Source organism: Aethalodelphis obliquidens, unplaced genomic scaffold, assembly GCF_003676395.1.
Source record: "Aethalodelphis obliquidens isolate GAN/ISIS:26980383/991018 unplaced genomic scaffold, ASM367639v1 scaffold5, whole genome shotgun sequence".
In the NCBI taxonomy this organism is placed as follows: domain Eukaryota; kingdom Metazoa; phylum Chordata; class Mammalia; order Artiodactyla; family Delphinidae; genus Aethalodelphis; species Aethalodelphis obliquidens.
This window is the reverse complement of record NW_020837949.1, coordinates 45,881,741-45,947,946: the sequence shown is the minus strand read 5'-3', so window position 1 is coordinate 45,947,946 and position 66,206 is coordinate 45,881,741. Positions and strand designations below refer to the sequence as shown.

At 45.2% G+C, this 66,206-nt stretch overlaps 1 protein-coding gene across 2 annotated transcripts; it reads left to right on the top strand.

Annotated features, from left to right (window-relative positions):
* The first annotated feature begins 5,464 nt into the window (after nucleotides 1-5,464).
* On the top strand, nucleotides 5,465-31,369 carry MTURN (maturin, neural progenitor differentiation regulator homolog). Of its 2 annotated transcripts, XR_003431950.1 has the most exons (4): nucleotides 5,465-5,863; nucleotides 15,204-15,326; nucleotides 29,230-29,391; nucleotides 30,784-31,369. XR_003431950.1 is itself a non-coding variant. In XM_027102301.1 (3 exons), exons 1-3 carry the CDS (start codon nucleotides 5,702-5,704, stop codon nucleotides 29,338-29,340), a joined length of 396 nt encoding a protein of 131 aa, XP_026958102.1. In that variant the 5' UTR covers nucleotides 5,471-5,701; the 3' UTR covers nucleotides 29,341-31,369. The 2 variants fall into 2 exon arrangements, 1 of the variants encoding a protein (XP_026958102.1); XM_027102301.1 differs by having other exon boundaries at nucleotides 5,471-5,863; nucleotides 29,230-31,369.
* Nucleotides 31,370-66,206: the final 34,837 nt, after the last annotated feature.

Below are 66,206 nucleotides of genomic sequence, written 5' to 3'. Positions count from 1 at the left end.
ACAACAGTGAGAGGCCCGCGTACCGCAAAAAAAAAAAAAAAAAAAACCATTTTGCCACCATAAAGTCTGTGTTTCTCTTTCAGCACCACCAAAGAGATATCGCTGAAAAGGGAGTTCTGTGTGTTATATGGAAAGAAGGCAATGAAAATGTTTAGAAACAGGGAACATGAGAAACTATTATAGTTGAGAGTAAGGGCAAGGAGGGGAATGACTGAACAAAATAGAATGCTGAGGTGTTTAAATGTATTTTAAAAAATAAAAATAAAATAAAAATAATTTCTGTTCCTTTGACATATATAAAAGGAAAATGTTTATCAGGGAATTTGATCAGGTAGACATGCTTTGAAGGCAAATGTAGCGAAATTATGTAACCCGAAGCTTCCTCAGATTCTAGATGCAAAGCCTTTAGAGGGATAACAAGAAAGAAATGATTTTGTAGAAGTTAAGATCGACAGATTCAGAAACAAAATTCAGAATGAATTTTTCTGGCCAGAGGGCAAGAATGCTGAAGAAAATTCTTCTCCTGAGGTTTGTGGGGTATTTGGGTCACAGTGACCCATTTATGTAGATTTTTCATTTTTGCTGATCTCCCAATTTAATTTTTTTTTCAAACGCCAGTTACAATGAAACATAAACTTTGGCATAGGCTGAACTCACCCGACTACCTTCTATTTATCCGCCCCACCCCACTGCCCAAGTGTCACCTCTCCTGAGTGTATTGGGAAGACGTGGGGATGGCTCTCATCCCTCTTATGTTGACTTCTTGGGGGTTTTTGTCTCCAGATCCTGGAGTCCTTTCACCTCTCCCATCACTGCTGTGACAAATCACACACCACTCTACTGACGGTCACCTCCTGGAGCTTGGCAGCTACAGTCCCTCACGATACAATGCAACTACCTTGGGTTCAAAGGGTGAATGTGGAGCCAGCCACACTTCCCTTTCTGCCTCGTTCCTTGTGCCACATGACCACGAGCCTCTGTGGATGAAGCAGATTCACCAGATGGTAGGGCTAATTAAATGCACTTACAATGTGGGAGTAAATAAAAGGTAAAATTATATATCCAAGTCAGCCTTACTCACACTAGGATAAAAGCCACAGAGGACTTGGGAACAGGGGTGGGTGGAAGAGTCAGCTTGAGTAGGAGAATCTTGGGTGGGCTTTGCAATTCTGATTCGGGCTTCTGAGACCTCCCAGCCAGGTTTGAAGATGCCTCCTCTCCTTAACAACACACATCTCCCAAAGACAGTGTTCAGAAAGAGTGAAGTCTAGATTACTGTAAAAGAAGAGAAACATTTCTCTAAATGCAATGAAGCCTGAACAACTCTCTGCCCACCAATGGGGCTATGGTTTAATTTTCCTTCTACTTCTAAACAATGGCCAAAGGCAAAAAAAAAAAAAAAAAAGAAAGGGGATTCAGGGGTCCCTGATGTTCCTTCAGCCTTGGGCTACACAAAAGACCTGGCTGAAGTTCCGGAATGACCACTGCCCTGTACCTGGAGCCTGTATACATCTCTACACAGGACGCCTCACAGGACTCTGTCCAAGCAGGAGGGAAGCAGAGTGACTTATTGGCTTCCTGTCTAAGCAACTGACTTTTCCAGTTGCATTAAGGAAAACAAGGTTCAAGCAGCCTCTGTAGATGCACTTTCCAGAACTAATTTCCACTGCTTTTATATGAGCACCCTTTCCATAAAAAGTGCAAGCCTTTTCTCTCTAAATCTGTAGTTCTCAAGTGGGGGTGATTTTGGCCTCCAGGGAACAGTTAACAATGTCTGGAGACATTTTTGGTTGTCACAGTGGCAGGGGGAGTGGCGGAGGGAATGCTACTGGCATCTAGCAGGTAGATGCCAGGGATGGTGCTTAACATCCAACAATGAGAAAGATAACTGCCTACAAGAAAGAAAGAGCCAGTTCCAAATATCAATAGTGCTGCTACTGAGAAACCCTGCTCCAAATGCTTGGAAAAAATATTTTACATCATCTGTGATCAGTACTCACCATGCTATCACCCTCATGTCACTCCTGAATTTTACTTTTAAAATTCATCAGCTGGGGGGCTTCCCTGGTGGCGCAGTGGTTGAGGGTCCGCCTGCCGATGCAGGGGACACGGGTTCGTGCCCCGGTGCGGGGGGATCCCACATGCCGCGGAGCGGCTGGGCCCGTGAGCCATGGCCGCTGAGCCTGCGCGTCCGGAGCCTGTGCTCCGCAACGGGAGAGGCCACAGCAGTGAGAGGCCCGCGTACTGCAAAAAAAAAAAAAAAAAAAAAAAAAAATTCATCAGCTGATCTTCCTACAAATCATTCCCAAGAAGCAGATTAAGAGTAATCATGGCATTTACTGAGTTCTTACTGTGTGCCAGGTTCTGGAGAAAGGAATTTACATACTTTATCTCACTTATTGTCACCATTTTCAGAAGAGAAAACTGAGGCTCAGGGCAATTAAGTAAATTGCAGATTATCAATACATGAAACTTAAAGTCACTGAGGTGGGAATCAACCCAGAACTCGAGTTTCTGCTCTTTAAACTCAATGCCTTTCTAAGGAAACCAACGATGTCTATTCAATTTATTGAACAATTGCTTTATATTCAGAATTCTCTTTTTATTTTATTTTATTTTATTTATTTTTGGCTGTGATGCGTCTTCGTTGCTGCACACGGGCTTTCTCTAGTTGTGGCGAGCGGGGGCTACTCTTTCTTGCGGTGCTCGAGCTTCTCACTGTGGTGGCCTCTCTTATTGCAGAGCACAGGGTCTAGACGGGCAGGCTTCGGTAGTTGTGGCTTATGGGCTCAGCAGTTGTGGCTCGCGGGCTCTAGAGCGCAGGCTCAGTAGCTGTGGCGCATGGGCTTAGTTGCTCCGCGGCATGTGGGATCTTCCCAGACCAGGGATCGAACCTGTGTCCCCTGCATCGGCAGGCAGATTCTTAACCACTGTGCCACCAGGGAAGCCTCAGAGTTCTCTTTTTCATCCTGAGAATTTTTCATCTTCTGACAAAAAGTATTTGTTAAATAAAATAAAACTTTGTAATTATGGTCATCCATCACTTGGAGCAAACTTGATAGATGGATTTAAAAACACATGTATTTGTAAAACTCCCTCCTTTCCAAAAAGAAGAAAAGCGGTGTCTTTTATATATTTTAGTTCCAAATTTAAAGAATCTCTTCATTTATGAAACTTCCAGACTAATGCATATAATGCTTTAAGTGGCAGAACCAGGTAAGACTACAAGGACAATTGCTCTATCTTGAGGTGTCCCTATTTAAAAGAAAGAAAGAAAGAAAAAAGCAGCATTTTGTAACACAACAGCGTATTGAATTTTTTTATTCTTGTGTCTGTCTCCTTCATTGTCCTGTGTATTAGTTTTCTACTGCTGCATAACAAATTAAAACAAATTTAGCAACTTAAGACAACACCCATTAATTAGCTCACAGTTCTGTAAGGCAGAATTTCTAGCACAGCCACGGCATAACTGAGTTCTCTGCTCAGGGTTCCCAAGGCTGAAGTCATGCTATCAGTCAGGCTGAGCTCTTCTTTGGAGGCTCTGCAGAAAATTCACCTTCAAGCTCCCTGAGGTCGTTGCAGTTGTAAGACTCAAGTCTCATTTCCTTGCTGGCTGGTGGTCAGGGGTTGCTCTGAGCTCCTAGAATCCTCTCCAGGAGAGCAGCCCCCTCCATCATCAAAGCCATTAGTGGAGAATCTCACTGACGATGAATCTACTTCATGCTTTGAATCTCCAAGAAAAGCCCAATCCCTTGTAAGGGCTCACGTGATGACATCAGGCCCACCAAGGACAATCTCCCTCTCTGGAAGTCAACTGATTTGAGACCTTAGTTACATCAGCAAAATCCCTCACAGCAGTGCCTAGATTAGTGGTTGTTTGAATAATTGGGAGAACATCTGTGTATACCAGGAATCTTGGTGTACACAGGGATCTTGAAGGTCATCTTAGAATCCTCCCTAGTTCAGTCTGTAAATTCCTCGATGGCAAAAACTGGGCCTTGTGCATCTTTGTCTGGTACTCAATAGATACTCCAGGGATGTTCACTGAACTGAGCTGTTTTAAAGGGATTCGGAAATTACGAAGTCATGAAATTGTTACACATGAGCATTAACTTCCAGGTAAGGACAACTCCCATCAGGAAAAGATCAGATAGGATGCAATGCCCAGGATGCCTTTCGGCTGATCACTATCGTGACCTCTTCCTCTACCAAAAGATTAACTGGATTTTCTACTTTCACTATGGGAATACAGCTTTGGTTTTATTAAGGGAAGTCAAGGGAAAAAGAATTCCTATCCCAGAGATGTGGAAGAAGAACAACTTTCCAGAATCGCATCTATTCTATTGAGGAAGTGGTGTGGTCAATGGGTTTGTGGTGTCATGAGCTTCCCTTCCCTAGTCTGCCAGCTCCTTGAGGGTGGAACTACATATTATTCATATTTACATCCCTCAGGAAAGCACAGTGCCTGGTTCAGAAGACAAACTTTAAAGATAAAAGCTGATTAAATGTTTGTAGAATGAATGCTATTTAGCCTGTCTCTGCTACTAGTCATTCACTTCCTGCCAGCCAGGGCTCTGTCCAACGCATTTTCTGCAAGCCAGCAATGCCTGTCTGGTCCCCGGCAGCCAGTGAGCGTTCAACAGGTGCACTCTTTGGGCCTTGTACTCCTGTTTTAAAATGTATTTTCTTCTCTCCCAAATTAGCAGTTGATCATTTTAGGTTATACAATATGAATTGAAGGTGACTACTATTCAAGCTAGTCTTATAAGGCTTATTTCTAAGAAATATTCAGCTTTATGTTAACACACACACAAACCCCCCAAATCCCAAAACTTTCATCTTCCTTTCCAAATGGACATTCATTTCAGTGTCTAGTAAATGTATTTATGGGAAACATTTCTTTACGTTGATCAGAGAACAGAGCTGTGATTTCTGAAAAAGAAAAGCTCTGTTTCCCTTAGGTTTTGTCAGCTCCTCCATTGCTAGCCTCAGACAAGGTACACGTTATCTGCAATTCTGTGAGCTTTCCTGCATTTCAGTCGCATTGGGGAAAACGCTTTCCCGGCCTTCCAACGGCAGAAAAACGCGATCCACATAACTCCACTTCACTGCAACCTGGGAGCCGCGGATTTCGGGCCCGCGCTGTGACGTCACCGGGCTCGCAGGCCGCGGCGCGGGCCTCAGGCTCGGCTGATTGGTTGGGGCCCATGACGTCACGGGCCGGGGCGGCCCTGGGTTCGGGAGGGCCCAGCTATGATCCGGGTTAGCTTTTAAAAAGGGCGGGGGGGGGGTGGTGGTGAAACAGGGGAGCTCGCGGAGCGCCCGGTCCCTCCCGCCGCGCCGGGTCCCGCCCGGTCGCGCCCACAGCCAACCTCGCCCGGCCACCGCGCCAGCCTCGGTGGCTGCCCGAAAGGGGGCGGGCGGAGAGGCGGAGCGGGGAGGAGCCGGGCGCGGCGCCGCGCTGTCCCTGGTCGCCGCCCACCCCGTTACACACAGCATGTAAACAGTCCCCGCCGGGAGGAGCCCCGGGACTGGAGGGAACCCGCGTCGCCCGGCCCCGCCGCCTGCCCGAGAGCCCACAGAGCCGCGCGCTGCCCGCCCGGGAGGAGCGCGCCCGAGGAGAGGAGGGCGGGCGGCGAAGGGAGCGGGAGGCGGGCGGCGCGTGAGGAGGCTGAGGGAGCAACGGGCGCGGCGGGCCAGGATGGATTTCCAGCAGCTGGCTGACGTTGCGGAGAAATGGTGTTCCAACACGCCCTTCGAGCTCATCGCCACCGAGGAGACCGAGCGCAGGATGGATTTCTACGCCGACCCCGGCGTCTCCTTCTACGTGCTGTGTCCGGACAACGGCTGCGGGGACAATTTTGTGAGTGCCTGGGGGAGGGACCGCCGCAGCGCGCGGGAGTGTGGACTCGCAGCCGCTTCCCTGCGCCGGAGCTCCCTCGCCGCGAGGCGGTGGGGCGGGAGGTGGGGGGGCGTAACCGGCTGACCGCGGCGCACCCAGCTGCTCCGCGCTCCGCCGGGGGAGCCCTCGGGCCCGGCCCGTTGGGGTCAGCGCTCCGGGTGCGTCCGGTAGGCGGCAGGCAGGGGCGTCCTTAGGATCCGGGGAGCCGGGCTAGAGAGGGCTGGTTCCGGGACGCGACCCCACGGCTCGAGCGCTGTGCTCGGCTTGGAGCATCTCCGGGGGTGTCTCAGCCTCGCACCAGTGCGGGCCAGGGCGCGCGGACCGGGGCGCACGGACCCTCCCCTCCCACAGGATCCTGAGTCGGGAGCTTCCTACACCCAGGCGTCCCGCCCAGGTGAGGAACCCTGTTACCCTCTAAATACGCAGACACAACTCCTCGAGTTGCCCCCGCCGGGGAGAACCCGCTCCCGTCCCCCTCCCCCATGTTATTCTCAGCGGTGTTTGGACACAAAGCCTCCGTCCACACTAGCGATGCCCCATCTCCTGCACCTTCTTTGCGGAATTACACCTCGGATCTTAAAAACGCACTCGCGCGTGCGCATACACACACAAACACACAGGCACGCCTATCCCCCTTTCCTCTCGTGCTTCCATTGCTTCTCTGTGAGCTTCCAACGAGGTGTTTGGAGCCCGAGAGGTTCTGTCCAGCTGAGGCGGCGGTCTCGGCCCTGCCACAGCCCTTCGGTTTTTCCAGAAGAGGGGGAATTCCCCCTCCCCACCCCACTCCCCGCCCTGCCCCAGGCTCGGAGGTACCGGGACCTGGAACTGCGGTGTCCAAAACCTTGACTTTGCATCCTGCGCCCACCTGGGATCTTGGCGCTGGTAGTTTAGGAAGGGGATGTAGAGGGCCGGGGAGTTGGGCTGGGAGGTGCAGAGACTGGGCGACGATGGCGCTTCATGAAGTGTTTGTAAGGACGAGGAAAAAATAATGGTCCCCAAATGTAAGATGGAGGCGGCTGTGGGCTCAGGTTACCGGCCTGAGTCGCCGGCCTGAGCCTGGAGCTGGCGCTGCTGCCGCTCCTGCGGACGGAGGTGGGGCAGCGCCTCAGCGAGGCCTGGCGCTGGCTCCTCAGGTGGGGTGAGACAAAGCTGGGCTGAGGTCCAAGCTGTCGCGCGCCCCTACCACCCACGGGAAGTTCGAGAAGGAGTTACAGAGACAGCAAGATTGTCTCTCTTGGCCCCAGAGAGATGAAGGCTTCTGTATGACTTGTCGATGAAGCATTCCCCTCCCACCTCCACCCTACTCCGCAAAGGTGAACAACCCCCCTGGCCCCAGCCCTGCCACACTCTAGAGAAGGGATGGCATTGGGGGACAGCCAGATGCTCAGTGTACACATCCAAAAAATGGGTATAATACCAACCCCCAGGTGATCAAATAGATAAAGCACCTAATAGTCTCCACTGCACAGCAAGGGCCCCACAAATTTGGGTCAGAGATCTGGGGTTCCAGAGTTTAGAACTTGTCTCTTTTTTAAGAGCCTCAATTTCTCACCTGTAAAATGAGGTTAATCAGAATGCCTCCATCATAGGTACTTGTGAAGAGCAAGTAAACTATAAATGTATGTAAGAACACTATTAACTAGTTAAAATAAGTAAATTAGTGTTTTCAGTGGGAGGTCATTAAAAAGGGATTTACTCCATTGTAAAAGTAAGCTCCAGGGATATAGTGGAAAGGGCATCAGGGTCCAAGTAACTGCAGTGTTAGGGTTTGATTAGGAGTCCCTTCTAGCCCTGGACTTCCTTGGACTGCCAGTGACCTTTCCCCCTCTTTATTGCTCGAGGTGGGACAAGAATCACTCATGGTTCCAGATTTTATGGGGGAGAGTTCCACACAGCCTTCCTGCTGGCACTGCAGGAGACATATCCAAAGAGAATAAGTGGGTAGAGAAAAGCAAGGCTATTCTCTTGCCTTGAATATGTTTATCAAACCATCATTCAGAAACATTAAGTATATCAGGCCTTTTTCAAGGCCACCCATATTATATTTTAAATGTTTTCCCACCTGTATGAGTAAAGTGCTTGAAAGTATTTCTTTTGAAAGCATTCATTCACTGACAATTAAATGAAATAGATAGGGAAGAAAGATAATGGTGGGCATGGGGGGGGGAGTAATTCATTGGGTAGACTGGAACTTTTTCAGTTTCTAGAGGCCATAATGGACAAGATGCCAACCACTGGAGTTTTCTTCACCCAAAACATCTCCTCTAATCTGTCCCAGGCCAGATTTGTCAAGTGCTGTTTGCCTCTAGCTAAGGGAACTCAGACATGAAGTAAATGTCCTACCTCTGTTCTTTTCCTTTCCCCAGGAAAACCTGCTAAACATTAGAAGAAATTTGAGATGAAGGGAATGTAATCTGAAGCATTTGTTAACAATAAGAATATTTACGTAGCAATTCTCAATTTACAGGTTGTCTTTATATCATTCATTCATTCATGCAACAGACATTTATTGAGGGCTCACTCTGCACTTGGCCAGGGCTACCTAGAATGGGGCCATTCTATTCATCTAAGAGGCAGTGTTGTATAATGGTTAGGGGCACAGGCTCTGGGGGTCAGGCTACTCGAGTTTGCACCCCAGCTCCCCACATCTAACTTTGAGCCTTGGGGGAAGTTATTTAACCCCTCTCTGACCTGATTTCCACATCTGTAAAATAGGGATGATATTAATACCTCCCTAGCAGACTTGTTTGGGAAACGTGCCTAAAGTGGGGTGATGATATTAGTGGCTCTGGCAGGGTCTCTGCACAGCAGTCCCTCTGGATCTATTTAAAATATAATCCAAGTCATGTTCTCACCACTCCCTACCTCTCCTAAACTGACTTCCCATTATTGCAATAAAACCTAAGCTTTCTTGGCTTCAAGTCCCCACATGATTTGTCTCCTGCCACCTCTATGACCTCATCCTGGACCATTCTTCCCCCTTGCTTACTGTGTTCCTGCCACACTGGCCTTTCTGGTCTTCAGACGAGCCAAGCTCGTTCCTGCCTCAGGGCCTTTACGTTTGCTGTTCCCTCTGCCTAAAATACTCTTCCCCCACGTCTTTACATGGCCAGCTCCTTTTTGCCATTGTGGCCTGGGAGAAACCTTCCTGACCACATCCTCCCTCCCTCCCCCTTTTATTCTTATCATAGCGCTCATCAGCACTTGATAGTCCTCTGTTTATTCTCTGCCTGCCCCACTAGTCTATAAGCTTCACGAGAGCTTGTCTTATCACTGTATTGCAGCGCTTGGAACAGTGTCAGTGTCAAACATGTGATAGGCGTTCAATCCATGTTTGTAAGAATGAATGACTAACAGTCTAGTGTAGAAGATAGATGTTAAATTTCAAGAGTGACAGCTTCAAAGACAACTACCACTTAAGTGCAATTTACTGTGTGTCAGACTTTGCATATATGAACTCATTTAATCTTAGTAATCTCACAGACTACCCTGTAATTATCTCCACTTTACAGATGAGAAAAGTGAAGCCCAGCAAGGTTTACTAACTTTCCCACAGCTAATAGACGGTAGAGCAACTTGAACGGTAGCCTTGTAGTGATTATATAGCACCACAGGAGTGACAACAGGGGACCCAGTTCAGACTGTGGGTTCCAGGGCTACTTCTTATTGAGCCTCACAAATATTCTCTGAGGTGGGTATTATTATGTCCCCATTTTATAGGTGAGGAAACCGAGGCTAGTGAGCTTAAGGGACTCATCCAGGACTATGCCACTAAGAAGTAAGAGAGCCAGGACTTGAGCCAAAGCCCAGAGGGCTGTGCCTTCTGCCATGCAGACTGTACCCCAGGCAGCATCAGGCTGGGGGCTCCAGAGGCCTAGGAACAAGGACTTCTTTTTGTCTGCCCTCTCTTTGGCAGCTCCTGGGTCCCTTGTGCACTCCTTCCCCTTCTTGCTTCACAGGCCATCCTGTCCCTGCAGTCCGTTTCCAAACTGCTGCCCTGATTCAGGTCTCTCTCCATGGATGGCCAAGGAGTTCAGGTCCTGGGATAAGCTGCCAGTGCCTTGTGTGTGCTGGAAGTTCAGGGACGCAGCTACTCTGCCTGGCTCTTCAGGTGTCATGGGGAAGTGGGCGACAGCTCACACAGTCAGTGTGCTCCCCTCTTCTGCCAGCTCAGAAGGTCCTGAGAGCTCGGTCAGGCTTGAGGAATGGAGTGTTGGCAGCCACTAACATGCCAGCCAGACAGAGGGACACGTGCTCCTGGGCATGGCAGCACCAGCTGTTTCCCTTTTCACCTAGGCCAGGAGAAAGGAGCTCTCAAAGTGCACTGCCCGGCCCCTCCCTGGTGCCTGGGCACTGCCGACAAGGAGGGGGGTGCTCCCTTACTGTCCACCACATGTTTGGGTCCACAGTTTTGTAGAGTTTAATCCCTCCTCAATGCAAAAACAAAGGTAGCAGTTGTCATAGTATTGAAGAAAAATGTTTTATTTATAGAGGGACTGTGTGATTTAATTTTATATGTGTGCCTGTGCCTATGTCTTTCTCTCTCCATTTTCGTCCTAGGCATGTCTCTATTCTTAACTATGTGACTAAATAACAACCTTTTCATTTTGGAGAAAGAAAATACAACTTGTTTGAATGAGATTGCATCATGTTTACATGGTGGTATAGTGGAAAGAAGGCACTTTCTTGTTAAATTCAAACTCTATTCTCAGTTTCCTCTTCTGTCAAATGGGGATAATCATACCTATATCACATTATTATTTGCAGATTAAATGAGCAATAGTGGTATACTGTAATGCCTTCCACAGTGGCCATGCATTATTCATACAGAGAGATTATTTCAGGGAAAAAGATATGCCCTTCATCATTCATGGGTGATAATCCTGAGGAGAGTAAAATTCTGCTAATATAAGTTCAAATAGGAGGGAATAAGCACTCATTGGGCCCCTGCCAAATGAGAGGCAGGGTTATCTACAGATTATCTCATGGAATGTTTATATCCACCCTGTGGGTATTATTATTTTCTGCGACTTACAAAGGAAGGAGCTGAGGCTCAGGTTGAAGGCATGACACCTCACTTGACATCCTGGCTTTGCCTGTTGCTTCCTGTGTGACCACAGACAAGTTGCTTAACCTTTCTGAGCCTCAGTTTCCTCCTTGGTAAAACAGAGCAGTGTTTGACACCAAGAGCAGGTGGTAGGTGTGGCCAGCCATGCTCTTCCCTGGGCAGAAATACGTTGGCTGGCATGAGATGGCTTGTAGCTCTTACCCTCTTATACCATCTCTTCTGTGGAGAGCAGTCAGTTTTGTGTTAAGCTGCACCAACTTAAAATGCACTCCCCAGTACTGCCGACAGCAGAAAACGCATGCAGTGAGAGTGAGGCCCTTGGCAATGGCCCTTTGACACAGATAACTGAGTCCTGGGAGGACGACGGGCGTGTTCTTAGCTCCCCTGCCACCCCCAGCTCTGCCTAGGCACCAGGAAGTCAAGCGCCGTCCCCACAAGTGGCAGAACAGTAGGAGCACACAGGCTGATCAGTAAGATGTTTGTGGGATTGAACTACCTCGATGATCTACTTCCATTTTTGGGTAAGCTGGATGTTCTCATCTATACTACAGAAAACAGAAAGGCGCTCATTTTCCTGTTTGCAGATGACATTGTTATAATGTCTTAAGCTGGGCGAGCTTTGATAATAAACTCTGACCCAACTTAATAACAGAAAGAACGGCCGCAGATGGTGTGTGCTGAAATCAGAGTTCTCACTGGGGATTTTCAGCTCTAAATGAGCAGGAATCTATAGGCTGCTCAAGGTAGGTACAAGGGGGGCCACTTCACTGCAACCCATGCCATCCTGAAGATTCGAGGTGGTTTTAGTCAGTAATGACATTTAGGGTTTTTTTGATGTAACGCCCACCCTCAAATATGTAGTTAGTCAAAGTTCCATTCTGGTTCTTGTTCTCAGATTGCGGTCCCAGAACCAACAGCAGAAGCATTACCTGGGAACTTGTTGGAAATGCGAATTCTCAGCCCCATCCCCCATCAGAAACTCTGGGGTGAGACCCAACAATTGTGTTTTAATAAGCCTCCAGGTGAATGTGATGCAAGCTAAAGCTTAGGAACCACTGCTTTCCCCTCCTTTGCGAAGCCTTTTCTTGGCATTTCCCCTATTATAATAGTCCAGGTCCGCAATCTGCCTTGGCTCTAACTACCCTATTGGAAATTCAGTACATTCTGTCCTCAGATTTATATTTGCCAGGGAATTACATTGTTCAAAGCCATAGGTTCTCTGACCCCCTGCTATAGTTTTTTCGTGGCCAAAGTGGGTGTTTGGTTACATATGCTTGATATTTTCCAAGTTGAAGGCCTTGTAGCCACGCCCTGTGGTGCAGGACTGTGGGTCTTCAAGTGCCCATTTGTCTTTGTACAAGACTAGACCCCAGATCCTGCTTTCAGTAGCTTCAGCCCAGCCGCCGCATGCTCTCTCTGCCTTCCCTTGGTTTTGGAATGGGCCTCTCTATTTTCCTGAGAGGTGACCCTCCTGTCCCTGGTCCCTTTCCTGTTAGTTCTGAAGAGCTGGGCTGTTTTATATGTGGGCACTGCCTCGGGGCACTGATGGCATGTCTTTCTTTGCATAGCATAGGCCTCTGGAAAGCAGTGGAGGCAAATCTGTGTCCCATCCGTGGCAAGTGCCAGGCTTGTCTACCGGCGCTGTTGGTCCTTATCTCACTTGGTTTTACATTCTTCTTCTTCCGTTGTTTCCCCTTTGTCTTTATGTTCTCAACTGCAGACTTAATTTTTAGTTCATCTTATCTTGTATGCTGACTGTCTTGATTAATTTTAGAAGGGGACAGTTTCAATGAATAAAACTGAATACCTTTTATCATGAGATACAATGGACATGAAACAATTTAACGTTTAGCAAGTGATGTCTTTTAAGCGGCCGTGGACACCTGGGCCTGTCTTATTCCAAGTCCCCTGCTCCCTCACGTTATCATTTGGGCAGGGCTTCAGTTAAAACTCTTTTTTAAACCGCAAAACCAACACTACTGGGAATTCAGGATGAGTTATACAGCCACGGGAAGGAGATTTAGGCACACTGGACATAAGGCCCTTTGGCAGGTGTTAAGTCTTTCTTCTCCAATATATTCATAAATCAACAACTCCAAAAGTGGAGTAATGAAAATTGTGGCATGAATAATCTCCTCATGAGGCTATAGATGCCCTAGAAACACTCAAACTGAATAAACTGATTACCAAGCAGTGGTGGATACTCTGTGATTCTGTTATTGTTTGAGTGATATACTATCCTTAGTTTACTTTGTAATTTGAAGTACTTTTTTAAAAACATGTAGTTTAAAAATAGCCATGCAAGGTTTTCATAGATACACCTGCTTCTGAATGAACTATATCCCAAGTTGCCTTGGATAGCGTTCTCAGTGAAGCCACACAGGGTGTCTGATTTAGCCTTGTGGCAGGTGGAAGCCCCTCCCCCCAATCCTCCTGCAGATGCAAAAGGGGAAATAGGCGACTTACATCCACCATTTATTGAATATCTACTATTTGCCAGCCAGGCACTGTGCCAGGCACTAAATAAACATTTTACTTTTTCTCTAATCTTCACAACAAGTCTAGGGAAGGCAGGCTTCAAATTTTCCATCGTGTGGTGCTAGGTGTTAACCCCATCTCTAACTTGGATAAGAATTGGAAATATGCTTGAACTTTTTAAAATTTGAGTTTGAAAATGGGTGCTGAGCTGAACTTGTATAAAGTGGGACTTTATTATTGGTCTTGCAGAATCCGCACTAATCAAGAATCAAGTGCAGTAACGGATATAAAAGCGCTTTGTACTATTACGTTTTTGTACAATGCAAGAGACTTATATAAATGGCATTTCAGAGGCTCAACAACTTTAAGGGCCTCTAATTAATAGGGAATCGTGTTTGAGCTATTCTCTAAGGTTGGAGAATCTAGAAGTTATCTTTATTAGGTCAAGGCGATAGCTACTCTAGAAGTCTGCTGGAATTAGAGCAGCACGTGTCGGAAATGGACCTTCACATCTATGAAACACAGATAATTGGGTGGTAAAGATGGCATATTAGCACCTTGTTATTCTCTCTTGGATCTGAGAAGTGTTTTAAGTTCTTTCTAGTTCCTGGAGATCCTGCAGTGAGAAAGAAGGAAGTGAAATATGTTTATTGAGTGTTGGGCATATGACTTTCTGGGGTGATGCTCTCATCATTTGTATCAATAGGAGGGGGCAAGTGCTTGACATGGACCATTTCTCCAAACTGATCTTGTCTCTTGCTGCCTAGTCCCTACTCCTTGCCCTCATCTGCCAAATATCTTCCTCTCCTCTACACTTTTTTCACCAACGTTGAGCTGTCATTGCTCAGGCCCCTCTAAACAGTGATTCTTGGTACCTGACTGATACCCCGATGTCATCCTGGTAGCTCAGTGCCCCCTCCATTGCTCAGATATGCAGGGGCCTTCTGCATCTCCATCTCTCAAGCCTGTTTCTTGGACTTATTCCAGATCCTTGAACATTTATGGGAGAAACTAGCCTAGTCTTAAAGATGTGCTAAAATGGATATCCTCATTTGGGGAAAAAATACCCCACTTGTCTAGCCCTAAGAAAAACATAAAACCTAAATCAGTCTCCTCTTGGCGCGTGTTAACATTGCAAAGTGTTGCCTGGGAACGATGATGCCCTCTTAAAGCATTTTAAGGGAAGGTGAGCTTTCAGAAAGCCTTTGTTTCCTGGTGACTTAGTGATGACTTTTCTGTGTGTTCTCCTGAATTCATTTCATCTTGAAGTAAATTTATCATCACAGGCTAATCTGGGTAAAGAATATCTCCAAGTAAGCAGTTACAAACTATGCCTAATTAATCCGTCAGCCAGTGCTGAAGGCAAAGGTAAGGATTACACAGGCTCTCGGTTTCTCCTTCCTTGTGTTTTAAAACCACCCGTAGCTGGCACCAGAAGGGGGGCGGTGGAAATCATGGGTGGGGGAATGTTGATCCCAATGCCGCTTTTACCACGTATGAGCAGATCTGATGGAAAATTGAGCAGGTGAGATTCTGGCCCAGAAGCGTGGGGGTTTTCTGCAGGGTGTGCACTTTCTGGTCTCCTTCAGTGCAAACGAATCAAGGATGACTGTATGGAGTTTACTCTGGAATGGAGGCCGCCTTCAAATTCACGTAATTAAAGAAAAAAAAATCTTCTTGGCTTTGTTTATTTCAAACTGAGTATAATAACTGTGTGTCTTTGTTTTCTCCTTTCCCTTGCCGGCGGGCACGTAGCACGTGTGGAGTGAGAGCGAGGACTGCCTGCCTTTTTTGCAGCTAGCACAGGATTATATCTCCTCCTGCGGCAAGAAGACGCTCCATGAAGTCTTGGAAAAAGTCTTCAAGTCCTTCAGACCTGTAGGTGCCTGCTTGGTTTCTAAAGCCATCTTGTTGTCTCCAGTGATTGTGCTTTGAATGACATGGATTGTGGGGAAAGTGGGCAAAACCTGGGGTGACTAATTGTTTTTCTCTTGTCTGCCCTGTGGCTTAAAGATAGCAGCTAGTGGAGGGAGGCTGAGGGCGGAGAGGGAGGGGGAAACGGGATGCGACACAGCTGTTTGTTGCAGGGATGATGGTTATTTCTAGCATCACTTGAGTTAAGAATCTCTGATTGGGTGGGAAGCAAACAGAGCCTTTATGAGACAACTGAGTATTCTGGTTCTCATCCAGTAGACTTAAAACCAAAATGCTTGGAAGTGCTATGGAGGTTCTCTTATGATAGGAAATTGCCAGAAGGCTATATAAAGGATGTACCTCCATGTCGATGGATATAGAGAAGGAGGAAATTGGTTAGTTGTTCTGTTCTTTTCTCTTTTTATGAAGTCTCTTATAGAGGTTGCTTTCCCCCAACCCCCTTAGGATTTAGGAATCTGTATGTCTATGGTTAGCTGACAGTTTGTTTCATTATAGCTGAAAAACATGTAAAATGAATACTCACCCCTAATTTGAAGACTACTTCTCTCTTTATTTTTATTGGAAGAGAAAGTCAGATTACGTGACACTTGCCCTAAGTTCAATTCCCTGCCCACCATAAATACTCCACATGCTCAGTGTTATTTGCTCTAGGATTTCTTTATTTTTGTTTTCTTTTTTCCAATCTTTTAAAATAGTATCTACTTCTTTCCTGGAATTTTCAAACTTGTCTTTTGTTTCTCTGAACATAGTAGGCTTGGCTGCATAAGAGACTGTCAGATATTCCAGTATTTCAAGGTTTGGGAGTTACCACTGGTTCCCCGTCCTGGTATCTTGTTTCTTTGCATGTTGGATTATCTCTGCATGCTTGAATATTTGTATTTGAAAATTTATATATAGGGGTATATTGAGGCCTAAGATGATGGTACTCTCCTCCAGAGAGGATTTTTATTTGCTTCTGCCAGGGCTGGAGGGGCCCTGTCAGTCAGAGACCACCCTCAATCAGTTTGAGACTTGTGGTTCTTAGAACTCTCCAGGTGATGGACAGTCAGGCTGCAGGCCTGGTTTATTCTGGTTCATCCTTGTTCTGAGAGCAGCCTCCGTCTGTTCAGGCTGATATTACAAAATACCATAGACTAGGCGGCTTGTAAACAAAAATTTATCTCTCATTGTTCTAGAGGCTGGAAGTCTGAGATTAGAGTGCCAGCAGATCTGGTATCTAGTGAGGGCCCACTTCCTAGACAGATGGCCATCTTTTCACTTGAACTTCACATGGTGGAAGGAGACAGAGAGAGCCCCAGGGCCTCTTTTGTAAGGGCACTAGGCCATTTATGAGGGCTCTACCTTCATGACCTAATCACCTCTCATAGGGCCCACCTTCTAATACCATCACCTCGAAGGTCAGGATTTCAACATATGAATTTGGAGGGGGGAACACAAATACTCAGACCATAGCATAGGGGTCCTAGCCTAAAGTGACAATGGTTTATAACAGTTTGCTCCTTTGAAAGGCCCTGGGTTTGACTTTGGTCTCCCTAGCTCTTAGAGTAGGCCAAGGATGCAGTAGAAGTTTCTTCCAGGTCAGCAGATGTCCTTAGGACAAAAGCAGCTTTTTATGATAGGTTTACCTCTCTGGGTGCTAATTCTCAACATATTTAAGAAGGCATTTTTCATACTGAATCCAGATTTTTTAGTTCTCTTTGCAGGAGTTTGTCCTGATCACTATCACTTAATCCATCATTATAAAAAGTGGAATTTCAAGTGGCTTTTGTCAGTTTATCTGATCTGTATCATTTGTCCAACCATTTCTTTTTGTTGTTTGTTAATTTTCTAAGCCTGTTTGGCTTATTCAAAATAGATATTTGACTTAAAGATACTGGTCTATCCCACTTCCATTCATTCAAGATGTATTTACTGAGTACCCAGTAGGCACTTGGCGCTCTTTACTGCTCTGTTCCTAGCAGTTGAACCAGACAGATGAAAATCTTAGACCTCACAGAGCTTGTATTCTAGTGGCAGAGAGAGAAGATAAATAAGTACAACATAAGATAAATGAGTACAACACATAATGTGTTAGTGACAAGTGCTGAGGAGAAAAAAACATGAGTCAGGGAAAGGGGGTGAGAAGTGTCAGAGGCACTGACAGTTTTGACTAGGGGAGCAGGGAAGGCTTCACTGAGAAGGTAATGTGAGTAAAACTTGAAGTGAGATGTGAGCCATGAGGAGAGCTACAGGAAGAGCTTTCCGAGTAGAGAGAACAGCAAATACGACCACAGAGGGAGGGAGAGAAAACTAGTGTTCAGAGAACAAGGAGGGGCTGGTACGGCCTGAGTTGGGGGGGAGGGGAGGAACCTCGAGAGATGAATCCGAGGAACCTCAGGGGCTTGCAGGTCACAGAAGGACTTGGGCTTGTACTCCCGTGTGCTGGGGAGCCGCTGGAGGGGTTTAAGCACAAGAGGGATCTGCTGAGTAGAGAACAGGCTGTGAGGCAGGGGTGGGAGCAGGGAGCGCAGTGAGGAGGCTGTTGCTTTCATCCAGGCGAGGCCATAGGTCTTGGACCAGGATGGTCACAGTGAAGGTGGAAGAAATGGGCCGGATTCTGGAGATGCCTTGAAAGTAGACCCAACCGGACTTGCTGATGGGTTGGAAGTGTGGTGTGGGAAAAAGAAGACATGGCTGACTCCAGAGGTCCTCATCTACTCAGTGAAGGGAATGGTGTTCCTTGACTGGGATGGATGAGGCCACAGGAGGAAAGTTCAGGGGTGAGACTATCAAGAGCTCGGTTATAGACGTGTCAGTGTTTGAAATACCTGTTAGACATCCAACTAGAGATATCAAGGCAAGCAAAATTTTGTTTTAAAAATTGGTTCCCTCAAATCTTAACCCCCCCCGCAAACTATCTAATTAGCAAATGATACTCACTGTGCAGCTGGCTTCCTCAGGGGGGTTCCACCCATTAGCCTGCCACCTGATTCTCTGTATGTGGCTGTCATCTGTGGGGGCAAGCAACAGACTACCTGCAGAATGGGCTTAACTGCAGAAGGTGAGCTCCCACCAGGACTTCTTTTGCCACCTTGCTTTACCAAGTCTATGACTGTATTTCAGCAACCAGGCCGCCACGTGTAAATGGAAAAAAGTGCAGTCCAAAAAATCCAGACGCATAGCTAAAAGCGATTGACTTGGTTGAATACTTTCTTTCAGATCAAGCTGCTTTGTGTCACGGAGACACACGGATTTCGTTTAACGCTGTTGGGCTTCCAGAGTTCATTTCTAAAGCAGAGCCTTCCGCCACAGTGGGCAGGGATGATGCTCCCAAGGTGGGGCCTTTACCTGGCACGGCGCCCCCTTTGGTGGGGAAGCTTTTGCGTGCTGGGCACTCTGGCTGGGTCTTTTTGCCTGCGGGAAGGGCTGGAGGCCTTCTCAGGACTAGTGAGGGTGAAATGCACACATGCTGTGGGTTTCTCTCAGTCAGGATGTGCCCCAGATCGGATGAGAGGGAGTGTTACAGACCCAGGTGAGGGACTGCTGGAGATCGGTGGGGAAGCCTTTACCCTCTCCCTCTCCACTGAAGAGTGTATTTCTTCCCACTGGTATTTACCTGTTTTATGTAAAGGAGCTTTGGATTTAGAAATAAGACCCAGGAAAGGGTCTTACTGCTGTTGTAGCTGAAAGTATTTGTTGAAGTAACACATACCCAAATGCTACACGGTTATCACGCTGGTAAGCTTGAGCACCTCATCCCCTGAAAATTTTGGATAATCTGATCAATCTGTGTAGCTCCTTTTTGTTTATAGTTGGGGAAACCACAGAAGGAATATTTTTACCTTCATCTTAGAACAGCCTCATTCATGGCTTGGAATTCTTGTTTTACCTTGGCCAGCCCATTGCCAGCCCCTACGCTGGGTAATCTCTCCAGAAAGATAAGGACCTTTCTGTTGACAGCCTTCTGCTGCCTTTTGGGGCATCAGTCAAGCAGGGTCAATTAACTTTGCTGAAGCCCACGCATGCCTGCCTGCATGGGCCAAAGAATGGAGTCATCTTCTGGCCATCCTCAGCGATCCTGCCTGCAAGGCTCAGCGTGCCACAGTAGCACTCTCTACCTTTGGACATTCCAATTTTGTAGACTGTGTGCTTTTCCTCCCCTTTCTGTTTGCCTTCCCCCCGCCCTTTCTGTTTGCCTTCCCCGCACTGAAACAATCAATATCACAAAGTCCATGCCCTACCAAAGAAATCTGTTATTTGATTTGACAAGGAAAAAATAATTATTCTTTTTCTTATTCACCATGTTACTCCTCCTCTTCTTTCTCTATCTCTTCATCACATGATCAACAAAATGTATGATCATCTGCTATTTGCCAAAGCACCGCTTTGGAGAGTAAGAGGCAGGGCAGGGTGCCCAGCCCTTGCGCTCAAGGAGCTGGCTTTCTGGTAGGAGACAGAGCCACAAAAACGTACAGGGAAACTCCAGGTTACAAAATTGAGCATTTATTTTGGTCTAGATACTCTGCTAGATACAGTGCAAAGGAGTTCCATTCCCTGCTCTGCTCACTCCGATCTGCTGGTTCTCTGGGGAAGTGTTTCCTGAGAGGATGTCAGTGAGTGTGCACCGACCGCAGGGTGTTGGTTGTGGTCCCTTTACCTAGTTATGCAGAATCGGGTTACTACAGTGATGAGGAACCCAAGCTCTGGGGGCAGGCTGCCTGGATTCAAATCCCAGTTCTGTCACTTGCTGGCTGTGTGACCTCAGGCAAGTTACTTGACCTTGCTGTTTCTCAGTTTTTTCATTTGTAAAAGTAGGAAACAAATGATGATAGTTACCTTAGGATTGCTATGAAGCTTAAATGACACGATTCTTGTTGGGGACTTAGTGCAGCGCATGGCACAGAGGATAAGCACTGAGTAAATGCTGGCATTGACACGGACGGGATTGGGACACTCGGCAAAATACTGTTGAGAAGTGAGCTCAGTAATGAAAGCTTTCGTAGGACCCTTAGGTTTTTGATGGAGGAAGAAAACAATTTGCTAAGTGATTTCAACACACGCTTAACAGAAGCATCTGGCTAAGATAAGAGATTCTAAGGGGGCAGTTTTGGGGTATTATTGCCAAAAGTTTATCGACACTGGTTTTGGCAAAATAATAACCATCCGTTCAGTACCTGATCCGTACAACTCAGTGGGTTTGAGGCTAGTGCTACAAGGGGGACAAATGGATGCTCCTGTCCCCCAGAGGGACATATGACCAAAGAGCCTCTGGTGACAGGGTTATGGGTGATATTTATTTTCTCTTCTGGATTTTCTAAATTTTCCATGATGTCACAGAAAACATTTATAATCAGGAACTATGTTGTGTTTTTTTTTAAAAAAACTGCCTTATCTACTATGTGTCAGAAGGACTGGGAATATCAGATGTGAGTGGGCTCATCGAGGAACAAAGTGCTGGCAGTGGCTTCGCCAGGAGGGGGGCTTGAAAGGGCGAGATCTGGACAATGTTGGAGCAGGAGGAGGGCCGGCCAAGAAGAAAGACCAGAAGGGCCCATCTTGGCCCCATAGCCCAGAGAACCTTAGAGATGTCCCTGGGTGGGGCAAGGTGGCTTAGCCCTGGCCTGGCCGGCTCCCAGCCCGTGTTGTTCAGCCTTAGTGCCCCCATCTTTAAAATGGGGGTCATACATGTTTCTCTGCCTCGTGGATGCATGGGGAGCTTCAAAATCAGAACACAGAGGGCTATCAAAGCCCAGCCACCCCACTGAGGTTTGTTTCAATTTCCAGCTCCTAACTGCTGTTAGGAAATGCTTATTGGGTGGATATGTGGCTCCGTGCATGCAGTGGGACAGCTTCCTTCCTGGACTGACCTATATTCTGCTCCACTCCAGGGGCCGCCTAGCTTCTACCTAGTTTTTTTTTTTCCTTCCTGCTGCAGTGTCATATCCAAATAGTACATGTGTGCAAATGACAGTGCTGTCATTGCCATCTGTGAGCAGGAGGGTTTATCCATGTCCTGGCACCAGTGATGGCTTCGGAGACACCTGTCACTAGGCTTGATCAATGCGAATTGGAGAATCGTTGGAGTCCTACTTTTTTTTTGTTTAAGTGGCCCTGGATTGACAGTTGCCAGCCATCACATGATTGAGTTAGATAATGAAATAGTGGTTATGGGTCTAAATAATGCTGGCCATGCCAGTCATTTTTTTCCTCCATGTTTTTATATCTTTTATTTAGTGATGATTAACAGTCCTTCCTCCCCTCCACCCCCTCACTAGAAAACAGTTCACAAAAGAAGAGAGAACTTACCATTTCCAAGTTAGCTGCAAAACCAAAACTAATCTTTGCCTTTCAGTTCTCTCAAAGCTTTACTCTATTCTCTTGGAGTATTCTCCTCTTACTAGCACTGTGGACATTAGGGTCATGAGGCACCTGTTGCTGTGATGATTTTCTGTGCTGTTTTGGTTGATGTTTTTTTTTTTTTTTAATTGGGGTACAGTTGTTTTACAATGTTGTGTTATTTTCCACTGTACAGCGAAGTGAAGTAGAGTTCCCTGTGCTATACAGCAGGTTCTCATTGTTGCTTTGATGGCCCTACCTGGAGTGAGAGCCTGTGCTTCCCTAGGTTTTCTCACTCTGAGTGACCCTGGTCCCCTGCCTAGGGTTGCTGTATGACTCCACGTTTTTTTCTCTTGAGAAACAGAGATCCTTCCACCAGAAAAATTCCCTTAATTAAGTCTTACTGGCATGAGCAAGATTGGTTGTTGTTTTTTTTTGCCACTAGTGGCTGGAGAGCCAGGGATTATACCCCACAGGAGAACCCTTTGTGACCCAGAAAAAGTTCAATTCTTGCTTCTACTCTTCTAGTCTGGTCAAGAGTCTGGAAGAAGAGAGAGAATCCACTTGTGGGAAGCTGCCCCAGTTGGTCAGAAAGTCTGGTAGGAAAGATTATGCACAAGTGTGGGTTTTAATAAAAACACATTGAATTAACACAACATTGTAAATAAACTATACTTCAGTAAAAAACTATTAATAAGAAAACAAAAAAAACCAACCTACTACATCCAAAAAAAAAAACCAAAACAAAACCACACACACACACACACATTGAATGTTGACAATTTAAGTTTATCATGGCATTTGTTTTTTGCTCATATGGTGAACATTCAAACCCTTGTCTTTTGTAGAACGTGCGATAGCCCCTAAAATAAGAGGGTACCTATTACTCTTGCCCATTTGGGTGTTTCATCAGTCTTGCCACCTACCCCCCCACCTTTTTTTTTTCCTTTATTATCAAAAAGACAGACTGACCAGGATCCCATCAGAGGTTTCTTGGTAACACCAGCGTCATGGATCATTAAGATAAATCGTGACAAATTCCCCAGATGCTTTAGGGTCTCAATACTCAGAGTGTGGTTTCTGGACCAGCAGTATCCCCATCACCAGGGAGCTTGTTAGGAAAGCAGAATCTCAGATCCCACCTGAGACCCACTGACTCAGAATCTACATTTTAGGTAGATCCTGGGTGAGTCACGTACACAGCAAAGTGTGGGAAATGCTGCTTCAAAGAATCATCTGGAAGGAGCTTACAGGAACCTCTAAAGCCACAGGGCACTTAATGGAAGCCCTGAAGGCCTAGCTGGTTGCCTGTGCTCTCCAGGGCCTAGATACTATCTCCTCTTTTATAAAGACACTCTAGGGCTTCCCTGGTGGCACAGTGGTTGAGAATCTGCCTGCCAATGCAGGGGACACGGGTTCGAGATCTGGTCTGGGGAGATCCCACATGCTGCGGAGCAACTAGGTCCGTGAGCCACAACTACTGAGCCTGTGCATCTGGAGCCTGTGCTCCGCAACAAGAGTGGCCACAATAGTGAGAGGCCCGCGCACCGCGATGAAGAGTGGCCCCCGCTCGCCGCAACTAGAGAAAGCCCTCGCACAGAAACGAAGACCCAACACAGCCATAAATAAATTAATTAATTAATTTTTTAAAAAGATTATTAAAAAAAAAAAAAAGACACTCTAGCCCAAGTGTTTGAGTGAGAGACAGCAGATGCTAAGTGCCAACTGAATAGAGCCTCAACTAGTTTATAACACTTTCAAAAAGACCTGGAGTTAGTCCTACAGAAAACTGATACTCTCTTGGGTCTGAAGAGCTTTAATTCTCAAGGGTTGGCATCTCTACCCACCAGGTACAACCCTGTTAGGATGGGTGGGCTCCAGTAGTTCTTATGTGATCAGAGACTGTTCTGAAGAAGCAAGACCCTGGGAGTGCCAACACTTGTCCAGAGTGATCATAAAGATTTTTTTCCCGTCAACTGAAAAAAAAATTTACTGAAGTAGGAATGAATGACCCTATCAGGAGCAATTTAAATATACTTGACAGGGTTTCTTGGCCTGCCTCCTTTCCCTTATAAGAGTGTGTGAGTGCAGTAAAAGCAAGGACTCAGGATTCTTCCCAGTCTGTTTCTAGTCCTGTTTCTGATATGAATTCTTGACTGTTAAAAATTTGGATCCAGAAATTAAATTTTTTTTTCCAGTCTGGCTATTCAATCTATTCTTTTTTTTCCCCTCCAGTTTTATTGCGATATAATTGACATACAGCACTGTATAAGTTTATGGCATACAGCATAATGATTTGACTAACATACATCATGAAATGATGATCACAGTAAGTTTAGTGAATATCCATGGTCTTATATAGATAAACAATTAAAGAAATAGGAAAAAAACACCTTTTTTTCCTTGTGATGAGAACTCTTGGGATTTACTCTCTTAACAACTTTTTTGTTTTTTTTGGCTGCATTGGGTCTTTGTTGCTACACGCAGGCTTTCTCTAGTTGTGGTGAGCAGGGGCTACTCTTCGTTGCAGTACGCGGGCTTCTTATCATGATGGCTTCTCTTGTTGCAGAGCACGGGCTCTAGGCACCTGGGCTTCAGTAGTTGTGGCACGTGGGCTCAGTAGTTGTGGCTCACGGGCTCAGTAGTTGTGGCGCACAGGCTTAGTTGCTCCGTGGCATGTGGGATCTTCCTGGACCAGGGCTCGAACCTATGGCCCTTGCATTGGCAGGCAGATTTTTAAGCACTGCGCCACCAGGGAAGCCCCTCTTAACAACTTGCTTATACAGCATACAGCAATGTTAATTATATTTATCATGATGTAAATTATATCCCTAGTACTTATTTAAGTTATAACTGGAAGTTAGTACTTTTTTGACTGCCTTCAGCCAATTTTCCCTCCCCTCACCTCTGCCTCTGGTAACCCAGAAGTTAGACTTACCTGCCATAAATGAGAATGGAGACAGAGGTGGGAATGCTAGATTATTACATATCTGTATGATGTCCTTTGGCATCCCAGGCAAATTCTAGCTCTTGTGCTTTTTCTCTTTTCCTCCTCATGCTTCCAAATTGTGCATACTCATAAATGTTGATATTAACATTGCATATTGAATTTTTTTAAGTGTATTACCGAGTAGAAAACATTGAAGGCTCCAGCTATAGGAGCAGCATGGACAGCTGGAAGGATATCTCCCAGGTAGCCTGGCGGTTAGGTGTGTAATGTCTACAACCTGCTGGCCTGTGTTTGAATCCTGCTCTGATTCCTACTGGGCAACTCTGAGCAAATTTACTCAACATCTTCAGATCTTCTTTGTGAAAGGGAGATAATAGTGCCTACCCCATAGGGTTATTATGAGGCCCAAAGGAATTAATATACAGAAAAGCTGCTTATACAGTGCCTAGCAGATAGTAACTTAACCAATATAAACTATTATCATTGAATCTGTAGTGTGACAAAATTGGTTGGTTCAATGGAATGTAAGCCTGAGAATCTAATGCAGAGGCTGATAGAATTGAGTTTCTTAGTTCTCTTCCTACTTCCTACAGTACTAATTAACAATGAGGCAGTCCAGAAGCAAGCCCAGCAGAAGAGAGAGGAAGAAGCAGGGTCTGGAGACAGTCTACTGATGCAGCAGTAACTCCCCTTGAATAATTGAACTGGCTGTGCTTTAAAATGAGAAGCAAGGTAATATAATGTAATTAGATAATTCACATAAGACTACAGTTTGCAGACCATGGCCACATTCACTTTCTCACTGAATCTCCATAGTTTCTCTGGAGTAGAGCAGATGTCATGGTTCCCACTTTACAGAGAAGGACACCGAGGCTCAGCAAAGGCAGTGGTCCCCAGCTAGAGCCCTGGCTTCCAGACGCGAGGTCCAGTGCCTTTTCCACACAGCCTCTCAACAAATCTTCAGATTCTCCGCTAAGGTGCCTTAAACGTCCTGACAGCCATTGAGAGCTGCTTCTCTTCTCTCTCCCTCCTTTAAGGACAGGGGGAGAGCAGCTCTCAAATGAGCATCTGAAGATTTCCTGCCAAAGGGAGGGGCTTCCCATGTGGCTAATGCTACAGACCTAGAACTATGTGCTTTGGATTCACATCAAGGTAAGGTACAGAGCTAGGCAGAGGAGAGAGGGGAAGGGTTTCACGCTTGGCTTGCTGGAACCTCTTCTACCAAGCCACCCTAAGCTGAGGAGAGGGTGGGTGTTAAGGGGTACCTACAGTTTGAGTCCATGTGAATTATCTAAACGTATTATGAAAAAGAATAATCAGTGGCATGTCACTTTAGGACAAGATGGCAAATATGTGGATGCATACCTCAACTGCGCCCCCTGTACTCATGACAGCCATTGCTAACTGACCAGGATCTTTCCCACTGAGCTTCAGAATCCTCCTGAACCCAAGGCTCCAGGCATCCAGTCAGATTTGTTAACTGAGAAGGAACCCATTGACCATTCCTCTTTTAAGGAGCATCCCTTCAGTACAATGAGGAGTTATATTTATTATTGAAATAATGCATCTTCTTTTGGCATTTAGGTGATTCTGGAGTTCTTGGTAGTGGCAAAAATATTTATATTTTATCAACTGTTTAAATGTTACCACTCTTTTGATACTTTCACCTTGCTGTGTCATCTAGCAGCTCTTGAAATAAACTTGAACACCATTAGTCATCTGTGTTCATTGTAACCAGCCATTTTTTTCCCTCTTTAGAGGCAAACTTTGCCTTTTATTCCACCCAGTAAAATATGGAAGGGAGACAGTAGTAGGGGAAAGGGGCTTTTCCCCTCTCCCCAGCACACACGAGATTGGTGCAGACTATGTGATTGGTGCAGACTGTGCGAACAAGCTGAGATGCGCCCCTCCCACCCCTCCCCGCAGTCAGCAGTGTCTCTGAGACAGCTGTAGCCCTGAGCTCTAAGGGGAAGGCACGTGCCTGCAGTTGGCCGTAGTGCTGGCAGGCCACGTGCATCATATGACCCATAATGCCTGGCAGATGATTTTGTCCTGAGCGTGTTCAGAGGGCTCTCTGAGACCTGCAAGAGTTGTGGTCTGCAGGACCATGGTCCTGGTCCATCTCACTTTGTCCTAATGCAGTTAGTGTTTGGATCATAGGGCCATTCAGTGAAGTTGCCTGAAAATGGTCAACCAAGGGGCTACCATGTGAGAAAGGTTCATCAAAGAGCTGTGGGTCGGCATCCCCGTGATGGCAGACAAGGCCAAGCAAGATGCCTGCAGCCATGGCTTCCTGCCAGCACCAGAGCGTTCGTCCATATTGATCAGGCCCAGCAAAGGGCACTCACGGTTTCTAACCCAGGACCAGCCAGTGTTTTAAGAAAACGTTTACTGTGTGTTTATTGTGAATTTCCCTGATGATAATTATAGAGCATTTGGAAAATACAAAAAGATGAACAGGAAAAAATTTACCGATAATCACATTGCCTAAAAAAGTACTCTTAAAATTTGGATATATTTATTTCATTGAAGTCTTTTTTTCTATGCATTTGTGTATACTTAAAAAAAAATTTGTATCATAATGAAAATGCAATTTTCATCATGTTCTTTTTACACACATGAGCACATTTTTTATATCATTCAACTCAAAAATAGTATTTTAAGTGGATATATAAGATTCCATTTTACAGATGCACCATAACTTATTTAACCGTTTTGTTGAACATTTCAGTAGTCTCTGTACCTTTATATGTGTGTTACGAATAATAGCAGCGTGCATTTTTAGAGAAGAAGACATAGAGGAGAATAGATTTTTAACATCTTGATGGGCTAGTCAGCACTGTTCATTGTACTGCTGCTGACAGCCCAGTGTGTGTGTGTGCATAGATATTGTATCTTTGTGTATGCATGGATGATACTTAAAAGTAGAGAATCTCCAGGCTCTCCAGTAAAACCTAGTCCTTTGGGCACCAATCCATTGTACGATTGACACTTCCATCTAATAAGCTTATGAAAATAATTATAGAGGTAGCTGACTCCCATGAGAAATCCATAGCTACTGTGCTAATTCCTGTTAAGTGCTGTTGAAATTTTTTTATTGAAGTATAGTTGATTTACAATATTATATTAATTTCAAGTGTATAACATAGTGATTCAGTATTTTTATAGATTATACTCCATTTAAAGTTATTACAAAACAATGGCTATATTACCCTGTGCTATACAATATATTCTCGTTGCTTATTTATTTTACACATAGTAGTTTGTATCTTTGAGTCCCCTACCCCTATTTTGCCCCTCCCTCCTTCCCTCTCCCCACTGGTCACCACGAGTTTGTTCTATATATCTGTGAGTCTTTTTCTGTTTTGTTATATGCATTCATTTGTTTTATTTTTTAGATTCCACATATAAGTAATAACAGAGTATTTGTCTTTGTCTGATTTATTTCACTAAGCATAATACTCTCTAGGTCCAGCCATGTTGTTGCAAATGGCAGAATTTCATTCTTTTTTATGGCTGAATAATAATCCTCTGTGTGTGTGTGTGTGTGTGTGTGTGTGTGTGTGTGGTGTGGTGTGTGTAACTCACATCTTCTTTATCTAGTCATCTGTTGATGGAAACTTAGTTTACTTCCATATCTTGGCTATTGTAAATAATGCTGCTATGAACATTGTGGGTACATGTATCTTTTTGAATTAGTGTTCTTATTTTCTTCAGATATATACCCAGGAGCAGAATTGCTGGGTCATATGGAAGTTCTGTTTTGAATTTTTTGAGGAACCTCCACACTGTTTTCCATAGTGGCTACACCAGTTTACATTCCCACCAACAGTGTAGGAGGGCTCCCTTTTCTCCACACCCTCTCCAACATTTACTATTCGTAGACTTTTTGGTAATAGCTATTCTGAAGTTTGAGGTGATATCTCGTTGTGGTTTTGATTTGCATTTCTCTCATATTAGTGATGTTGAGCATCTTTTCATGTGCCTGTTGGCCATCTGTATTTCTTCTTTGGAAAGATGTCTATTCAGGTCTTCTGCCTGTTTTTTGATTGGGCTGTTTTTTTGATATTGAGTTGTATGAGTTGTTTATATATTTTGGATATTAACCCCTTATCAGTCATATCATTTGAAAATATTTCTCCTGTTCAGTAGGTTGTCTTTTCATTTTGTCAGTGATTTCCTTTTCTGTGAAAAAGCTTTTCAGTTCCATTAGGTCCCATTTGTTTATTTTTGCTTTTCTTTCTTTTGCCTTAGGAGACATATCCAAAAAAATATTGCTACGATTTACGTCAAAGAGTGTCCTGTCTGTGTTCTCTCCTAGGAGTTTTATGGTTTCTGGTCTTAAATTTAGGTCTTTAATCCATTTTGAGTTTATTTTTGTGTATGGTCTGAGGAAGTGTTCTAATCTCGTTCTTTTACATGGAGCTGTCTAGTTTTCCTAGCACCACTTATTGAATAGATTGTCTTTTCCCCACAGTCTATTCTTGCCCCCTTTGTTGAATTTGGATCAGATGCCTTTGGTTGTCTTCCTGCCTGTGGGCCATTTGGCACTCACAGCTGCTTCTCTTCTCTCCCCTGTAGTTACTGGGGCTTCCGGATGCAGATGACGACGCATTTGAAGAGTACAGTGCGGACGTGGAAGAGGAGGAGCCAGAGGCGGACCACCCCCAAATGGGGGTCAGTCAGCAGTAGACTTCCAAGGGCTCCCACCTGAGAAGGAGAGTGGGCCCTGTGGTACCCGAGGTGGGGTCACAAGCTCCTGGGTTAGCATTTTGCAATAGCACTTCGAAACAGGACGTCTGACTCCCAGCATCCAAATTAAAATGAAATACCTTTTTAACGACCACACGATATCTGGGATGAGCTTTGCTCAGAAGTGACCTGAATTTTACTCCCGTTTCAGTGGGTCTCTAATGGAGTTGTCTCGGTAGCCTTTGCCATTTTGAATTTAGAGTCCATTTTGCGGCTGACTGTTCTCTCTTGAGTTTATGTTGGAGAACTAACATTTGCTGACTCAAAAGTAGAGAACTCTGAATGTATTAAGGATATGTTTTGAGTCATCACAGGTGACATTATTGAGAGAAAGCATGGCAGAGAAGAAATGCAGTCTGCACTTTTTATGTACCTTTTAAGTGTATGTAAATGGAAGGTTTTGCTTATAAAGCATGAGTTTTAATATCTAGTCGTTAAACTGCACAAGTGCAAATACAAGGGCAGAAAAGGAGAATTACTTAGTTTTGGGTTAAGAGGGTAAGAGAGGCAAAGAAGCCTTTAAGTGTTCTGCCATTACTGAGTTACCTAGATATATAGCAGCTGGTTCATGGTTAGGTAGAAACATTATTTGCATGTTCAGTTATTTTAAAACATGCTGATTCCAAAGCCACTTTTAAAGTCTAATAGGGGAGAATATAAATGGGGTGACATAAATTATTGATTTCTTTAAAATGTTTATAAGCCACCCCACATATGAAATGAAACATTTACCTTCTCTCTTTATAACAAGATGGCAACTTGTTAAATCATGAAAACATCCCAAATCCAAGTGCCACTTAAACTTTGAAGCCATAGATGAATTTAATAGGAAAATAAACCAGGATAAATTTTTTAAAAATATGATGGAATCCTTCTTTACTTTCTTAATCTGACTTTTATTCTTCAAAAAAAAGTCAAGAAAGGATCCCACTGTATAATTTATTTAAAAATCATAATCAAGTGCTTTGAGGAACCTAACTGCAGTGAAGTTTTAAAGTCGTATGAAGGTGGGAGTCTCTTAATCGTGGGTTAGCTTGGTTCAGAAGGGAAGTTTTAATGATCAAATATTCAGACAACTCACAGAAACAAGTACTGTCATAACTGGAAACACTGCTGTCATCATTTAGCAACACACACTGAGGGGGGAAATTCTTTGCAATGCTAACATGGAATTATTTAAAACATTCATTTTGCTTAGACCCTTCTGCATCTCTGGTTCTAATAAAAGATGCAGAATGCCTCTTTTACAACACTTAACATAACATCTGGGGTGGAATTGTTTTTAACATGCACACACATGCCTGTTGGGTTGTCAAAGTTTTAGATTAAAAAAAAAAAGCAGCAGAGGCCACGGAGTTTACGGGAGTCTTGTATATCTTCCAGGCATGTTGGTGTAAACCTGATTATCTCAACATTTTCTGTTTAATTGATTGGTGCCGTGAGGAGTACAGCTGCTCGTGGTAAAATGGTGTCCTACAGTTTTAAGTCATCGGGTAAAATAATTTCGTGGTTTCGATCCGTGCTTCAGTACTCATGTTTTTTTCTTTTCTTGGAAAAACATATTAAAGGTTAACTTCAAGTGAAATGAATTATCTTTGGAGTAGCCTATTAACAAAACAAACCTTGGGGTTTTATCCAGTGGAGCAAGCGGATTCCGTGCTTTGCTCCCTCGCCTGTGTTCTGATTGGCTGTGAACCTGAGCACAGGTGATTGGGAGCTATGCCTCCCGTAGGTAGAGCCCGCGTCTGCAAAGCTCCGTGCTCACACTGTAGTCTGAAAGAATGACTTCTGCCACCGAAATGAAGAAGCTGGACTGGCTTGCTCCATTCAAAGGTAAACTGGAATTTTGTACGTAGAGGCTTAAAATCTAAATTTACATATGTTTGGAAATGGAATGGACATATAAAATGTATTTTATGGAAAAAGTGTTTAGGCTTTGACCAAATGCATTGTGGTATTATTATGTGAATGTTCTCTGTTGATAAAAGTTGAGCTGAGATAGACTCAGCCATTCAGTGGGCTGAGGAGAAATCTGGCCTTTGTTCTGCCCCAGGGGTAGGAAAGGACATCGCTGTGTGTTACTTATTTTCAAGGCAAAACCCCAGAGGGCGTTGCTTGCGAATCGGATTGTTTCCTCTAAAGCTTCGTTTTCTCTGAGTGTGCACATCCCGGCCAGTGCATGCTGACACACGTGCACATGTACACACTCACCTGCGCTGTGGATTCTCTGTTTGGGTCGTGGGTGGCATCAGAACTGGCTCAGTGCAGAGCTTCACCTGGCCGCTCAGGGACGCGGGCAGCCTGTGGTTCTCACTATGGAAGTGGTTCCCTGGCTAGACCGAGTTCCGACTCTCACAAACATGTAAACACACCTACCGAGAGGCAGTGTGGTACCACAGGAGAAGCGTAGACCCAGGAGTTAGGAGAGAGACCCGGGTTTAGTCCTGACTCTGCCAGTGACCATGTACGTGCCCTCGGACAGGTCATTTAACTCGCCTGAAGAAAGGGGAGTTGGCCCTTCCTGCCTGAACCACTGTCCTTCCTTAACTGCCTTACTATGTGTGTGTGTATGAAGAGAACAATCAAGGAAGCTTTTCGAGAAATGCGAAGCAAATGCATTTTGAATCTTGCTGTCCTTAGGATCCTGGCCACAGGATGACCTTAGAACAGGTTTGTGTTAGTCTGTGCGTGTTGAAACCCCCTCAGGTCTGATGCTGAGGGGCTGATGAGATTCTGTCCTCAGACGAGAGGGTAAAGGGGGGCCCCGGAGATATGGAAAGCGTATCAATACTTGGCCCAGTTGGCTGCTGTGCCGTGGAAGGTATGGATTTGCCTTGTGCTCTGACAGACTGGGGCTTTGGAAGTAGAGTAAGTTTAACCTAACTTAGTCGGGGAATTCGCATGAAGAATAGCTGGAAGAGAGTGAGAGATGAGTGCTTTGTTGCCATGTCATCCAGTAGACAGAAAGAGAAGTAACAGAGAAAGTGACCGAGTGTGTGAGTGTGTGTGTGTGTGTGTGTGTGTGTGAGTAGGGGAATGGTTGATTGCTTGTTGATCACTGTGGGCTAGCTGTGAAGTCACACCTGTGATAACGTTCCACAACCTTGGTCCCAGGTTTGAGTGAATCACAGAGACATTTTTCTAGTGGTTACCCGGTTACTTTCCCTGCCTGATAATCATACCAAGGAGACTTCGGGGAGTCGGAGAGCAGATTCTGGAGGGAGGTGAGACCCCACAGTATGCCTGCCACCACCACGGACACTGCGGTGTCCACTCAAGTCTCCCAGGCTGCCAGCAACACATAGTGCTTTTTTTTCCCCATGCCTAGAACATGAAAAGTCTCTAATTTAGGAGTTCTCATTGTGTCCTGGTGCCAGAATTGAGGTTTCCAGTGTCCTTAAGTGAAAACCCCTCTCCTCTCGTAGTCACTGTGTTTCCACATAGGAGCAGAAACCTTTCCCTAGCACAAGTACATGTCTAAATGTTGCTTCTGTTTCATAAGAGCACAAAGTGTATGGACCTAGGAGAGCTGTGATACTAGAGCATCATTGGAATTTATATTTTAGGAATCTGCCTCATGTTAAAATGTACAAGTTGGGAAGCTGTGGTATGAACAGATCTTATTTCTTCTGGTTTGCGAGACACATAGGAATAGGCAGGACTTAACCTGGGGTAGGAGGAGATGAGTAAGGTAGAATGGGAGAGTTAGGGTCTGATTTTTTAAATAAATATAAAGGCAAGAGGCAGTTATCATATAAAATACAAGAGAACTGTTGTCCTGGCTATCTCACCAGGATCCTGCTTTCCTCAAAGGGGCTGCTTGCATGTTGAGAGGCAAGGCCTCTGTCGGGGGTGGCCTTGTGGCTTTAAAAATGCCTCCCCCCAAAACAATGCCCCCCAGCCAAGGAGACAGTGGGTGTCTTGCAAATCTGGTGGAGTTCTGTTCCTCACTAAACCAGCTACCAGAGAAGCCTGTATTTCCAAAGTGCTGACAGATCTGCAAGGGGCTCCAATCACCTGGCAGGCAGAACGGGAACCAAACTTGACCTCGCTGTCAGCCGCAGAGGAGGCTACAGCTCAGGAATGCCCCAGCCGGCCAGAGGGCAGAGCCCACCTACCCCACCACGCTTCCGGGTTGTAGAAGAGCACAATTAAAACTCAAGTGGATCACAGACCCCTCTTCCCTCTAGTGAGTGTTAACTCCAAAGAGACGTCATTGCCTGATTGTCTTCAGATTACCAGAGAAGCCTCAGGTTTTTTGAATTAGTTTTTTTTAAAAACTAATCCTCTTCCATAAAGACACAAGCAGTTATCTTGGTTTGGTGATACCAGGTATGGCATGAAAGGCTGAAGTCTTTTAGATTTTATACGGAATAATTCTCAGACTTGCCAGAACGCTGGTAGCCACTGGTATCCGTGGCAACGTGGTGTCCATGGTAAGATATCTATAGCTCGTGTTCCTTGGGCAAATTGTTAAATAATGTGTTGTCTTTGGTATTTTTATTTAAATCTGGATGACAAAAATAGAGGACCTATGAGCATTTCATGTTGTAGAAAGTCTACTTAAAGCACGGTATGGCCGAAGAGCCCCAAGTAGTTAAAAGCAGGCACCAGGCCACATACAAATAAACATTTCATTTTCTGAGAACTGTGTATTCAAGTTACTCAGTACCACAGAGAGAGCTGACAGTCTGTTCCTTGTAAAACTGCCTTTGCCTGTTTTTTTTTTTTCTTTTTTGTTTCTTCGGATTCATTTTCTACTTTAAGTACCTTCTGATAGCTAGGCAGATAAGATACAGAGCGATACTCTGTACAAATGTCAGCTTTTTAGAGGAGAAAGTAAGTCCTCAGTTCTAGGGAAAACTTGAAACTATCTGTGAACCAGTCTTAATTTGTGTAAGAGAGCAAAGTTTAGTATCTACATAAGAAGCAAAAGCAAGGAATGGTTTGGGGGTTTTGTTTTTTAGGTGAGAAATGTTTCATGCAGGGCGTCTCTGCTTTCTTTGCCTTTATATTCCTTTCAAAGAACTCTCTTGTAAATTACAAAACTGTGAAATGGGTTGGCAAACACAGTTGCCCTTCATCAGCTGCCTCAGCAGTGTAAACGCAGAATTGAACCCTGTCCACACCTGCTCCTTCCTCTCTCCCCTGAGGGTGAGGATCTCATCCAACAATGTAATTACCATAAGCTTGCTATTAAAGACCCTTCCGAACTCCGCTGCGATGTGCCTCTTGTTTACTTTCTCCACCACGTTTGGTCCTCAAGGACGCCTGACTTGCTATAAAGGAGGACCGGGAATAGGGACCATCAGCCAGCTTTGTGGTTGCTGTTGTTGGAGTCTGGCTGCGGGGGGGGGGGGGAGGGGGAGGGAGGAGTGATCACAAGAACCACTGATATGATTCAGATGTTAATAATTGATGTATTTGGAGACATTAATCTATCCTGATGCTGTACCTGGTTTTTAGTAATTTTCCACTCTTCCTTCGAACTTTAGATTTTTTTCCCCCGTCCTAGTTAGGAATCCTTCATGGCATCAATTAGAAACCTGTGGTCCTTCTACGATGACATGACACCATTTCCCATTACTTTCCGCCCAATTGTTATTCAGAAACAATGGCATTTAAAAAATAAGTCTGGAAGTTGGTGGTAAGTCCCGTTATTTGATCAAGAGCAATTTTCTTTCCCCAAATGAATAGGTCTCCATAGATTGTTAAATTAGATTTGCGAGTGCCTTAATAGGCACAGCCTGTGTGTATTTCAGGTAACTTAATTCGTGCTTCTTCGTTTTGGACATGGGTGTTGTCAGAGATTGTACTGAGTGGTCGGCTGTGTGCAAGCGTTCCAGACCTCACTTAGTGTAAGATCCTGACCTCAGACAAAGGCTTTCTTACAAGAGAACTCATTTCTTACTGTTAGTTGAGCGCTCTCACAGATAGACTTTTTTTTTTAACTTTGTATTCTATATTGGAGTATAGTTGATTAACAGTGTTGTGTTAGTTTCTGTTGTACACACTGCTATATTTAAAATGGATAACCAACAAGGACTTACTGTATAGCACAGGGATCTCTGCTCAACATTATGTAACAACGTAAATGGGCAAAGAATTTGAAACAGATGTAAGCTGGCTCCTCTGAGTGCAGGGACTGGTGTTGGAAAGAGCCACTTTCCCCTTTGCCGTGAATCTTTCTCAGATTGGTTCCCGGGGGACAAGATTCTAGCCCAGTCTCCTCCCTGACTGGCTGTGTGATCACAGGCTTGTCACCAGCTCCCCCTTGCCCCCTGCCCCACCTTTGTTTCCTCATCTGTAAAAACAAGAGTGTGGACTCATTTCCAAGTTCCCTCTAGGCACTAGCATTGTAGGAATGTATCTTGGCTAGTGAGATTAGGGCAGGTGGGAAGCAAAGTTTATAAGGAAAATACTGTCTCAGGAAACGAGGGCTGGGCGACTGACATTGACCTATCTTCTCTAAGGTCCCTTTTAGAAATAAAGACCCCCAAAGAGAGGGATTAATAGACGGAGCAGAGAGGATTTTCAGGGATTTTTAGTAGGGAAAGTATTCTATGTGATACTGTAATGGTGAACACATATTATAAATTTGTCCAAACCCATAGGATGTACAACACCAAGTGTGAACTATAGTGTAAATTATGGACTCTGGGTGATAAGATGTGTCATTGTAGGCTCATCAGTTGTAACAAATGCATCACTACATGGGGGATGTTGAAATGGGAGACGCATGTGTGTGGACTGGGGCTAAATGGGAAATCTCTGTATCTTCTGCTCAAAATTGCTGTGACCCTAAAACTACTGTAAAAAGGAAACTCTAATAAAAAGAAAAGAAATAAAGATCCCAGCCAAAATAGTGGGTGTATATTAGCTCCAGTGCTGACATCCCTGGATAACTTTCTCCTGCCTTCCTACATGTCCCTTCTTTCTGTGATCAAGAATACAGGATAAAAACTACCACAAAATAGGAATATTTGGGCTGTTTTGCTTAGGGACGTAACAAATAGTCTCGTTTCCTTTAGAAACGAGCCTGGTTTTCATAGTAAAGTCAGGCCGGGTGGGATACCCCATTGTCCCTAGTGTTCACTGTGGATGTGAACAGGTTGAAATAAAGTAAGCAGAAGAAAACCCACTACCCAGTGTTTGGACCCTGCCGCGGGGCTGGAGCCAGTGGGCTGGCTGCCTGTGTGCCGGAGGGGCTGGCAGGTAGTACCCCCTCCCCACCCGGTGCTCTGCTGAATCAGGGCGAGGGGTGGGGTGCGGAGCGAACATGCCTTCCTCCCTTGGCAGGCCTGGCCATCTGGTACTTTGAAAACTCAAGAAATGTGTCCCGAAATAGCTGGCACAGTGCGTTTCCTCTTAGTTTCACAGTAGGCAAATACTAACTTTGAAATACTTTCCTGATCTTTGACCCACCTTTTTTCCCTTTTTTGGAGCAAAAAGCAATGGCATTTCTAAAAATCTGAGCAGGCTGTAATTAGGGAGCCAAAGAATAAAGCAGGCATTTCCTATTAGGCCACATTTAAAGGAGCAGAGAGATTTTCTCCTCTTTGTTTTCCAGGAAAATATGGCAACGATGTGGGATGTAAAAGCCTACAGTAGGGCTTCCCTGGTGGCGCAGTGGTTGGGAGTCCGCCTGCCGATGCAGGGGACGCGGGTTCATGCCCCGGTCCGGGAAGATCCCACATGCCGCGGAGCGGCTGGGCCCGTGAGCCATGGCCGCTGAGCCTGCGCGTCCGGAGCCTGTGCTCCGCAACGGGAGAGGCCACAATAGTGAGAGGCCCGCGTACCACAAAAAAAAAAACAAAAACAAAAAACCTACAGTAAAACGAAGTTGGTCCTTTGGGATGCTTTTTAATTGGAAGCCTCTAGAGGTCAGCACTGCATAAGGAAAGGGCTTTCTAGTGCTGGGTAGCCTTTTGCCCTTTCCTTGTGGAGCCTTTGGGAGAGGCGTGCTAGCAGACCCCCAGAGTGGCGTGAAAGGAGCGAGCAGCCCAGCTGTGCATAGGAGACGAAGGTGTAGAGTCCCTTCTTTATACATAAACCCTAACATTTGACTCTGGTTGGTTTTCTTCCCTTGTCATCCAGCTTTCTCTGCAGCTCCCACACCCCCGTATGTACACAGTCAGCTCAATAAACGTGACTTATTGACCGATCGATGAACCATGGCATTTAGCTCACTCTGAGAAGGGCTGGGGAAATGCCAAAGAGGAGATGGATGGCACATTTCATTTTGCTCTGAGCAAGGTGAAAGGCTGCTCTGTGTTCCAAGGCAGCCCGGGACTTTCTGATGATCAGCCGGCAGGCTTTGTGAAGCCCGGTGACTTCCAGCCCAAATTCAGGGTGCCGAGGGCGGTGCTGGGACCACAGGTTTCTACTCGGCTGAAATCAGTCTGCCTGAGGCCTGCACAGATCAGGGGTTGGTGGGGAAGGATTTGAGCATCTGTAGGGTATCTGGCCAGAAGTGAGGTAGTTGGGAGCCCCTAAAAACTGGCTGACACTCCTGGGGGCTCCAGGGCACAAGATGCAGTAACAACATGTGGTGATGGCCAGGGGTGTCATAGACCACCGCAGGCCAAAGCCCAAACTGGTGGCAGCCTTGGGAGTTCCCAGCGGCTCCCAGAGTTGCCCCAGGGTTTCCTTTTGGCCCAAGAAGGAACAGGAAGGCCTTTCCTTCCCTCTTTCTGTGTTGCCCCTTCTGTTCAGGGTTTTTATTCTTTCTACTGAATTAGGTCTAACCCATGTCACAGTCATGGGGTTGACAGTTGTCCTTTGCTGGGTGATTTGACTGAGCCTGGGACACACTCCCTGAGAAGGGATATTGGTGAAAAGGACAGTAAACGTGTCACAGGCATAACGGAAGCCCCTACTCCCCCAAGAAACATTTTAACAGTGGCTTAACAGCAGTCTCGCTACTACCGTTAAGTTTCAAAATGGTGTTTTTTGATTCTGGTGAGTGTGGACAAGGTCCAAGTTTACCCTGTTCCCCAGTGTTGCTTGCATTCTTTGCAAGTGTGGAACAGCCCGAGGAGGTTTCATTCATTTTGCCATGAAGCAAACAGTGCTAAGTGAATATACCCCAGCTGTGTGCACTGTTACACGCAATAATTTTTTTTTAAAACAAACATTTATAAAGCCCTTTCTAGGTACCAGGCACTGTACTAAACTCCTTTTGACTCCTGCAATGCTCCCAACAAAAGGTAGATGTTATGATTGATACCCCCCCTTTTTTTTAAATATTTCTATATCTCAAGGTTTGTGTTTTTTTAATTTTATTCAAGTATAGTTGATTTACAATGTTGTGTTTAATTTCTGCTGTACAACAGAGTGACTCAGTTATACATATATATATATTCTTTTTCATATTCTTTTCCATTATGGTTTATCACAGAATATTGAATGTAGTTCCCTGTGCTATACTGTAGGACCCTGTTGTTTATCCATGCTATATATAATAGTTTGCGTCTGCTAATCCCAAACTCCCCAATACTTCCCTTTCCCATAATATCCCCCTTTTATAGATGAGGAAACTGAGGTCCAGAGACATTAAGTAATTTTCATAAGATCACACAGCTGGTAGGTGCTGGAGCTGAGATTCAAACCAAGGCAGTGTGGCTTCAGAGCCCTCTTACCTTCTCTCCTCCACAGAGTGTCATCAGCATTGGTCTTAACTTTTAATGAAATCCCTGGTCCTTTTTGCCCAGCATCACAGAGGCCCTGATGCGGTGAACACTGCTGGTCTGCTTGGTTGCCCGTGCACAGGATGGAATGAAGAAAACTCATTCAGTTTCATCAGCTCTTTGCCTTGCCTGTGACCAGTATGGCCATGCTGAGTGGATTAGGATGATAACTGACACATTTTTTCCCAGTATCCATGTGGTTGCAAAGACTTGAAAATGCCCTAAAGAACCAGAGCAACAGATTCGTTGAAATAATTTAGTGATTGATAAAATCAGAGGATCCTGAGGCAGGGCAAGGCTGTGGAGACAACCAGTGTGCTCCCCTATCTGGACCCTTCTTCCTAGGTCTTGCCCCCTGAACAAGGCCATTACGGACTCTTCTGAGAACAGAAGAGGCTCTTACAGACTCCTCATGATGAAGCGGCTTTTACTCAAGCTTACTCTGAAATAACCAGGAGCAAAAATTCACTCTGCAGTCAGGCTAGTCCCCGAGAACCAGAAGGAAGCTGTCGTCACCCAGTCAGACCTGGTGCCGCGCGGTAGGGCCACAGCACACCCTGACGACTTCAGTGTGTGTATCTCCCCGACCCGTGAGAACACCCTTCCAGCCTGCCTTCCAGCCCCTTCCTTTCCCACGTCCCTGCTGAGGCACTAGCACACGCCCTCAGTAACCCTATCACCGCCACGGAATTCTCAGGCTTGTCTTGGTACAGTATCATGCAGGAGTGCATGGGAATTGGAGAACACGTTTCAAAGACAAATTCCATTCACTTTGAGTCTCATCTGCTTGTTTGGATGATCTCTGCAGTTGTTTCCTCCACCAGTGCAGGAAAAGAAAAGGTGGCCACATCATATCCCATAAGAAATGTTAGTGCTCCAAACCTACTTTCCCTGCTTCTGAGATCCCAAGTGTCAACACACAGATCCGTCATGGTTGGGACCCCATGGGTCATGCATGCGAGCGTGAGCTTGCTGGTGAGTGGCTCCAGGGAGAGGGTGCGGAATCCCGGGAGCGGTGCTTTTCCATTTTCCAAACGATGCTGGGATGCGAGGAAGGAGAGTAGAAAAGGTGAGTCAAGACCAAACCCTTGAACAAATTCTCCAAGGAGCATGAAGCTACACAGGCTCGGAAAGAGAAGGGGATAATGTCACATGGTGATGAAGAAGAGTGGGGGTCTCGGATGGGAGTCTTGCTTCCCACATGGCCTTGGTCTTTTAAATCTTGAGTTTCTCCTGCTTAGAAATGTTATGGGCCACTTTGAGCCATGGGCTGCAAGGGGCTCTAAAAAGACAAACTCCTGTGGAGAATCAACTTTAAAACAGGTCTGGAAAGTGTCAGGTCTAACAACTGACTCCAGCAGTCCTTGTTATCAGAAATGGAAATCTAGCAACTGAAGGGACACGAACTACACAGCCTCCCCCAGGTGTCACTCTGCAATGGGACACGAATTTGGTCAGGTGTACCCCGCTGAGGGCTGTCTCCAGGCCTCCGTTTCCCACCACACCCACACTCCTTCCATTCCTTCCTCTCCCAGCTCGCCTGACATTGAGCCCTTTAGAATTCAAAGTTCATCTAAATTAAACATGGGGATATAATGAAATTCTTTACTAGACAACCCTACTACTTCAGAAGCATGTCCTTCATATTTGCAAGCGGCCTTAGCTCAGAGGAAAACCCCTACGTGGAAAGTGACTGTTATTTAACCCGTACCATTTACTAGCTGGCTTGTACAGTGCCATTACAACTGGTGATTTCGCTGTGGAGTGGGTGATACTTGGTGACAGAGCTAAACTATGCACCTCCTTCCTTCAAAGACTATTTCTGACTCTGGCCAGCTCCTCAGCGACTCCTGTAACTGGTTACAAGAAGGGCTTAGTGAGATAATACGAGTGACTTCGTGTAAAGCTCTCTCTGTGCAGGAAACACAAACCAGCGCCCTTCTTGTGGCAGGCGGGAAGCACCTTCTCCACCTGTACCTCCCAAGCTTTTGAAAAAGGTCTGTTATCCATAAGCAAGCCAGAGGCATCATCTTGCTCAGTGCTAATGAACCCATCCAAGCCATCCACATGGTCCAGTCTCTTTAGAACTCTGACCAAACCTTTGCTTAATGCATGAAAGCTTATTCCCTGAGGTGCCCTTCAAACCTTACTCTGACCCTGTGCTCTTCAGCTCTGGAAAAGCACCAAAAAAACTGGCCACATGCTCTTGAAAATTCCATTTGAAAGCTAGTGGTGGTGATTCCAGACAGAATTTTGACAAAAGACAATAAACACTGAGTTCAGTATGCTACTCGCTGCTTAGAGCCCCTCTCCTGGGGACGGTCCTGCCTGCTGCTGAGGGAGAGGATTACGGATGTGGAGTTGGGCAGAGCAGCTGCTGGGAAATACAATGGCCTTGGTGTGTTAGTCCGTCATCAAGACAATGGCACTCTTGTGAATCCTCTAGAAATAGAACTTTTCATCTGGCACCACAGTGGGCTATGCTTTGGAGCGGTGATGTCACAGCAGGCAGAAACTAGGGAATTCATCCTCTTGGGCAGGGTGACTAATTCTGTCTCCCAACCTCTGGACATTTACTGATGTCATCCATCTTCTCCAAACCGCACCAGCCTGGGGTAAGGAGAGACTCACAACTACAGACACGAATTCTTGTTTCTCTGGCTCTGACACTTACTTTGGGGATTCTCAGCCCTCCTCAGATCCCTCCCAAATATTCCGGGGTGGCCCTTGTGGTGTCTCATGTGTGTTTGACAAGCTCATTTCTGTGGCACCTGCTGTTCTCCTTCCTGGGATTGCACCTCCCTTCTCAGTCCTGCACAGCCAAGCTTTCCCGTTGTAGGCCTGCCCTTCTCCCTGTGACTGCTGGAGCAGGCTTTCGTTCCCAGGAACTGTCACTCCAGCCATAGACTTGACCCTTCCGCTTTAGACCCCATAGAAGGTTGAGTGGCGTTTCCCTGCTGTTTCCAAGATGGGAACAGGGATTTTGGTTTGAGAGAGCTGTATTAAAGCTCTGACACCTCCTCAAAGCCAGGCCACTGGGTGGCAGAACTGGGTTCTGATTGGGACCAGGTCCCCCCCCCCCCGCCCCCCGTAGCATCTTCTTCCAGTAGGGTCTGTGTTGACCTCAGGGAGCCCCCAAGTCATAGTAACTTGTTTACAAAGACCCAACTGGAATCACTGTCCAAGAGGATCAGTGAGTCTGGAGTGACAAAAGAATCAGGTTCATTACCTGCTAGTCACATCAGACCTCTGAGCTGCCTGGACTCACTGTGAAACTAAGCACAGCTGCCTGCAGCGAGGGTCTGCCCCCGTGCTGGTCTGTGACGGCCCCAGGCTAGGGGATTTGAACAGCTGCCTATTGACAGCACCCCATTCCTCTCCCAAGATTATCTTTCCCACCACGCCCACAGCTGGTGCTCTGCAGAATGTATAACATGGCACGGATGCTGTTCAGGCTTCCAGGCAGTGGAAACCCTGAAAAGGACTTCTATTAATAGAGGAGGCATTCCTGGGGCACTCAGACGCTCTCGGGCCTGCTGAGAAGTAGCCAGATTCCCGACAGGCACTGAAGGGCGGGCTGCAAACCCCTGCCAAAGAAAGGCCTTGTTCTGCCACAGACAATGGTCGGGTGGCCCTGGCGTGATGTCAGATGAGTTGGCAGCAGCGGCTCGCGCGTTCCCTCTCCAACTTTCCAGCTGAGCTCTGCCAGATCCAGGGAGCCGTATCAGGTTCAGATTTTGGAGAATGAATTGCACCAAAAGCCACGGACTGTCTAGCCCTAATCGGCAAGTAAGGAAATGGCTGTAAACCAGAGGTTGCTACTTAGTTCTGGCTGCCTGTGTCTTGAGGGGCAATGTAATTGCTCTCCAGCTAAATGCTGTAGCATGGGCAGCCAGGGCCAGTGCAGCATGACAGTCGTGGTCAGTCAGATAGCCTGATGGCCTTCCCCAGGGCCTTCATGGAGGCCCAGCCCCTGGAGGGAGCTGCGTCCTACAGCTGGGATGTTTCAGTTAAAAGCAGGAAGGGCCAGGCTTCTGCAGGACAGTGAGAGCCAGCCTTCAGGTTTTTGGGGTTGTTTGTTTGTTTGTTTGTTTGTTTAAGGAGATGAAGGCTAAGAATAATTAGGAATTTTTTTTAGGGGGGGGCCACATGGCATGTGGGATCTTAGTTAGCCGACCAGGGATCAAACCCGCGCCCCCTTGCATTTGAAGCGCGGAGTCTTAACCACTGGACTGCCAGGGAAGTTCCAGCCTTCAGGTTTTCATTCATTAGTTAACACTGACCATATGTGAGAAAGCAGAACAACTGACCTGTACTTTCAAGAAACAGAGCCAAGCTTAGGTCCCAGCTCCGCTGCTTACTACTTGTGAGACTTCAAGCCAATTCAGAAGTTAATTTCTCCAGTGCTCAGATTTTTCATTAGTAATTTGGGATAAATAACCCAATAGAAAAATGAACCAAGGCTACAGAGAGACAATTCACTGAAGAACAAATACAAATGGCCAATAAATACTTGAAAATGTGTTCAGGCTCTCTAGTCATCAAAATGTGTTCAAGCTCTCTAGTCATCAGGAAATTGCAAATTAAGACAAGACCTCATTCGTGGCAAATTTTTAAAAGGTTGAAATAAAAAATAAAAGGTTGAGAGTGTCCAGCATTGGTGCAGAGGCATCGTCACACGCTGTTGGTGAGGGTGTAAATTGGCTCAGACACGTTCAAAGAGCGTTTCGTCAGTTTCCACCAAACATTTCACGTGTAAACACTTTGACTTTACCATCCCACTTCTAAGATCTATCCTGAGGAAACAATTGTGCATATGGACATGGATGTTCATTGTAGTGTTGCTTGTAATAAAAAAATGGGGGCTGGGGAGGAAGCAATCTGTTCATCAATAACGGAAAGGCGGTAAGTCATGGCCAGGTGAGTGCAGGTAGCTCCATAGGTTCTGATACAAAAACAATTCTAACATACGTGGTGGGGGAGGAGTGAGGACAGCAGGACACAGAAAGGAAGATGTTTGCTTTTTACTCTTTTTACTTAAATCTCCATTTGTGTATCTTTCACAATATGTATTGTAAGGTTATTCTTCTATCATCCCAGTTCCCTATAGAGGTGTCAGAGCAAGACGAAAGTGGGAGGGCTGCAGCTGGAGTAGAATCTAGAGGACGAGTTTGAAATCTGGAGTTCAGATTTGGACATGCTAAATTGCAGATGCCCATTAGATACAGAGCGGAGATGCTGAGCAGGCAGATGGATAGAGAAGGCTGATGCAGGGTTTGGGAATCACCATCAAAAAGGGGTCCCCTGGGATTCCTGGGCCGTGTGGCGAGGAGTTCCATGAATAAGATGGGGTGAGGGCCTGGAACCAAGTGCAGTGGGTACCCAAGCCCTGGATTCCAGTGCCCTTGACACGAATTGATTTCCGCCATGTATTTAAACAGTCATAGTGTCCTAATCTATTCTTCCCACTCATCGGCATCACTGGCACCATATAAAAGGCTCCCTCCATCTCATTCTTAGCACTGTTTCCCACTTTTCCTTTGAGTCTACAGCTCTGTCTGGCTGAACTCCTTTGGTGGTCTCTGGGGCCCCTAACTTTGTCTTTACTTGACATCCTGTCTTTAGATCCCTGTGCTCCAAGCCTCATGGCTACAGGGAAGCCCTTCCCACTCCTGAGTAATTCCAACCACTCCACTCACCCCCATTCCTCCAACTCCAGCCCAGGCAAAGCCCAGATCCCTTACTCAGGAGATTTCAACATTTGCACACTTTTGGGCACACTTTCTCATTTAATTCCTCAAAGTCAGACGTATTATCATTTTTATTATTGTCCCTGCCTTTTTGACACATGAGAAAACTGAGGTTTATAGAGGAGAAATAACCTGCCCAAATTCACCCAGACGGGAAGTGCCTTAGTGTTCTAGTGCTGTGTGACAGATTGCCACAAATGTAGCAACTTAAAACAACTCACCTCTATCATTTGAGTTTCTGTGCTTCAGGAACCTGGGCACATCTTAGCTGGGTCCTCTGCTTCAGAGTCTTTTATGGGCCGACACCAGTGTCAGCCAGGGCTGGGCTTTCATCTGATAGCTCAGTTGGTGAGGATCCACTTCCAAGGCACTGTTGTTGACAGAATTCCATTCCTTTTTAGCTGTTGGACGGAGGGCCTCAATTCCTTGCTGCCTGCTGGCTGGAGGCCACTGTCAGTTTCTTGCCGTGGGGGCCTGTGTGATGTGGCTGCTCACTTCATCAACGTGTGTGGGCTGAGAAGGCACAGAGTGTCTGCTAATGAGGCAGAGCCTACAATCTCTTATCCCCTAATCTCAGAAGTGACATCTCATCACCTTTGCTATGTTTGGTTGGCTAGAATGAAGTTGCCCCCACTCAAGGGGAGGGCTGACCTAACAAGGGCATGAATTCTAGGAGGGGGGAGGACGGGGGGCCATCTGAGTCAGCCCGCCACAGGAAGTAACACCTGGGGGTTTAACTCAGGTCCGTCAGCCTCCAATGTTTGGGTTCTTCTTTCTATGCATGCCTGGATCCTCAGTGCTTGTTCCCTGCTATGACCTGAACAAAAAGGTAACAGTGATGTCACCTTCATCATGGGACTCCATCAACTAAAAACTCTTAGCCAGGGATATTGAGTAACCCGAATTTAACAAGCAATAATTGGGACTTTCAAATTAACACACATTTTTAAAAAAATAAATTTATTTATTTATTTTTGGCTGCGTTGGGTCTTTGTTGCTGTGCACGGGCTTTCTCTAGTGTGGTGAGCGGGGGCTACTCTTCGTTGCGGTGTGTGGGCTTCTCATTGTGGTGGCTTCTCGTTGCGGAGCACGGGCTCTAGGCATGTGGGCTTCAGTAGTTGCAGTGCATGGGCTCAGTTGTTGTGGCTTGTGGGCTCAGTAGTTGCGGCTCACAGGCTCTAGAGCGCAGGCTCAGTAGTTGTGGTGCACGGGCTTGCTCCACAGCATGTGGGATCTTCCTGGACTAGGGCTCGAACCTGTGTCTCCTGCATTGGCAGGCAGAATCTTAACCACTGCGCCACCAGGGAAGCCCAACACACTTTTCTAAAACAGTGTTATTTAAAGCTGAGCAGCTTACGTGATGAAGGGAGGAGCAAATGTTGCCCTGTTATCAAGGCAGCTGATAACAACTGTCGTCACCTTTTCTTTTTTTTTTAAACAGGAGAGGGGAGAGTGCAATTTTATTTTATTTTAATATTTATTTATTTATTTATTTGGTTGCTCCTGGTCTTAGTTACAGCAGGCGTGCTCCTTAGTTGTGGCATGTGGGCTCCTTAGTTGCGGCTCACTGGCTCCTTAGTTGTGGCCTGTGAACTCTTAGTTGCAACATGCATGTGGGCTCTAGTTCCCTGACCAGGGATCGAACCTGGGTCCCCTGCCTTGGGAGCTTGGAATCTTAACCACTGTGCCGCCAGGGAAGTCCCAACTGTCCTCACCTTTTAACGCAGTCCTGCACTCAGAGACCACTGGTAAATTATCTCTGTATGCCCGGCCCAGAAAATTGGCCATTAATGGGACGCTGCCACTCTGGAGAAACAGGTGGGGCAGAAGAGCATGAGGAAAGCAGCCCACACACTGTCACAGCAGCCTTCTCTGGGAGCCACCTTCTTCCACGCCACTGGGGTAGACAGAGCTTCCAGTCTGTGTGATGGACCAGGGCCCGACTGACTGACGGCTGTAACATCCTTCTGTGATGACAGCTGGGAGAGATGGTTAGTGCCAGCCCTCTCTTCCTATCTCCTGCAGCCACCACCAACACACTCTGAAAACTCCTGGCACGGACAGTTTCTAGCGCTGTGGCTTCTTGGCAGCTTGGACAGCAGTCTCGGACATCCCCTCTGCTCATACCTGTTTCTCAGGCCGCTATTGGATGGGTCTTCTCTCCCCCTGCCTCCCTCTCAGAATGCTCACTCAGTTCCCACGACCCTCATTCATCTCATCATCTGTGACCTCTGTCTCTAGCTTGAGTCACGTGGGCGTATTTACTTAATAACTATTTATTAAGAAGCCACCATAGGCCGGATACTCTTGCAGGCACTCTAAAGGAGATAGTGCTTGTATGTGGGTACGAATGTACATAGATACCTATGAGATAGAGGCTAAGAGCATGGCTTTGAAGTCAGATAGATCTTGCCATTTAGTAACAGGAAACTCTCCTTTGGCAAGTTACTTAAACTTTCTGAACCTTAGTTTCCTCTTCTGTAATTTGAAGATCACTATTCCTACCTTGTAGGACTATAGTGAGAATTCAGTGAAATAATGTGTGTGCAGCACTTCGTATCATGCCTAGCACATGGTAAATACTTAACAGTACTTCTATGCGATAGGCACAGGACAGACCATTAGCAGAGATTCCCCATCCCCACCAAACTCTAGGCTCCATGAAGGCTGGGACCACATCTGTCTTGTTCACAGTTGTGTTCTTAGTACCTGGTACAACACTTGGCACACGATAAGTGCTTAAAAAACATTTGTGAAATGGCTTAATCAATGAATAAGTAATATTGCAGTTAATGACAACAGAGTTATCTAGTGCCTCTTTCCAAGATGCTCAAAGACCTCTCAATATCATCTAATTCAAAGTCCAGCTTGGATGATAAATAACAAGTTTGGCCATTTATTTAGGCATTTGACCAAGGTCCAAAGGGGTAGGCTTGCCTTGCCTAGGACCATAGAGTTGAGCTGGCATGGTTATAGGGTTGGGATTCAGATTCTCGTACTCTCAGCTCACAGGTCCTACATGTCCAGTATGCTGAGGTCATCTTCCCAGCCTGACTGATTTAGCAAATAGGGAAAAACCCCATCTGAATAGGGAAAGTTCTAATAGGGAAAACCCCATCAGAACTTTCTAATTCCTTGTGACCATGACTCACTTTGGAAGAAACCGATCAGTTGTCCCAGGCCTTGTTCCTGAGCAAATGGTGGAGCAAAAGCCAGCTGCCTTCTACTTGTTAGTCCAGAAGTGTGATCTGAACATCCCTGCAAGAGTTCATCCAGTGCCCCCATGGGTGACTGTCCTGCATCAAGAGGTTATCTGCTCAAGTGCGACCAGCAGCCGTTCTTGGAGAATGAGAACCAATCTCAGTATCCAGTGATCTGGCTTCTCGTCCCAACTGCACTAGCTGTGTGACCTTGAACATGTTTCCTTAACCTCTTTGCATTTTTATTTTCTCCCTCGAGAAGGAGGGGAAAGAACACCTTGTAAGGATTTAATGATATGATGTATGACAAAAGGTACCTAGCACAGTTCCCAATGAATCCTTGTGCAGTTTAGATTGGAATGCAGAGCAGGCCCGGGAAAATCTTCCTATCCCCCGTTTCTCCCCCATAGTCTGGCCAAATTCCCACTGGCATTTTGGGCAAGGGAGTGATTTTTAAGATTTATCTCAGAGCAGAACTCTTGTGTCAAGCACTTAATACGGAATGGAACTGAAGTATATGAAACTGACAAAGTGGAGTTTACTCATCAGAGCAGAGCTGGGGACAGCCTAGATCCTTGTCTGGGATCTGCCCGTCAACATTTTTCTGTGAGCCCCAAAGCTTCCCAGAACTTGGTTGGAAAACAGCTGAACTAAAATATTCTGCATGGTCCCTGTCAAAGCAATAATAATATCAATACAATATTATGATATAAATACTAGCTTATTATTATTATTTATTACTACTGGCATTTACTGCAGTGGTTTTCAAACTTAGCTTGCGTCAGTATCACCTAGAAATCTTATTAAAACAAAGATTGTTGGGCCCACACCCAGAGTTTCTGACTCAACAGGTTAGGGGAGGGACCAAGAATGTGCAGTTGTAACAGATTCCTGGGAATGCTGATGCTGGGGTCTGGGAACGCACTTTGAGAACTGCTGATTAACTGTGTGCTTTCTGTATGATAGGCGCCATGCCAGGCACTTTACCAAGATAGTTTTATTTAGTGCTCACAACGTTGCTTTGAGGTAGGTATTATACTATTTATATCTCTTATTTACAGATGAGGAAACTAAGCCTTAGAGACTCTAAGTGACTTGCTCAAGGTCTAACAGCTATTAAGTGGCAGATTCCAATCCAGGTCTGACTCCAAAGACTTAACCGAAGTTTCACGCTTAAAATGAAAATGCGTTATAAGGGATGAATACACTTATTCCCATACACTTATTTGCATTCATTGACCCATTAACAAACAAGTTAATGGAATGAACTGGCTCTGAGGGAAAGAATTCAACATAGTTAAGGCTTGATGGAGAGCAGAAAAACAAGACAGGAATTCCTGAATAACATACCATTGTTCATCATGGTCTGCCCATTAGGGCCATCTGGGCGGCCATAAAACTCCTCAAGTCACCTTGGAGATATTTGACCAAGGGAGGTAGACTTGTGACAAAGGATAGAAAACAAATTTCACTTTATTCATTTATTAATTAATTTACAAAATACTTACTGAATGCCTGCTCTAAGCTGACTGCTCTTTGCTGCTAGAGGTACAATGGGAAGCAAAAATAGACATGGTCCATGACACGTGGAGCCTACAGACCACTTAACATTATAAAGTCCAGTAACAACTTTGCCCAAGTCTTGAATTCTTGAAATTCAGCTTTGACCACATGACTATTTTATGTCTGAGCCCATTGGTTCTGACTCTTCCAAGTCTTATTATCTTATACTATTCACTCTGTCCATTGACCCAGTGAATTTCCATTCTGACTCATGTAGTTCAACCCAATTCTGACATCATGATCTCAAAGGTGTTTTATTTTTCTTGATTATAGACAGAATTTGGCTGGTGTTTGATAATTGGTAAGTTGCAAACGTGACTAATAGGTAGAGGTTTTTTAAATTGGTCTGCTCTTGCGTTCTTACTCATTATTGCTAATTACCCAATGTGTCCAATATACCAGATAGACGCTCAAGGAATGGCCTAATGACGAAATGTGACACACCACATTCAGGTTCAAGAGAACCACGGTCCTGGGAGGGAGGTTGGTGCAGTTCTCTATTCTACCATCCAGCACCTTTCCTTTTAGAGCAGGTTTGAGGAGGCCAGATTAGATCCTGAAGATCTCATGACATTGTTTGATTCCAAGGAAATTTCCCCTGCATCCTGGGCTTAGCATACTTTCTGTGCAAACTCATTTTGAGGAAAACTCTGTCTTGTTCCAATTTAGATTTGCTCACTCTGGCAGTGTTGTGACCTATAAAAACGTAGTAATAGATATGGTAAGTCCTGACAGCTGAAAAGCCGAATTTCAAGGAATCATGTGAAAGAAAGAAGAAAAGGAAAGAAAGGAGTGCTAGGAAAGAGGGACTAGTAAGAAATCCATGACATAATGAAACGCGGGGTTTTCATAACAAGCTAGAGAAAACCTCTAGGCTGCCCCCTAGAGATGCAATTTCCTCCTATCTAATCTACAGATTTATTTGCATGAAAAGCAAAACTAAATTTAAGCTTCAGAGCAAACACTCAACATTCAGGGCAGGCATACGGACTGTTTGCTTTGAATGAGTGGCAGCGGCCAGTCTGATAGAGGTGACCCAGAGAGAAAGTTTAAAAAGCAGACTGTAATGCTAGCTGGTGCATGAGACCTGTGGAATGAAATAAGTTTTTTCAAAAAGAAAAAATGAAAAAAGAAGAAGGAGGAGGAGCTGCCGCCCACACATTCAGTTTTTTTGGTTAATATCAAATTTTTCTCGCCAATCCTAACAGACCCACCAGTGATTATCCTTATTTGGGTATTTCCAGTGGAAAAGTATCCGGTTTGCGAAAAGCCTCAGTAGCTGTGTTATGAAGGACGCTACTTTCATTTGGGCACAAAATTAGCCTGGGCTGAATTACCCCCACCTGGAGAGTTCATGCTGCCTACTCATGCCCAGCCCTGCCCTCGCCTTTGGCAGGGTACCCCTCCAGCATGACATTCAGTTTTGGCTCTGTCCCCAGGTTGACCGGCCAGGCCCACATCGGAGTGGGGGGCGGAGGAGTTGGTAGAGCTGAGAGTGTAAGAGCTCAGGCCCTGGAGACAGAAAGACCTGCGTTCCAATCTCAAGTCGGCCTCCTACTCTATGATCCTGGGCCTCAGGTTCCAGTTAAGTCTTGATAGTAACGTGGGTTGTTTTTTTTTTCTTATTTTCAGTAACTTTTAAAAATTGAAGTCTAATTGGTTTACAATAGTGTTTTAGTTTCAGCTGTACATCAAAGTGATTTGGTTATACATATATATATGTAAATATCTTTTTTTTTATTCTTTTACATTATAGTTTATTATAAGGTATTGAATCTTTACTGTGCTATACAGTAGATCCTTGCTATTTATCTATTTTACATATGACAGTGTGCATCTGTTAACCCCATACTCTCGATTTATCTCTCCCCCCAACTTTGGCAACCATACGTTTGTTTTCTATGTCTATGACTGTTTCTGGTTTGTAAATAAGTTCATTTATACTATTTTTTTAGATCCCACATATAAATGATATCATAAAGTATTTGTCTTTCTCTGTCTGACTTATTTCACTTAGCATGATACCCTCCAAGTCCATCCATGTTGTTGCAAATGGCAAAATTTCATTCTTTTTAATGGCTGAGTAATATTCCATTGTACATATAAACCACATCTTCTTTATAACGTGGGCTTATAAAGATTCAGTGAGATAGTATACACTAAGGGCACAGTCAGTGGCTGAAACATGACATGTAATCAATAAATGGTACCTGTGATCACTGGCAACCTTGATCTTAGTATTAGTCTGAGCAGTTTAAAAGAGGGAAGTAGGTGGGTCAAGAGCAATTCTCAGATGAATTAGTACCAGATTATGAAGCTTGTCAAGTTAGTTTCTAAATCCATTATATACTGCTGTCCAAAAGAACATCCTGCAAGAATAGAAAAGTCCTATATTTGTGCTGCCCAATACAGTACAGCCATGTCACATGAGGTATTGAGAGCACTGGAAATTTGGCTAGAGGAAGTGAATTTTCAAATTTATTAAATGTAAATAGGCTTATGTGATCTGTGGCTACCATGTTGGACAGCAGAGCTTTTTAGAATTAAATTTGCCATATCTACGTGAGGAAGGGCAAACACTGTCAGGGAGCAGTTAAACGCAAATATAAGGAAGCATAGAGGTTGTAGGGTTGAAAACATCAGAAAGAACCAAATTTTTAACGCATGGTGAACATCATTCTTATTCTATCCCTTTAGTGTAAAAACAAGCAAAATCTGAACCATTTCTAAATGTTAGATGTCAAAGAGTCCGGTCTTTAGAGCTATCTGGCAAACTGTAATTCCACTGGAATAAAAGGATTGAACTTTGACCCAGAACTTACCATCACAAAATGTGTGCCCTTTGGTAAACAACCTTAGTGCACAAATGAGGCAGCATCAGATCTCATCAGACAGAGGAGCGTTTCCTGTGTCCTTCTCAAAGTACATGGTGAACCTGTACAGGTGAGGGTTGTTTGGGAGGGGAAGATAAAAGAGGAAGCAGTGCTTATGTAACCCACTCTGAGTTGGCAATGAGTTCGCTCATTGACAGCCTAATGAAAGAGCCCATATGGGGAGAAATTAATGAAGTTGGCATGTTTTCTGTTCCTACTGGCACAACCAAGGATATAGGTATAAAAGGTGTTTGTTCACTAATAACTCAAATGTGTCACAGACATTGTGGGAGAATGTCTAGTGTCTATGGTAAGTTTAAATATTAGGAGAATTATAACCCAGAGGGTCAAGGATCCAAGATGAAAAAAATAATGTTTCGGGCTTCCCTGGTGGCGCAGTGGTTGAGGGTCCACCTGCCGATGCAGGGGACACGGGTTCGTGCCCCGATCCGGGAAGATCCCCCATGCCGCGGAGTGACTGGGCCCGTGAGCCATGGCCAGAGCCTGTGCTCCGCAACGGGAGAGGCCACAGCAGTGAGAGGCCCGCATACCACAAAAATAATAATAATAAAATAAAAAAATAATAATAATGTTTCAAATATCACTGCTTTTACATTGCCCTTAATATTTACATGGAGGCCCCACAAAGCTGAAATGAAAGTGGCCCTGTATCAGGAATTAAGACATATGGTTTTGAGACTTGGTTTCTGCTGGTTACCAGTTTGGAGTCCTTCGGCAAGTTACTTACGCTGCCTCCTGGTTTCCATACATGTAAAAATGGGGTTGAGACTAATTACCTCATGAGATTCTTGCAAGGGTTAAATGGAAAACAATTTGGAAAACTATAAAGCACTTTGCAAATGGAAAGTATTGTTACCATCATTATCATCATCGTTGTTTTGACTTTCTCAACAATCCTCTGGGGGAGCTAGATAGAGCAAGTTGACCACTTTATAGTTGAAGAAACCAAAGCTGAGAGGGGTTAAAGGATTCGCCCAAGGTCACGAAACCATGACCACCAGCATTCTTATCCGGCTGATGAGCAGGAAGGTTTCACATTTCTTTTGAATCCATTGCTTTAGAAATGCTTAAATTCATGGGATTGTAGAGTTGGAAGAGTCAGAGCTGCCTTTAGATTCTGGGAAGAGAGGCCTCTGCCCAGGGTCCTGCGTGTGTGTTAGTGCGTTAGCGAGTGAGGTAGTGTGTTAGTGAGTTACTTAGTGTGTTAGTTAGCTAGCCTGCCAACTGGACCAAATCCAGCCTGTTTGGGTAAATAACGTTCTATGAGAACATGTCCACGCTCGTTCACTTAGGAATTGTCCTTGGCTGCTTTTGTACTACAAGAGTGGAATTGAGTACAGTAATCGCAGTAGAGACCAAAGCCAAAAATACTTACTCTCTGACCCTTTGCAGAAAAAATGTGCCCATTCCTGCTTTCAAGGACCCGAATAGCACAAACCACACCAAAACAAAAAATTAAAGAACACACAGCCATCCTGTCCCTGGCCATCTAAGGATCTCCACTGGCAGCGGGTGACCCATACCCCTTAATAGCCACTGTCATGACTAGCACACCTCAGGCTCCAGACCTCCACATCGGCCTTGTGTCCATCAAAGGAAGGTTTAGGGCTTCTGTGTTCCTGACTCAGGTGGGCACCGCTTGGGGGTGCAAGGATGATTTGAGCTGCCTAAGTACTTAGATAACAGAAATGACAAATCAATTAACTGGTCAGATCCTTCCTCTCAGACAACATAAATGTGCTGGACTCTTGCATAACGAAAGTATCAGTTCCTGGTGCAGCCAGGCATCCTGGCTTCTCTTTGAGTTTCAGTTCCTGGTTCTGGTTCTGGGGGTGCTCAGCTTGGCACGATATTTACAACAGATGCACGTGGCAACTGGAGAACATTTTGCAATGTTAAACAACTTATATTAAGACAATTTTTTTTTTTTTTTTTGCGGTATGCGGGCCTCTCACTGTTGTGGCCTCTCCCGTTGCGGAGCACAGGCTCCGGACGCGCAGGCTCAGCGGCCATGTCTCACAGGCCCAGCCGCTCCGCGGCATGTGGGATCTTCCCAGACCGGGGCACGAACCCGTGTCCCCTGCATCGGCAGGCGGACTCTCAACCACTGCGCCACCAGGGAAGCCCTAAGACAATTTTTTATATAGGTCTTGCTATAATGTGAGTGACACATTTGTTGCATTGGTGACTCGATGGACATTGGATACTAGAACTGTGAATAGTTTTATTTTTCTAAAATTATTTTATTTAATTTTGACTCAAACTTTTAGCATTCATTGTAATTTGTATTTTGCCTTTGAATCTTAAAGATAAATTTTAAAGTTTTAGAAGACAAATACATATTCGATAACATTTTAAATTTTTAATTTTTTTACATTTATTTTAATTTACATTATTTGATGAAAATAGCCTCAAATTTTATATCCTTTGAATACCATTTTATCTTATCTTTATAACCCTTTGAGCATTAATGTCAATGAAATAAGATCCAGGTTTCTCATTTATGATGGTAGTCACACTTTTTTGGTTTTGGCAAGAGCGGAAGTAATATGCCTGTCTTTGATTTTTTGTTGGTTTTTTTGGGGCTTTATTTAGACAACAGATGGGAAAGTGACTGAACAGAATCATTAATATGGTTATTTGTCCCCCATCCCCCAACCTCCCCATAGACATTCTCTATTCGGAGTTATGTTGATTCCATCCTACCTCAATATCTCTGGGAAGCTGTTTCTCAGAAAAAAGTTCTCTTCAGTTTGGGGACTACACAATCCTATTTAACTGCTTTCCCAGTGGGTTTGGATCTCTTTTTACACTGACTGGTTTACTGGGAGGCTGATAGTCAGAGCTTCCCGTGGCTGCCAGCACCGAGCTCCTTGAAGCGCCTTCTGAGGCTGCCTTTCCCAGGAGGAGGAGGGAGGGGCTGCAGGGCTGGCCTGGAAACTGGGAACCTGGTGGCTTTGGGCCCCTTTGTCCCGAAGACAGCTGCTTCCCCTGGGGTGCCACTAGGACCCGCCATTCAGGGAGCCAACCAAAACCCTGCTTCTCTTGTAGTAAAGAGACACACTTCCAAATCCACCCAGGGTGCTGCTGGAAAACTGGCGAGAGCGGTTTTTAATTACCTAAGTGGGCTCTGGGGCCAAGGCATGGTTCTGCCATCCCAGTTCCTGGGGGGAGCTTCTCCCACACGTCAGAGGGAATAATGTATTCATTTGTGAGCTCATTCATTCATTGAACAAATACTGACTGTAGGCCTACTGTGTGCCAGGCACAGCACAACCGTGAACATGGTCAGCATTTTCCTGTGGTGTAATAGGAAACGTGTTTGGGCTTTTTTTTTTTTTTTTTGTACTGAAGTATAGTTGATTTACACTGTTGTGTTAGTTTCAGGTGTACCGCAAAGTGATTCAGTTATATATATATATATAAAACTATATTTTTTATATATATATAATATATATATTCTTTTTCAGATTCTTTTCCATTACAGGTTATTACAAGACATTGAATATAGTTCCCTGTGCTATACAGTAAGCCTTTGTTGTTTATCTATTTTATATATAGTAGTTTGTATCTGCTAATCCCAAACTCCTAATTTATCGCTACCAATCCCCCTTTCCTGTTTGGTAACCATAAATTTGTTTTCTAATCTGTTTTGTAAATATGTTCATTTGTACCCTTTCTTTTTAGATTCCACATATAAGCAATATCATATGATATTTGTCTTTCTCTGTCTGACTTTACTCAGTATGACAATCCCTCGGTCCATCCATGTTGCTGCAAATGGCACTATTTTGGTCTTTTTTATGGCTGAGTAATATTCCGTTGTATCTGTATACCAAATCTTCTTTATCCATTCCTCTGTTGATGGACATTTAGGTTGCTTCCATGTGTTGGCTATTGTAAATAGTGCTGCTATGAACATTGGGGTGCATCTATCTTTTCAAGTTAGAGATTTTTCCAGCTCTATGCCCAGGACTGGGACTGCTGGATCATATGGTAACTCTGTTTTTAATTTTTTAAGGAATCTCCATACTGTTTTCCATAGTGGCTGCACCAATTTAAAACGTGTTTGATCTCTGTCTCTGGCCCTTGGCACTGAGCTTCCAAAACCCTAGGAATTTCGTGATAGGACTATCTAGAGATCAGGCTCTACAGACACTCTCGAACACGGAGATTTGATGCGCTTCTGGGTTGGCGAGCACATGCCCCTGCTGGGAGGGTGACACACCCCAACTACGTGGGGACAAAACTCCTGCACTCGGGGCCCTTCCAGACTTCGCCTTACGTACCTCTTCATCTGGCTGTTCATTTGTATCCTTGATAATAAGCCAGTAAACATAAGTGAAGTGTGTTTGTGAATTCTGTGGGGTGTTCTAGCAAATTATTGAACCTGAGAAGGGGGTTGTGGGAACCCCTGATTTTACAGCTGGTTGGTCAGAGGTCCAAGTGGCCTGGGACTTGTAACTGGCATCTAAAACGGGGGTAGCTTGTGGGACTGAGTCCTTACTCTGTGGAGGTCTGTGCTAACTCTGGGTAGTTAGTGCCAGAACTGAACTGAATTTTAGGATACCCAGCTGACGTCCACAGAATATTGGTTGTTGTCAGAAAACATCCCAGGGTTCCCTCACCCCCATGAGCTTACAGGGTAGCAGGGAAGGTCCATAATGAAACAAGTAATTACAATAAGGTGATGAGTCTGACGAAGGGGATGGATGAGGGGTCCTAGAAGCCTAGAGCAGGGGTCTTATCCTAGTTGAGGAGATGGAAAAGCTGTCTCTGAGGAAGAGGCATTCAAGGTGAGACCTTGATACATAGGAGGAGACCAGGCAGAGAAGTAAGAGTGGGTCTGAATTTGAAGGACACCTGTGCCAGGTAACACAAACCCTGGGAGAACCTTAACCTCAAGGTGTCCTATAACAACTTCACAAAGCCTCTTGGGTGCCCTGTGGATGTTCAGAATGCCACTGAACCTCATTCATTTGTTCAACAAGTGTTAAGTAAGCACCTTCTATGTGCCATGTGCTAGGTGAGGAGCTGGGAATATGAAGAGAAACCAGACGCTGAAGGAGACGGCGCTCTAGCCATGAAGACAAGCAGAGTGGGTGCCCACTTTCTTTTGCCCAGCATCTCTTTGTGGAGAGTCCAACTCCCAGTCAGTGTGCTTCCAGGGGTGCTATCTTCACCTCCGCCAGCTCCAGGGATAGGCATACGACCAGGCTTGGCTAATCAGAGTGCTGTGGTGACTGGTTCATAAGTGGACATGTGACCTGAGGTCAGCCACTTAAATCCTTCCCCAGGACCTTTGATGGAACTAAAGAAAGACTCTTTCAGCACCTGAGATAGCAAGATAAGGACAGTGTAAGGCTGGAGAGGCTAGGAGCCGCCTTTGCCACCTCATGGAAGAATCTTGCCTGAAATGAGAGCTAACCTAGAGGAGAGAAGGGCTAAGAAATGGGTGAGAGAGAGTCAGAGACAGGGTGTGATTACATCACCTTAGTCCCTGGCCCAGCAGTACTGCATCCTAGACGGATGGATAGATAACCAACTTCGTAGTTACACGAACCAACAAACTCCCTTTTTAAAGTTAATTGAAGTTGGGGTTTTCTTCACTTAAAATCAAGAGTTCTGATTAATAGAGCAGACAGGCAGAAAATCTACTTCACAAGAATGTGACAAATGCTATTATAATAGAGGGAAGTGGGGAGGCAGGAAAGCATGATGGATGAGGGCCTGGTACAGCAGATGCCGTTGGTGCCCTGCCTCCATCCACTTGGACGTCTGGATGTCTCCTGCAGCTTCTAGGGACCATTTCCATAGTCATCATCAGCTTCCTGCTCGGGTACCCGTGTCTCTCTGCCTGGAGGAGTGTGCTCAGCCCACCACAGGACAGGCTAGAGTGCTGAGGGGTTAGAACCCTGAGGACCAACCTTCAACAAACAAGGGACTGCATTTATGGCATCAGCTCCCCAGTCCGCTCACTCCTGGGTGCAGCAATTCTGAGGTATGTTTTCCTCAGCACTTCAGAAGGTCTCTGGCAGGCTGGAGCCCTGTTGTCCTCAGCGATAACCCTGCTCTGCCTGCTGACTCTTGCTCATGGAGGATCCTTTTCTTATGTTTATGTTTTGTAATCCCACTCCAGCAAGCCTCTGTCTGTGCAGTCTGGGTTGAAGATGTGTCCCTCAGGGCGGTTCTGCCTTTGATTCTGCAGAATGTCTCAGGGACATCATAGGCTTAGGACCAAGTTTTGTGTTCTTTTCTTTTCCCAGACATGAAACAATGCAAATTTAAAGCCCCAATACAAGTGGAGTTACGGATAATCATGAAAGACATTTTCCCCATCCAGAGCCACGTCAAAGACAGACAGCTCTCTCTGTCGTCTCCCTTTGCCATGAATGGACTGTATCCGGCTCACTGGCTCATTCGGTGTGTAGCCCTGATGGAGCTCTGCTTTCAGGAGGAGGTTTCAGTTCTAACTCTCCATCTCATGGACCCAAGGCTCTCTCTCCTGTTCTCAAAGGACATTCAAACTCAAACACCTTGAATGTGGTATTAACTGGGATACAGTATTGATATAAGCAGCTTTGACAGAGACCCTAAATAACAATACCTGAAACGAGATAGTGTATCTCTTTTTCACATGACAGTTCATGGTGGTGTAGCAGCCTGGCCCTGTGACGTTGTCAGGAGTTCAAGGTCCTTCCATATTGTCTTCCCATCAGCCTAGGGTGCTGACATGCTCCAGAAGGGGTCTCAGCCATGCCTATGTCCAGGTGTCAAGCTAAAAATTAGGGAGCATTGGAGAGTGTGGATATGGTGGGATGCAGAAACAAGATCAGTCTCTACCATAGTAGTGGAGACCAAAGCTCTTCTGCCCCAGAGCGGATGAAATCTGATTTAGAAAATCAAAGACACATGACACTACTTCACCACCTGTGGTAGATGCTGGTTAATGCCCATGACACTTCCTAATTGTGAGGAAACCATCAGGCAGTGGGTGGTGTGGACAAACTAAATAGGTTTAAAGGAGGAAGTGTCTGTGTATGCGTGTGTGTGTGTTATTTCAAGTGTTTTTATTCTGCGTGGTAGGTACCAGAAATACTGACAGATGTGTCTTAGTCTGTATAGTTCAGCAATCTGCATAGGCTCTCAGTCTCTGATTTGATCCACTTTTACAGAGTTAACAGATCCTGAAATCCATTTCGGGGCATATACTTCCTCCTTGCTCTCACTGGCAACCGAGCCAAAGTTGGAAACGTGCATTTTCAGACTTCAGTGAGGAACTCCAGATGGTGTCCCGCTGGGATGTAGATTGAGTCCATGGTCAGAAAAGATGGATTAAATGGGAACAAAATGGGAAACATGTGCTTGAAGTCTAACAGCAGCTGCTGAGGGTCATTCTGCTGTAGTAGCTATGCCTGGATTATTAGTATAAAGACCAATGTTACCCGTTCTTCAAATTCATTCATGGGATTGGGGGTATGTTTGTGTGTGCATGTGTGTGTGGGCGTGTCTGTTTGGTGTATGTGTCTGTCTGTGAGTACGAGGTGCTATATGTGTCTTTGTGTCTCTAATGTATGTATTTGTGTTTATATGTGTGTGTAGGGGTTATGGGTGTACCTGTGTCTGTGTGTGTGTTGTGTGTATGTGTGTCTGTCTCTGAGCTCCATGGGGCTATGCCCTTTTTTCTGTCACTATTCAGCATGGTAAACAATAACTTGTCATAATAGAAGTGATCATGTAGGGACCTCCCTGGTGGCGCAGTGGTTAAGAATCCGCCTGCCAATGCAGGGGACATGGGTTCGAGTCCTGGTCCGGGAATATCCCACATGCCATGGAGCAACTAAGCCTGTGAGCCACATCTACTGAGCCTGAGCTCTAGAGCCCGCGAACCACAACTACTGAGCCCCCATGCCACAACTACTGAAGCCTGTGTGCCTAGAGCCCGTGTTCTGCAACAAAGAGAGGCCACTGCAATGAGAAGCCCGTGCACTGCAACAAAGAGTAACCCCCCCCCCGCTCGCTGCAACTAGAGAGATCGTGTGCAGCAGTGAAGAACCAATGCAGCCAAAAATAAATAAATAAATATTTAAAAAAAAAAATTGATCATGTAATTTAGGATTAAATCACTGTCTATTCTAGCATACTGAGTGCAAATCTTAGCCCACAAACATAAGTGTGCATGAAATAAAACTGTTTTACTTCAGCAGAAGTTAATGTATATCCTAAGCCTCCTTTCTGGGGGTGGGGGAGGAAGAAACTGAATCTCAATCAATTCAGCTTTCTTCTTCTCCCAACACCCCTTCCTTTGAGATTGTCTAAGTTCCCCAGGACTTGAGTAGCACAGATATATGAGTCACATCCGGTCTTCATGGGCATCTGTCCATGTTGGCATTGACCAGGACCAGGGCTGAGGGACAGTGGGGGACAAGGAAGCCAGGACCCATTTCCAGGGCCAGAGGTGTGGAAGGGGGTCGGGGTCCGACTAAGCTGCATTGTACAGATCTGCCTGAATCCTCTCTAGGGACCCCACCCAGGGCCTCCCTACCCCTTCAGATTGTTGAATTATGGTTACTTGCTGTTTGGGTTGTTGATTCACCACCCCTTGTTCCCTCCCATCCCTGGTCTCTCTTTGGTGAGTCTAGTGCCCTTCTTGGGCACCTGGGAACCCAGTGGCTCTCACAGAGAACTCAGGAAAGTCTGCAAACATCTTCTCTGCCATCTTGCCACTTCCACAAATCTGCACACTCCAATTCCTCCCACCTTCTAGATTTTTCCATCATCCGTCCCCCTCTCTGAATCTCAGTCTGGAGTGGAGAGTAGGTCACAGTGCACCTCCAGGACCCATTAGTGTCTACCCACTCCTTCCTCTCCTTTCCCCAACGGGGAGAGTTCCAGATTGGGTGAGGAAGTTGGAGTAAGGGTAAACTATGGCCCCTAATCAGGTGTTGTTCCAAATGTATTTTTGATGCCCGCGATTTTTCTTGCTGATCCCGAGGCTTTTAGACTTTTAAAAATCAAAAGCTAAGAACCGACTCTTTAACATATTTCTCAGCTTTCTGCAATGTCTCTTCACCTCTGTGGCAAGCTGGGTGTCAGGCTGACTGATAAGGAAAGGACAGAGAGTAGAAGGGCAGAGGGGAAGGGAGAAACACATCCAAAAATACATCATTCTAGCACCTGACCACACCAAGAAAATCACAGGGCTACAACTGAATAGGATACCATAGCTTCCTGTAATCAGGATTTGGAAACCTGTTTCACACACCTATATCTGGGATATATTTTGCCCTGGAAGCTTCAATAAGCCCTGAAACTATTTGAATTTTGTAGAGAAAACTGTGCACTTTTCCCCATCTCATCTGCTAGGTTGTGGACCAATTTCAAAGTAATAGCAAATACCATGAAAATTCTCTCAAATCCAACATTCATAGGAAATGTGCTAGCCTCTGATCTGCTGCCAACATAAGTGTCAGATGTGCTTCCAAGGCTGCCACTCATCCCTGTGACTGGCCAAGAGTCTACCTCTGATCAGCAGAACGTTGCCGTTTCTCTAGGAATGAGTGCACACTCAACCCAAACTGGGAGTTGGCAGCTCTCCCCCATAGTTGCCAGCCTTTGCAAGACTACACTTCAAGCTTCCCACTTTCTGGTCCTTCAGGTTTGGTCCTTCTGGTCTACCTGCCCAACCTCACTTGCAGGGTATGTTAAGGTCATACAGAAGAAGAAGCCTGACAGATGGTCAAGGTCACCTTTCAGAAGAAGAAGGGAAAATGTGTTGGTAGCCAAGGGCCTGCATGTCTCTTCTGGCACAAATTTCTTGCAGGTGCAAATCTCTGCTCCACGTGCATGAAAACACTATCAATGAACTTCAGGCAGGTGTGTTTTTCCTAAAGTGGGTTCTGTGCAAAAGTGATAGATATTATATGAAAATAGGAATCTGTGACCAAATATATTTAGCAGGTCAACTTCTCAGAGTCTTTAATATATAACTGTACATTGTAATGCTCCAGATGGGGGTATAATATGTGATGTTGACTAATTCAGTTGGCCCCCAAAGACTTTCTGACACAGATAGCTCCTGGGACTGACACAGATAGTCTCTGGGAGAAATGCCATGGCAGTGCACACTTCTCTTGTTACAGTATATTGCTCTGTGGTTCTGACCGTTGTGGTTTGGGGTTAAAAAAAAATATTATCTTGTAGAAGCTAAGTGACTAAGAAGCAGCAGTTTGGAATCACTATCAAAGCAGCATCTCATCATTCCTGTAAATGTCTAGATTCTAAGAAATCAATGGCTGGATTGTTGTCACTGCTCATTTCAGACCTGGATTTGTCTGGCTTTGCTACTATTTGTCCAAGATCCAAATTGTTTCTTTTCTTTATACTTTCTTTTTTGAAACACAGACACAATCTTCAGTAGCCCTAAAAGATTGTCGGGAGGGTCTTATGAGCATCTCAGAGTCTTTCTGGGTGATAAACCAGTAGCATATTTATTATTATTATTTTAAATGTATTTATTATTTATTTTTAGCCGCGTTGGGTCTTCAATGTTGCACGCAGGCTTTCTCTAGTTGCAGCGAGCGGGGGCTGCTCTTTGTTGCGGTGCATGGGCTTCTCATTGCAGTGGCTTCTTTTGTTGTGGAGCATGGGCTGTAGGCACGTGGGCTTCAGTAGTTGTGGCACGCAGGCTCAGTAGTTGTGGCTTGCGGGCTCTAGAGCACAGGCTCAGTAGTTGTGGCACACGGGCTTAGTTGCTCCACGGCATGTGGGAACTTCCCAAACCAGGGCTCGAACTCGTGTCCCCTGCATTGGTAGGCGGATTCTTAACCACTGCACCACCAGGGAAGTCCCCCCTATTTATTATTAAATTAATTCATCCACCCGATGATTAGTATCAGCTACGATGCTAATGGGCCCTTTGGAACATACAAAGTTAAATAAAGCAAACTTCCTATTCTTTAATATCTTCTGTGCCTGCTCTGTCTTGATGTCTTCAGCCATTATGTTCTAGAAGACATTAGAGTAACATGTTTATAGATAAAGGAACCCATCTGGAGATGAAGTTAATAGGTGGTTCCAGTTTGTGTGCTGTGAGGTGAGAAACTGTTCCAAGGCAACAGAATAAGGAGGGAAGATCATTACTTCAGTTCTACTTAATTTCAGTGAACTTCTTGGAAGAGGTGGTATTTTAAAAGATTTGAAATAAGGACATTGGACTGATCTCAAGACTAGTTGTTCAATAAATGTATGAGGATCCAGCTTGCAAATGTCAGCACAATGAATGAAAGGAACAACCTCCACCCACAGCTGAGAAGCAGTGGCACTGGGTATCCTAAACGTCTTTGTTCACAGCTGAAGACAGCATCTCCTATATTTCCTTAATTCCCACTGTTGTGAACTCTCAAACCAGTGTTTCATTATAATCTTGGCCCTTAAACAGCACAGTTCACGCAGAGATGACAGGGTATTATGAACAGAAATTAGGCCTTGGACCCAGTTTGTAATAAATCATAAGCTTCATTGTGTAGGTGAGGGAAAGGGACCAACCGCTAGATGACAGATTTGCCATGTAGCAAGAGGGCAGACTCCACGTGGGCATTGCAGAAAGATTCCATTGTGGATTTTGACCGACCCATGAGGCAACTCTCTTTGGGGGAAGTGGTGTGGAAGGAGAATAATAAAAGGCAGAGAAAAAGAGGGATAATTGGGGACAGATGTCCCTCCATCCAACTACTCCATCAAAATCATTTGAACTCCCAGATAAATGTTAGCACAGCACAGTGCTTACTAAATATTAAAGGAGAAACTCAAATTATTTTCCTATTCAAGCCCAATTAAGACCTACGTGAAGAACAGGAGAATTTTTCCTCTGACTCAAAATGAACAAAAGGCGTATGAATAATGTTAGGATGTGACCTCACTGTGGTTAAAAATATTTGCGTTGCTTGTATGTAAAATGGCAGGTAAACCACTCAGGACTAGTGTGGGCAACAAGAAATATAAACATAAAAGAGAAGAGGAAATGAAAATGCAATGGTAATAATAGACTTGGATTAATACCAGTATTTTCAAAGGAGCCCAAACAACTGCAGATTCAATAGATGTTTCTTTGCCAAGGACTCCAACACATTCCATCTATCAGCAGGCTAGCTGCTGTTTCCTAAGGAATGTCTCTAAGATCAGCCCTTTCCCCTTGGCCCTCCATACAGGGGCTCATGACCCACATGGCTTGCTTTAAGTTTCAATTTCCTCTTAGGCTTCTGAATGCAAAATTTGTCTTCCTCTCTATAATACGTTCAGTTTGCTTTCATACAAAAATAATATTAATTAAGATTTCGCCCTCAAGTTGAATTGACTTTTAACCTGGCATCTTGAGTAACAACCATGTTAAAGTTTGGCTCCAAAGATTCCTGCTCCTTCCCTTTGCCCTGGTTGTTTGGTGAAAAACAGAGTTACATAAGGAAACCACTGCAGGATTTTAGTAAGTTAGTGCCTTTTAGATTTCACATGCCTGATTTAGTTCTCTAAAAACAAAAATCAAAACAGCCTTCGTCCCATTTTTTGTTAATGCTGAGGCTATTAAAAATGTTTTAATTACTTGATTGGACAAAAAAGACAGAACATATTAAAAAAAAAGTCCAGAGATGTTTATTGAATCCATGTCCCTCTTTGGGGTGGGCAGCCAAGGTGTGAGGATAGCTAATGTCTTTTTTTCTGCCTTATATTCACACCTTGGTGAGTTTTCCTGCTGCTTCGGTTGAGGTCACACTACCTAGAAGGTGACAAGCCAGAATCATAGCCTGGGCCCTGGAGAGTCCCCTGGAGTCCCCCCTGCTTTGATGTTCAAGCAGGAATCCATCAAGATTACCTGAGATCAGGGAAAGGGCACCTGAGTCTGCTCCTGGACAAACTGAAAGCCCCTAGTTCCCTTTATCTCTTCCCAGTATTCTTATTTGCCTACCTTTAATGACCTATCTAGTGAATCACTGAGAAATTCACTGTCAGAGGCAGAGCAAACTCAATGAGCTGCCACCATCAGCTGAGGAATAAGCATGAAAATGAGTCGCCCTTGGACCAGCTTCTCTGCATCTCACTTCTTAATTTTACCCTCTGATCTTTCAACATAGACTTAATGGCCATTATACTGACATAGAATCTTCAAAAAAGTTATTGAAACCAAAAAGAATGGAAAGCAGGGACTCAAAGAGATATTTATACATCCATGTTCATAGCAGCATTATTCAAAACAGCTAAAAGGTGGAAGCAATCCTTGTCCATTGATGGATAAATGGATAAACAAAATGTGGTCTATACATACAATGGAATATTATTCAGCCTTAAAAAGGAAAGCAGGACTTCCCTGGTGGCGCCTGCCAATGCAGGGGACACGGGTTCAAACCCTGGTCCAGGAACATCCCACATGCTGTGGAGCAACTAAGCCCATGCGCCACAACTACTGAGCCCATGTGCCACAACTACTGAAGCCCTCGCACCTAGAGCCCATGCTCCGCAACAAGAGAAGCCACCGCAGTGAGAAGCCCGTGCGCTGCAAAGAAGAGTAGCCTCCTCTCACCGCAACTAGAGAAAGCCCATGCACGGCAGCAAAGACCCAATGCAGCCAAAAATAAATTAATTAATTAATTTTAAAAAAGAAAAGGAGGCAATTCTGACACATGCTACAATATGGATGAACCTTAAGAACATTACGCT

Coding starts and splice junctions, on each gene's coding strand:
- MTURN (XM_027102301.1), top strand. CDS start 5,702: ATGGATTTCCAGCAGCTGGCTGACGTTGCGGAGAAATGGTGTTCCAAC. Junction 5,864..15,203: donor ACGGCTGCGGGGACAATTTT/GTGAGTGCCTGG, acceptor GCGGGCACGTAG/CACGTGTGGAGTGAGAGCGA. Junction 15,327..29,229: donor TCTTCAAGTCCTTCAGACCT/GTAGGTGCCTGC, acceptor TCTCCCCTGTAG/TTACTGGGGCTTCCGGATGC.